This window comes from Spinacia oleracea, chromosome 2 (genome assembly GCF_020520425.1).
Source record: "Spinacia oleracea cultivar Varoflay chromosome 2, BTI_SOV_V1, whole genome shotgun sequence".
NCBI classification, from domain to species: Eukaryota; Viridiplantae; Streptophyta; class Magnoliopsida; order Caryophyllales; family Amaranthaceae; genus Spinacia; species Spinacia oleracea.
This window is the reverse complement of record NC_079488.1, coordinates 54,272,815-54,344,903: the sequence shown is the minus strand read 5'-3', so window position 1 is coordinate 54,344,903 and position 72,089 is coordinate 54,272,815. Positions and strand designations below refer to the sequence as shown.

At 38.1% G+C, this 72,089-nt stretch overlaps 1 protein-coding gene and 1 long non-coding RNA gene across 3 annotated transcripts in view; both read left to right on the top strand.

The window, feature by feature from the left end:
• The window catches only part of LOC110800735 (uncharacterized), a 3,760-nt gene extending 860 nt beyond the window's left edge, over window positions 1–2,900 (top strand). Inside the window, exons 2-3 of the long non-coding RNA XR_002536741.2 lie at window positions 50–151; window positions 2,531–2,900. This is a non-coding gene — a long non-coding RNA (uncharacterized lncRNA). The remainder of the gene's footprint in view (window positions 1–49; window positions 152–2,530) is intronic.
• Window positions 2,901–22,081: 19,181 nt separating this feature from the next.
• On the top strand, window positions 22,082–51,193 carry LOC110800734 (uncharacterized). Of its 2 annotated transcripts, XR_002536740.2 has the most exons (11): window positions 22,084–22,676; window positions 23,958–24,711; window positions 25,878–26,490; window positions 35,072–35,237; window positions 38,887–39,241; window positions 39,431–39,541; window positions 41,043–41,397; window positions 42,279–42,504; window positions 47,179–47,397; window positions 48,144–48,375; window positions 50,867–51,004. XR_002536740.2 is itself a non-coding variant. In XM_022006047.2 (10 exons), the coding sequence occupies exons 1-10, from the start codon at window positions 22,150–22,152 to the stop codon at window positions 51,021–51,023; spliced, it is 3,483 nt and encodes a 1,160-aa protein (XP_021861739.1). In that variant the 5' UTR covers window positions 22,082–22,149; the 3' UTR covers window positions 51,024–51,193. The 2 variants fall into 2 exon arrangements, 1 of the variants encoding a protein (XP_021861739.1); XM_022006047.2 differs by lacking the exon at window positions 48,144–48,375 and having other exon boundaries at window positions 22,082–22,676; window positions 50,867–51,193.
• The last annotated feature ends 20,896 nt before the right edge of the window (window positions 51,194–72,089 follow it).

Sequence of the window (72,089 nt, the reverse complement as noted above, 5' to 3'; positions counted from 1 at the left end):
TATTATGAGTCGTGAGTATTTAATGGTTCATTGTCCTTATCTGTTTGAGGTATTATGAAGTGGAGAATGAACAAGGAGAATCGTATCATGGAAGTTGAGTGGAGAATGGTGATCGATATATAGCCTTGAGAGTTATGAATGGATATTAAAGGTACACATCGTCCAACCAACTTCAATTTGAAATTATACTTTGTGTTTAAGTAATATGTATATATATATAAGTATGGTTCCGAATGATTCTTGTAAATTAAGTTGTTCTTTGCAAATTGATATGCGTTTTGCAAATTGAAATGCGTTTTGGCAAATTGAATTTCGTATTCCGTGTTGAATTATGCTTTGCAAATTGGATGGTAATATTTTAAGAATCTTTATACTTTTGAATGAATATTTGTGTTGCTCGGGAATTTGAGTGGGAAATGGTTTAAGTTGAAAGGTTGTGTGGCTAGATAGTTGAGTTGCTCGAGAGTTCTTGAGGTTGAGTTTGGGAATAAATTAGAATCAAGGTCAATTATGAGGTATGCAAATGAGTTAAAAGGTCTATAAAAGAGTCAAGAAAATAAGAAGATTATAAATAGAGATGTTGATGGTTAATTTAAGTGGAGGTTGAACTCAAGAGGTCGTGGGGTTGCATCGAGTCTTAATGTGGGCCGTTGTCTATAAACCACAAGTTAATAACGAAGATATTAAAATGTTGGATTTGGAAGGACAAATTATTTTAAGTACGAAACTATTTCTTTTTCTTTTTAGAAGGACAAACTTATTTCTTTAGGGAGATATTTCTTTAGAAGGAGTTTTACTATTTACTTTATAAAACCACATCTATTTTGAGTTTTCCAAAAGTCAAACGTATTCTGAAAATCGTGAACCGTAAGTTAAGAATAACTTTGAATGTCGATAAAGATCTTAAAGAGCACAGATATTTGAATAACGATAATTGAAATATTTTTAGCATACACATGCTTCCATAAGTGATAATGATTTTGATAAAGGAAAATAGTTCTTTCAATAAGATTCACAAAAATGATTTCGATTTAAGGATGGATGAAATGATTTCTAAGAACGTTAAATAATTTTAATTGCGACTAAATTAAGGTGTCTTGAAATTGGTAAATCTAAAAGAAATTAACATTTATTTCCTTATTCCATAAAGAGTGCTTTAAACGTTTTATAAAATACATTTCAGGCACATTAAGTTATAAAAGAATGAATTCGGATTTGAGGAGAGTGTAAGCCATTGATAACCTTGGGATCTTAAAAGAGTGTTACTCACTGGAAGTCGATTATTAATCAAAGGTCTAAGAATACAACCAAGGATAAGGAGTGATTCTAAGTTAAAAGGGTATAGTTGAGAAGAGTGTCCAAATTTTAATTAGATCATTACTTTTTGATCAAGTGTAAGAGAAAGTACCAGCAAGTCTTGAGATTGATATTTAATTGGGTTGAGCATTTATTCTGAGAAATAAAGTGAGTTGAGATATGATGAGAATGAAGCTAATACATAAGTAAGGGAAGCGAATGATGTTTTGAGAACGAAATTGCATAAATTGGTAATAAAATGCTTAAGTAGGGGAAAGTAGCCGAGTATGTGTGCCGTAGTGCTCACATACTTCGATGATGAAAAACATTTAAAGCGAGTGCTACAATAGTAGACCCGTAGTTTCGGCGGGATAGACCCGTTAAAGCGGCTTGGCCGTAAAGCGAGTGCTACAAAAGTAGACTCGTAGAGGCGGGGTAGACCCGTAATTAGGGACATGTCCTAGTTAAGTCTTGCAAGCGTATGCTTATCAGGAGGGTGACGCCCCCACCAAATAGAGACAGTCGGTTGAATAACCCCTCTCTATTCGTGTTCACTTTCCCCAACAGTAAGCTAATATGTTGAGATTATGTAAGCTATTATGCTGAGTTTGAGTCGTGTGTTTTCGCAACGAGTTATAAATTCCTTATGAATGTCTATTTCTGCATTTGAATTGTTATGAGAACTCTATGAATAGAATTATATGTTGTTGGAAATGTTGCACCAATGATTTTTCCCCATTCAGTCAGGAATATGCGTATATATTGAGTTCCACCTTGCGTTATAAATGATGGTTTGGGAAAAAATTTACTTCTGGAGAAGTACTTGAGCTATCTCTAGGATTAATTGTCAAATAAGCTATGGAATGTAAACGGTTAAGAGTATGGGAGTAATGATGAATCTTAGTTGTGAGCCTAATAATGCTGATATGAATGTGAATTTAGAAACTTTATGAGGTGATAATAAGGTATGAAGTGTTGCGAGCATTACTATTGTATCGCTTTCCAAATTTCTGTTGAATGATAAAGATTTCGTAAAATCGATTTCAATGAAGTTATAACGTTTTATTAAGTATACTTTCCAAATGGGTTTTATAGGCAAGTCGCTTTTCAAAGCAAAAATATAAAACTAAAACAAAAGTTATTTTAAGCCACCTATTAAATGCATTTCAGGTTGGATGTGTGTATTAAGATTTCCGCTGATTTTGTTCTTTGAACCTGTCTTGGTGGGGGGCAGAGTTAAAATGTTTTGCAGGTAGCAAGAGTTAGGTCTCAGTTCAGATTCAAGGTTCGTAGAGTTCTCAAATGGCCTTATGTGTCCAAGGTTGGATTGTGGATTCATCAAATGTAATTTAGTTCATAGAGTTTGTTAAAGGGCCGTATAATTTCTTCTTAAAGTTTTTTTTAGTTTATAATTTGTGGGTTATATATCTGTATTGGAGTCGTAGTTAAGTTAAGTTTCTTTGGTTTAAAGTTAAATGTGCTTAGAAGTAGCTCATTAAGTGTGGGCTGTTATAGTGACACCCTGGTGATGTTTTGGGATATGTTATATATTTGGAATCATGTCATTAAAGCAGGTGAAAGAGAATCTGACGTAATTTCCTAAATATTATTTAAGGTTGTCCATATTTAGGGGAAGTGCTGCCGAATTTTTAATAATTAATTAAGTTTATGAGTCTTGATTAGTGTCTTTGAGATAGGCTAAATCGTGATTAAATCTTTGAATTTGTTTGAAGAGTTAAAGTTTGTTTAGCAAGGTTTAAAGTTTTAATTACGTTGAGTTTGTTTAAATTAAGACTGAGTGTGTTTAGAAAGCAGCTCGTTAAGGGCGGGCTGTTACAGTGAAGACTTCTGGGTTGGACAACTCGGTCCATTGACTATTTCAACTAAAATAATGTTAATAATACAAAGGTCTAGTCTAGTCAAATGTGGGTTTCAAGTTAATATGTTAGGGTCGTCCTTACTTATGTTTTATTAGTATCATGTTAGGATTGTTCGTTTATCATGTTAGGATTATTATTAGTTTCGTATGTAGTACTCAGCTTTGTTGATTACGTGCTTTGTTTGTGTGTGTTGATCATGGCTATGCCTTATTGATCCTGTGATGACCCATTTTGGTGAGCACTAAGGATCAGATCAATAAGCATTGTCCATCTACAGGTTTGAAGATGATGCATCATTGGGATCGGGATTAGAGAGCTTGTATTTATTTTGTTTTTCTAAGTGACTTGGGTTTGTTAAATTGGACTTTAAACTTGTCGTACTATTTACATTCCCTTATTTCCATTGATTGGTTTTTGGGATTAATTCTGAAATTGATTATTTATAAACCTAAAGTTAGTTTTATGTTTTCCGCTGCAAAATTCTGAATAAGCCGTTACGTTTTCACACGGGCGATAATACTTGATAATTCTCTATAGTTATATTTATAAAAGGAAAATTTGGTAATATTAATCCAACCTTTGGCCGATTTTCTTTTATTAATCCCACCTACGACATATTTTTTAATAATCCCACCTTTACTACCCGACGACTTTTATTGGGCTTAAGTGGCCGGTAATCGGTGAAAAAGTCAACGAGATGGTGATGAATTGATGATGATGACTGAATATATCGAGAGAGAGTACTGCCATGTAGAGAAATAATGCCGCTTACAACAGTTTTATGACCTGTTGGGCCCAATAAAAGTTGTTGGGTAATAAAGGTGGGATTATTAAAAAATATGTCTTAGGTGGGCTTAATAAAAGAAAATCGGTCAAAGGTTGGATTAATATTACCAAATTTTCCTTTATAAAAAGGGTTATTTTAGAAAAAGGAGAATTGTCGGGGTGTTACAAAAGGTGTAAGACACACAAACCCTAGGTGTGGCTTGGAAAGTAGAGGCAACAAAATAAAGAGGGGTCCGAATAAACCACAAATGCTCAAATCAAACACCCGTGTGTAACAATCCTAGAACCAGCGCCTGTAGACACCTACTTTTGTCCCCATTCCCGCAAGGGAAAGGTTCGATGATGAAAGCATAAAAACTCCACTTGACAACGCATCTCCTATAAAATAAACGAATCTCGATTCCCCATTTCATTTCACCCGAAACCTGCTATTTATGGAAACCTGCCAAAAATAGTAATTGCCGTAAAAGGTAGCTTCTAAAAGTGGCAAAATCATAAAAGATAGAAACCTGTCAGAATTAGGTGTTGCATTCCAACATAAATCCTAAATGAGATAGAAAACCGCGAGAATCCTATTCCTAATAGGGTTCGGAAATAAGAGTTACGTATTAATTTAAATCCTAACGAGCCTAGAGTTCGTAACGGGCCCAGACGCATTACGTCACAAATTGATACGCGCTAAAAGACTCAAATTAATCTCAAACTCTACGGATTTTAGAATCCGAATCTGACTAAACAAAAAACTGCCCAGACCCTATTTTCAACGCCTGGCTCTGGGCGCCGAAATCTTCGGCGCCAAGGCCTGGGCGCTGAAAATACCTGGGTACGTTTCTTTTCCTAATTCTTTGCGGATTAGAACTCTGCAATTCTATCTTTCCACGAACTCTTCCCTATAAATAGGCCCCTAGTTTCGACGTGAAACAACACACAACAACACATAATATATTCTGAGTATTGACTCTAAACCCCTTAGCCTAAGCCTCTCGCTGCGAAACTGTTCACGCGTTCTGTCGCAATCGATCCATAAATCGAACAGAACGTATCCTGTCCCATAATCGAGATTCGTTAAATAAAAAGGAGAAATAGCAAAGTCAAAGTGGTTAGTTTTCTGAGAACCCTGACGCACCTCTCAAGGGTGCGTCGTAATGTGTCCCTTTTCGATGATTTAACCGCTTTCCTCGCCCTTTTTATGAACTGTTAAACTAACCTAATATGATTGTTCTATCACGCCTAACAAATATAATATTTTTTGGAAATCGGATTATCATGCTAGGTCCCTTAATGTTATTTAAATCAGATAATCACGATCGAATTAGTATTATATGTTGCATATTGCTAAAATCAATTCAGATTAGTTTAATAGTTAACGCATGTCCCTTCAATTATTTATGCTGAGCTAGTAAGGATATCCTGCCTCTGGAGTTATCGACGAGCGAATTACTCCTCTCGGTAGTTACAGTCCCCCGAACCCTCAATCTCTACCTTGCGTGTGTATATTGAGAGATCCCCACACCAGGGATCACAAGGGAACCTACGGCCGTCGTGGTCAAACATAATTGCACTCCCTTTATGTCACGATAACCGGGTTTTGTCAGTTTTTCTCATTGTCGTTAAAAACTGAATGTCGAATCCTATATTACTAGTCGATTGGGTGTATACTCACAGGAAATCCAATTACACTTGATTGAATAAAAAGAATCATCACACCCACGAGGGACAGGTCACGCATTAGCCTCGCGCTTTTTCGACCCCCTCACAGTGGCGACTCCACTGGGGATAGTGAAGGAAATACTCGTGCTTGTAGGTAATCAAAATAGCCGAAGGGTGAAACGATCCTACCCCGCGTTTATTTCCCCATCAAGTTGGGACGACCTGAAAATCAGCATATTAATGTGAACGGGCAGAACATCATAACGAATCTCGACTCCCTCAGGAGTTGGGACTAAGGATACCTTTTTCGCCAATAGGGGGGTGCATACGCCGCGCATGTTTCCCACTCGGTACTTGTGCAGGTAGTACACCTATCCCGAACTCAATCGCTCGCCCATTAGGTCCCTCTCGCCAGCATGCCCCCTTGGCTTGCACTTGCGGGTTGGCCTCTTGAGCGAAATTCGTCTGTTGAAGACACTACCTCGACCGGGGCATGTGTTGGATCTACGATAGAAGCGGTACCAAGCCAGGCGCAAATAAACTACCCATAGAAGCCTATCATAAACTACGTGGCATATTTAATTTTCAAATCCATGTTTGTAATGTAGTTATGTGTAGCGAAATATGTGATTGTGTGTGACAAACTATCCTAGAAAACCAATGACCTTAAAAATTGCCCAAACATTCATAGCCTAATTTGCCAAAGAGTTATACCGAAGCACGTGTTCCGCAAACCCGAATGATCGCCACAAAACAAGCGACGCTCGGGATGGCCTGTAACGAATCCCACAAACGCTGTCACGCGTAAAGGACGTTATTAGGCAAGCACGCAAAATTAAAGTCGCAAAAACAAAAGTATACGCAAACAGAAAACGAGAACCGGCCAGGGACGCATTTTCAACGCCCCTGGCTGGGCGCCAAAATTTCTCACGCCCACTGCTGGGCGCTGAAGTTGCTGCTTGACTTTCTGGTCAGGCGCAGCAGCCTCGGTGCCCAAGCAAAAAGAAAGTACGTAGCACAAAAAAATATTCATCAAAAGAATTGCTACGAGGGCGTAAGAAAAGCACTCGATTTCAAAAGGCGACTCGCGAAAAATTAATAACTCTTTGTGTCGTCGTTAGGCCTCCTACGACGGCAATGCTCGGCACCAAAACCGAACATGCTAACAACTATGAATGTCACACAGGCAAGTGTTTCGATAATCCAAAGAATGACCAAAATAAAAAAAAACCCCCAAAAAGTGTACCGACAGAAGAAAGAGCGAAAAAGTGAAAAACCAATTTAGAGAGTCGAAGTCTAGACTAAGTAATGCTTGAAACTTTGGGAACCTAAACTTTAGCTTATCTTATGCCTAGGACTGGTCCTGCCACTTGGTGCCGATCAGGGAATCAACGGCTAGTGCGTCTCGAAGATACATCACCAAGTCTAGCAACTCCAAGCTCCGTCCGTCGTCCCTCATTTCAAGGATCTCCGCTTCCCCAACCTCGATTCGCACCTCCAAACATGTCCATCGAAGATTTGCGAGACCAGATGGTCCAAATGACCCAACTCATGGGCCAACTGAAAATGGAAAATGAAGCCTTAGCGGCTGCACAAGCCAAAAATGACCTCGAAAACGAGAAGAGGATCGAAAAAATGGTCCTACAGCAAACCATGGGGAGCAAATACTTCTCCCTCGAGCCTGAACCTTTTTCTGGCAAATTACCAGAAAAGTTCAGTTCATGTGACTTACCAAAGTTCAAGGCCACGGATAACCCCCGTGATCATCTACTGAGCTTTGTGAACACCAACTTGAAAGGCGTGGACAAGTCCATGTACCTACCTGCCTTTCCTTTGTCCTTGGAACCTGTGCCGCTCAAATGGTACTATCACCAGGACCCTAAGCTCTTCCCCACTTGGGAAGACTTTGTCAATGTCTTCATCAAGCAATACTCGTCGAACATGGATTTCCAAGTCACCATGCGCGAGCTGGAAGTTCTCTTCCAAAAGAAAAATGAGGGTTTCACAACCTACTTTGCTAGATGGAGGGACCAGGCGGCCCAGCTAATCAATAGGCCTCCCGAAACAGAATTGGTCCAAAAATTCATTGACAACTTGGACCCGGCTTACAGACAACACCTTAGGTACCTGGGACTCGACACTTTCAAAAGGGTTTATGATGTGGGAATAAAAATCGAGGACGACCTCGCCAAAACCATACAGAGCAAACCTGCATATAAGACCAACACCTACAATCGGGGTAACACACCCCAAGCCCAAGAAGTCCATGCTGTAGAAGAGGCTCCCGCCCGAAGATACCCTGTAAGATGGGTCCGAGACCGAAAGTTTTCCCCACTCGGGTCAACTTTGGTACAAGCCTTTGAAAGACTAACCAATCAAGGAAAGTTGAGACCTATAGGCCCCACCCGCGACCCTCCTGTCAAAAACAAATATTGGGTCGAAGGTACTTACTGCAAATTCCATCAAGGAAATGGGCATGACACTGAAAACTGCTGGTATCTAAAACATACGATCCAGGACATGATAGAGGATGAAGTAATACCTCTCCCGAACGTTGGCAAGCCCAACAACAACAAGAGCCCACTCGGCTCTTGTCACATCTCTCTCGACCAACCAGAGAATTTCGACCCCACGGTGTATATTACACCTCAAGGTGCACCACTCGCTGTGGTACCTATGGATCGAATCGAGGGGGAAGTGTTCGGTGTGTGGAACGATGATGCTGAAGATATTTACCTATCTCAAGTCTCGGGCCAGGACCTCTTCACTGAAACTTGGCCCGGGTATGCTCTCATTGACACCACCCCTCAGGAGCCCGAGGTCGACAACCTCACCCGATCCGGAAGGATATACCAACCGGATATTCACCCACCTCCTATGGGCGACATCCCGGTTAGGTAAACTCCTGAGAACGGGCGGCACGCCACCGTCGCGGAAGTCATTGAAAATCCTCTCCTGAAACAACTGAAAAGAATCAAGGCTGAGATTACCATCTGGGATCTTATGTGTACTTCAAAGGAACATCGCGAAAAGCTTATTCGCTCACTTGACCTCATCTCAGTACCCACAGATATCACCCCTGACTCATTGGTTAGCCATGTCACGAGAGATGCTGGAGAAAAAGCCATAGTTTTCACTGATAAAGACTTACCCAAAGAGGGGGGTGCTCACAATAAAGCCCTTTACTTAGTAGTTGGATGCAAAGGACAAAACATCCCCCTAGCACTCGTAGATAATGGTTCGGCGGTTAATGTCTGCCCATTGCGAACCGCCCATTGCTTGGGGCTAGGAAGCAATGACTTCCAAACCTCCTCACAAGGGGTACGAGCTTATGATAACTCTCGAAGGCCTGTGTTGGGAAAAATCAACCTTACCATACAAACTGGGCCTGTGGCACGCACCACGGAGTTTCAAATAATTGACATCAAGCCCACTTTCAACCTCCTCTTGGGGCGACCTTGGCTCCATGACTTAGGAGGTGTGGCTTCTACCTTGCACCAAATGGTTAAACTTAACCATAACGGGGTAATACTAGAAATCCGCGCCCCTCCTCTCAACGTCGGTTGTACTATGGTTGGAACAGCCGAAACTGCAGATGACCTTTATGGGTTTCAAGTGAAAGAAGCAATCCAGTTCATCGAAGATTATGATCCAGCATTCCTAGACCCGCATGCATCCCGAGTCATCCCTAGAATGCTGTTGGCTCAAGGTTATTTCCCAGGAACCCCATTGGGCATAAGGAAGAAGGAATGCACATTCCATCCTTTTCCCGACAAATCTGCTCCCTTTGGCTTAGGCTATGAACCAACGGAGGAAGATATTGCTGACCGCCTATCTAGGCTACGCCTTAACAAAGCCAAACAAACCACCCTCCTTCCCCCATATCAAAGGACCCTTAACGGGATGTTTGTTCGGGAAGGAGAAGAACACCCATGCTGTGATTTCCCTGAACCCTTCGTTCAGGATGGCTTGCTGAAACCCGGATTTGAAATTTTCCATGACTGCCACACCTTGGATGAGGCACCCCACCCCACCAAGACTAAAACAGCTGAAATATTGGACAACCAGGCTCTATGGACATTGTTTAACGAATCGAGGCCTATGGAGAACGAGACTGTGATAACTACCCTAGCTTTACAAGATGAAGGTTTCGATCCAACCCGGTTAATCTCTCCTGCATCAACACTAGAAGAGGTCGGGAACGGATGGGTGAAGATATATCAGTGGGTCAACGCAAAAGGAATGGAATTCAAGATGAGTACCGGTGAAGGACCAAAGTTTTATGAGACTAAACCCCAGGCTTGAGCCACATAGGGCACCATTAGTAAAAAGCGCCTAGTAGTTCTTCAGATTGATGGAAAAAATAATAGAGACTTTAGATGGTCCTAAGGCCCTTTAGAATATGGGTCAGTTTTATTTCAGTGTGTTTTCCTTACTTTCCAAATCAATAAAGGTGTAATATTTCTCCTAAAAATTTTAATCTAACACTAAATAAACACCAAATGTACTTGCAAAATAAAAAAAGAAGCGGCCCACTATAGGCCCAACAAACAAAGCCCACTCGGTTTTGAAATAATGCCATGTGAACCAGTTCCCGAAACCCACAAAATAAACCACACTATCCCATCCTCAAAACCTAAAAAGCCAACCAATGTCATCATGTGAGCCAACCAATGCAACCCAAAATCAAAAAGAAATCAAAAATTTAAAACAAATGCAAATGTTACCAAAAAAATAAAATCATAAAACGTACAATCCACCAACAGCTTTCACATAAGATTCCATCATACCCTCCACAAAGATCTTCATAAGTTCCGCACCCTAACTCCATTTTCAAAACTGTTTTGAGTCACCAATAGAAAAAATTAATCTGGACAAAAATGCGTTTCACGCTAACAGTCAAAAGACCTCCAAAACAGCCTCAAAATTAACTTTAACTGTGAAGCAAAATATCAAGGTACAAAAAACGAAATAGAAATAAACGCAAGAACATGTGAAGCAAAACGTCAAAATTGACCGCCCAAGTTATTTTCAGCGCCCAGGGCTGGGCGCCGAAATTTCTGACGCCCCAGCCTGGGCGTTGAAACTCTCTGCCTGCCAAAGTTTTCCTTTTTTCGAAAAGTGCTCGTCATTTTATCCGCACACAACGGAAAAATAACGAACACTTGGGGGGTACAGTGCGTATCCAAATAGGTTTACCAACGAATTGGTCGAATTTTACACAACCTATGGAAAACGGCAGATGAAAATAATGGCAAATACTTCACTCATTTGACCGATTAAGTAATATGTTTCCACTTCAGGACATATCTACCGAGATCCGGCATACTAGAACTTATTCTAAAGCTAAGAACTACGCGCGACCTGATTCTGACAAGATACGTAGGCAATCCTTACCAAGGATTCGGTCCAATTAATAATAAAAAATTATATTCTTTGTGTAAAAAGTGTTAGACATATAAACAAAATTGAATGGGAACTAAAAATATGCCTTTATTAAAATATAATAAGAAGGAAAACAAAGTGCTAGGAACAAAAACAAACACAACTGAAATAAATAAAGGGCACCTACACCCTAGCAAGAACTACACTACTCTAGTTCTTCCGGATCATCAAATAAAGTCTTGTAGAGAGCAATGTTCGCAGGATACACCCCCACAGCCTTCTGCGCTGCCCCAATATCAATCTCCATAAGAACCGGCTCTTGGACACTAACTTCCAAAGATGTCAAAGCTTTAGAAACATTTTCAGTTATAGCCCGCTCAGCCTCAAGGGCACAAACAGTGGTGGGAGAAGGATTACTACCATCAATCGGACTAGCCATTGTTTCTACAGGCGGCTGAGCCTTCCTAACCCATACATTGTTCCGGCGACGATCTCTGCGAGAGCTTGCATTTCTTTTAACAATAGCAGGTCCCTTCATGTTAGGCACCTTTTTAGGCCTGACACTGGAACGGGGAAGAACTTCCTTTCGCTTTCGATCAGGACGAGCTTTCACAGTCTTAAAGCTATAGGTACGAGGTCTGGCAGAATCAGGACCCTCATACTTAACACGAATACGAGGTATCAAAAGCTCGGCCGGCTCCCCATTACGAGCCTCGGTCCTCATATCCTTGTCATCGGAACTCATCCACAACTTATAGTTTTCAGAAAGACCCACAAACCCATTTGTAGCTACAGCCCAACGCGGGAGACCATCATAATACCTAGCCCACGCTAAGACCCGTGTTTGAGCAAAGGTCGCTACCTTAGGTGGTACCGTATCAGAAAAGGGGATAGTCTGCCTTAAACCATATTGACGCATGACTCGGTAAGGGAAAATATAAATGGGACAAGATAGCCCCAACAAAGAAATATAAACTGATACATCAGACCCCCCTGTCATAGTAGTCAAACCCCACCATGGTACCACCCACTTAATAGAACAAATGCCATAAGTAAAAAAGGAGGTCCATTCGGCCTCGTCCTGGCCTTGGTGCAAGTATTTTCGGTTACCCAAATCTATAGGGCGATAATGTTTAGGATCGGCAGGAGCTTCCAAAAGTCTAAGCCGTTCCGCAAGCCAAATCTGCAAAAACAGGTACGATCGAATCAAAAGAATGAAAAGAGAAAAAAGGGGCTCCTGGGGCGCAGTTTCAACGCCCAGGACCAGGCGCCGAATATTCCAGCGCCCAGCCCTGGGCGCTGAAACTCAGCCCCAGGCAAAAGAAATATATAAAAATAGGCGTATGTGCGCGCAAAGAAAAAATAGATTACCTGCAGTAATAGGGGGCTTCCCTTAAAAATTTCGGATTTGGCATCCTTCTTCAGCTCATCCGCACTCAGCAAAGTCTCCGCAACAACTAACGGCATAATAGAATAGCAACTTCCCATCTGGCTAATCAAGGGGATCAACCTTATGTCACCGAACTCACCATTATTATTCGACAGCAAGTAATGGTTTAACAATCAAAATACAAGGGCTCGAATGTTCAATTTTTGTTCGGTCATATTTTTACTAGGCCTAAAGTGATGTTTTACAAGTTTTGGCAAATTAACCTTATCATCTACAACAATCTCAGCAAACATGTTATCATCTAGCCCTAGGAAAGCCCTTATGGTTGTTTTACCCTCTTCAATAGTGCCAGGGGTAACAGGAGTAGCATTAGTAGGATAACCAAGGATCCCAGCAAATTCATCAGGCAAAGGACATATTTCATTGCCCCGAAAGGAAAAAACATGATGATCGGAGTCCCAAAAGTTTAGGGCAGCATGCAGAAAACTATAATCAATATTAATTTGTTGTAAGCCTAAAAGTGCCTCTAAGTGGTATTCTTTTAACAAAGCTTTTTCTGTGGGAGTAAGGGCTCGTAGCCAACGCCTAACAGTCCGTTGGAGTGAGAAAGTAGGGGTCGACATGGCAAAAGCAGTAAATAAATTAGAGCACGGCAAAAAAGAGAGAAAGAATTTGAGAGTGATGGAAAATAAGGACGTACCTAGCCCCTATATATAGCTGAACGCACCCAATAAACATCCTGATCCCATTCGGAAACGTGTTTAGAAATCCGAAAATCAAATATTACCAGGAAAGAACTTTCAGCGCCCACCTCTAGGCGCCGAAATTTTTAGCGCCTGAGCTTGGGCGCTGAAAATGCAGCCTAAGGCCCAGATTTCACAAAAACACGGAACGGGAAAGGACTTAAGACCGTGTTGCTAAAACACGAGGCCTTATTGCAAGTAAGATCAAGTCCAAAGCACCTTTAGCTCCCAAATAAGCAAAAAAAATAATAACAGTGAAACTTGGTCGAAACTTAGACTCATCTCATAAAACGCTCATGTACACTTTTCAAAAAATAAAAAGCAAGTTAAATATCATGGTCATTCTTCGAAACACCAAAAATATGTGTCGTCAAGTCATTGGTTTTCCAAATAGAAAATGTCTGTCTGTCAAAGGGATAATCCGGGCCAAGCCAAAACCGGATGTCGCCTGAAAGCTAAAGTCGCACTCCACGGCTTCACTAAAATAGCACACTACTATAGGAGGTCGCTCGCACATACGAGCGTGACCCCAAACATGATTACAAGACGCGAAAAACGACCACCGAGCCCCAACACTTGGGGGCTCACGAAAAGTGGACTCCAACAAAAAGCGTGCAATCAAAATCACATTCCCAGACTGCGGCACGCACCATAACGTGTTTGGATATCTCAAAAAATATTGTTAAACAAAAATATACACAATGTGGACCCACTTATAGGACACATCTAATCAGGAAATATTACGACCCACCAACAGGTCGTAATCACAAAAGCCCTTCTCCATAGGCAAAATAAGAAATTCAAAATGGGCTCGCCCACCCTCAGCGGGCGGGGTCTGCGCCACTAGCCGCGCAGGTCCTCAGTTTTCAAAAAAGTCTTCAAATTTAAAATAGGCTCGCCATCTTCAGCCGGCGGGGTCTACGGCGCAAACCACGTAGGTCCTTATTTTCAAAAAAATAAAACAAAATAAAATTTCAAAACAGATTCGTCCACTTCAGCGGACGGGGTGTCCACCCTCAGCGGACAAGGTTCGCCACCTTCAGCGGGCGGGGTCTACGTCACAAACCGCGTAGGTCCTTATTTTCAAAAAATTTCAAACAGATTCGTCCACTTCAGCGGACGGGGTGTCCACCCTCAGCGGACAAGGTTCGCCACCTTCAGCGGGCGGGGTCTACGTCACAATCCGCGTAGATCCTTATTTTCAAAAACATCAAACAGATTCGTCCACTTCTATCGGACGGGGGGGTCCCCCTCAGAGGACAGGCTCGCTCACCTTCAGCGGGCGGGGTCTGCGTCACTAACAGCGCAGGTCCTTAGTCGCTGCAGCGATAACTTTTACTGGATTTTCCTTCGTTTTACTTCCTATAAAAACAAGGGGGTTTTCTCGTTTAGCTAACCTTGAAAATGAGAATCTTTAAAAACGTTTTACCTCGTGATTGGGCTTGGCCAGGCCCAATTACACTTTACAGCTTTAATTTCGAAAACATCTGTAGTTACTCCCAATGACAAAGTGAGGGAGTTTCTACGCATCTTTAGATCCTTCCAATGACAAAGTGAGGAAGTTTCTATACTATCAGTTGACAAATCCCAATGACACGTGAGGAATATGTCGACACTTCAAGTGATGACCCTTAAGTCAAATGTTATCACTCGGGGGCTCGTGAGACCCTCGCAAAACAGGTCAGATACATCATGGCTTGTGTGACGCACTCCGTCTAATACTTTGACCATCGTCTTACTCCAAGACTCAGTCAAAGTGGGGGCTAACTGTCGACACCTACTTTTGTCCCCATTCCCGCAAGGGAAAGGTTCGATGATGAAAGCATAAAAACTCCACTTGACAACGCATCTCCTATAAAATAAACGAATCTCGATTCCCCAGTTCATTTCACCCGAAACCTGCTATTTATGGAAACCTGCTAAAAATAGTAATTGCCGTAAAAGGTAGCTTCTAAAAGTGGCAAAATCATAAAAGATAGAAACCTGTCAGAATTAGGTGTTGCATTCCAACATAAATCCTAAATGAGATAGAAAACCGCGAGAATCCTATTCCTAATAGGGTTCGGAAATAAGAGTTACGTATTAATTTAAATCCTAACGAGCCTAGAGTTCGTAACGGGCCCAGACGCATTCCGTCACAAATTGATACGCGCTAAAAGACTCAAATTAATCTCAAACTCTACGGATTTTAGAATCCGAATTTGACTAAACAAAAAACTGCCCAGACCCTATTTTCAACGCCTGGCTCTGGGCGCCGAAATCTTCGGCGCCCAGGCCTGGGCGCTGAAAATACCTGGGTACGTTTCTTTTCCTAATTCTTTGCGGATTAGAACTCTGCAATTCTATCTTTCCACGAACTCTTCCCTATAAATAGGCCCCTAGTTTCGACGTGAAACAACACACAACAACACATAATATATTCTGAGTATTGACTCTAAACCCCTTAGCCTAAGCCTCTCGCTGCGAAACTGTTCACGCGTTCTGTCGCAATCGATCCATAAATCGAACATAACGTATCCTGTCCCATAATCGAGATTCGTTAAATAAAAAGGAGAAATAGCAAAGTCAAAGTGGTTAGTTTTCTGAGAACCCTGACGCACCTCTCAAGGGTGCGTCGTAATGTGTCCCTTTTCGATGATTTAACCGTTTTCCTCGCCCTTTTTATGAACTGTTAAACTAACCTAATATGATTGTTCTGTCACGCCTAACAAATATAATATTTTTGGGAAATCGGATTATCTTGCTAGGTCCCTTAATGTTATTTAAATCAGATAATCACGATCGAATTAGTATTATATGTTGCATATTGCTAAAATCAATTCAGATTAGTTTAATATTAACGCATGTCCCTTCAATTATTTATGCTGAGCTAGTAAGGATATCCTGCCTCTGGAGTTATCGACGAGCGAATTACTCCTCTCGGTAGTTACAGTCCCCCGAACCCTCAATCTCTACCTTGCGGGTGTATATTGAGAGATCCCCACACCAGGGATCACAACGGAACCTACGGCCGTCGTGGTCAAACATAATTGCACTCCCTTTATGTCACGATAACCGGGTTTTGTCAGTTTTTCTCATTGTCGTTAAAAACTGAATGGCGACTCCTATATTACTAGTCGATTGGGTGTATACTCACAGGAAATCCAATTACACTTGATTGAATAAAAAGAATCGTCACACCCACGAGGGACAGGTCACGCATTAGCCTCGCGCTTTTTCGACCCCCTCACAGCGCCACTTACACGGTAGTTACAACAAGCCTAAATGACAACTTTGCACTAAGAAGTAAAAGCAGACCCACATCCATAAACAACACACGGAATAAAACAACCAGAACACTAAATGAAAACAAGATACTGAAACTGAAGCAACAAAATGATGCAGGGCAAGACACAATTCAATTAAGGCAGGAGATCAAAGCGGTACCTTGTGACAGTTGGTAGCAGATGGAACAGAACAACCTTCGTAGCCACAAACAACACACTCTGAAAGGGGAAGCAAACACAATCAAGTAGGGCATCGAAGACTTGGGTGTGCCATATATTTCAACAGAGAACATAAATTTCTTGTAGTATGCCTCCGAAATTACTTGGGCGTGCCATATATTTCAACAGATATAAAAAATCAACAACAATCACTTCTCCAGATTTAAGGTCTGCAACTTTTCTCTAACAAAAGAATAGTCGGCTCCTAAGAACAAGTTCTCAATCCAAATTCTTAAGCCACAAACGAGAACTTAACTTATTAAAAGCCTTAATTATTAATAACACCAGCAGAAATTTGAGACAACTTGTGAATTAAAACACAGATGGCCATTACTCATTAAACCACCTTAAATGAATTTCATCCAAATAATAGAAAAGTTCTTAGTAAACAAAGCTTGCACTCCAGAATATTCTCAAAATCCAAAAAACAACATCTCTTAATTAACTGATTCTAGCCAACAAAAAAGAGAATAAAATTATAAATGTAAATATAACACACGTAACACAAAACATACAAATAGAAGACACGATTCCTTGCATATAGTCCAGACCCTAGGCCGAAAATCTGGAAACATTTATATATGTGTGAGTTATAATCCCTACCACAGCAACATACAACACCCCAATGATCTAACCGTTTGAATCAGTATTGCTAGCACTCAAAGACACAACATTAATGTTTAGCTCATAACAGACCACAGATATGGCTCCAAACGTACACCAAATAGCAAATCCAATAGTTAAAATTTAACACGACCAGCAAACAAACAACAGAACCATGGGCTTCATAAACAACATACTCATCTTATGCTTTCGAGAACATGTACACAAGAATACGGCAAATCACATCCAACCAATAAGTCTTAACGGGATGCCAACATTAATTATATGATTATATGCAATGGGTGAAACAATGTCCATAGGAAACATATCATTAGGTATCATATCATTATATGTAGAGAATTTGAGTTCACAAACACCCAACTAAAGTGGGTAAGCTAAAAAACAAGAGGAGAGAATACCTTTCTGGTGTGAGCTAAAAAGCAGAAGAGGGAAAATACCTAATGAACCAAGAGCAAAAGAACCCATATATATATAAAAATCCAAAACTAAAATATAAAAATTAAGAGAGGGAGGTGTAAAAAAGTACAAAATGTAACACCCCCGATATACTAACTAGAAATAAATAAGAAATAGATAGACTTTATAAAAATATGCGGAAGGTTACACCTAAATCGGAGGTATCACCGCCACACCTGACTACATTTTCAAGTGTTAAGGTTCACAAAACTCAAACTATTAAAACTCGAGTACTAGGTGATCTATTTACAACTGTACAACTGAAAAATATTAAACTATCATAAAAAACTAAACGATAATACTTGAGCTCCTTCAACTTGCAACTTATCCTTCACGATCAATGCTCCAGTCAATCTTGACTACTCACCATAGAGGACATATTCCAAAAGGATCGTCGCAGGGCCACCATAAGAAAAAGACATGGCAGCAAACACACATAACAAATAAACACACAAGTCAGCAAAAAGCTGAGTAATCACCTGTTACAAACAAAAACATACTAGTATAGAATAATAAAGTCTCATGTAAATAATGTAGTATGAAACTACATTTCAAGTATGACCCTAAAGATAAAACGTACTAACTCTATACTCTATGGAAACTATAAATCTTCTCTTCATCTGAACCTCAAATATATTGATATGATCCTTCCTCTAGTAAACTTACTTAAACCGATAGGTGCCATAATTGCTCTTTGTTTTATACCTAGCCTTGGACATGGGTAATTTGAATAAATAAGCCAACAAGTATAAAAACTTGAAACTCTCAATAGCTACTAGAAAGACTCTCTGAGTCAAGGCCACTTTTGGACCAAATCCCACTTTTGGAGATATTAAGAAAAATAAAGATTGTATCTTGCTCCTCTACTAATGGTTATCATCTCCTTACCAACATGCCAAGGACTAAGATCTATAACATTGAGCCTTAGACCAAAAATATAATAATTTATCAATCTTCTCTTAATCTGCTCAATATACCCACAATGGGTTTCAAAATAAACTTATCAATAATGGCACAAAATCCCAAAATTATATACGGAGTAACTCATTCTATAATAATCTCACACCTCTACTGCAATATATGAAACTAGTACCCAATATATTTATCGATCACTCCCATAATATGATACGATCAACCTCGATATTAATACCAGTATTGTATTATCTAATATAGACACCAAAATCTTACTAATAAATCAATTGTATAACCATATGCCAATTTAATCTACGAGAATAACATAAATTTGTTACTACTATTAACTAATTAATATACAATCTTGCAATACGATTAACAATAAATAGAGCAAAAGGAAAGCCACACAAATCAATTACACGCCAGTATCATAACTATGAATATAAATGACATGAACAAATATAAACACACATTAGCAACAAGTACTTTATATGTTGATACATCAACGCTTAATTACAAATAGCTAATACTACCTATAAACTAGCATTTGAAAGGGAAAGACGTGATTACCTTACGGGAAAAATACCCTGATACGAATACGGAGTTATAAAATTCCTTCTTAGATCATGATGCGGTGCAACAAAAATAATAATGAAGAAGATATATGATGATTGGGATAAAGAAATAGAATTAAGGTTGATTTGGTGAATAAGAATGAATTTGATGTTGATGGTTCATCTCACGCACAACTGCACAAGGGAAGGGAACTATGAAAACGGCAAAACACAAAAATAAAAACTAAAGACTGCATAATAGATTTTCTAGAAAATAATATTAGGGTTAACGGAATATATATAATGCTTTATTATAAGAGTCCTATTAAATTTAAAATAGCGTTTTTAAACTTTCCAAAAATATTAAAAGAGACTAAGTAAAAACGGATATAATTATATTTTTACTACAAAATATATTTTACAAAATTATAAAATATTGGGTATTACACAAAAACTAAAGGGCTTAAGCACATTGCGACTGAGCATATACAACTACAGACAAAAAAAAGGCCAAAAAGAATAAAGAAGTATATTTGTTTTAATTTAAAACTAATAACCATCAAGAAGAGGGCCAAGAATAGTACCTGTCCAGCAAACACTGTTACAAACAGTATACTTGCTCATCAATTGAGGCCTACAACATAGCCCTCATACCGCCTCCAACATAGCCCTCATACCGCCTCCAATTTCCTCCAATGTGCACCAATTCCCTCCAATGTACACCACGTATTCATATCCTCAAAACACAACAAAATAAGGTGTAAAAGCTTAGAAAAAAGCGTACTTTCATAACAACAATACAAAAACAAACACGAGCATTAATAGTTTGACGTTTATTTATTTAAAATTGAAACCGAGCATTTAAATGACCATTCACCTCAAATTGAAACTGAGCATCTACAATTGAAAACGAGCATTTAAATGACCATTCGCCTCGAATTGAAACCGAGCATTTAAAATTGAAAACGAGCATTTAAATGACCATTCACCTCAAATTGAAACCGAACATTAACCCAAGCAGAATTAACTCGGGATTGAAACCGAACATTGCCTCAAGTTATATTATATTTTATACTATCAAAACAGTGACTATGAGATTTTTTTATTCATAGAATGCCACTGGATTTATTAATTTATTTAGGGAAATAATATGGCCCATAATTATCTACAACTAACAAAGTAAATTGTTTCCCCCTTTTCTAAATGGCAATAAATTTATTCATTTATTTAGGGAAATAATATGCCCCATAATTATCTACAACTAACAAAGTAAATTGTTTCCCCCTTTTCTAATGAATGGGTTTGCTAAGAACACACAAAAAAAACAACAATGACAATTACAAAAAAACCATAACTGAATCAAGCACTTGACTACAACTTGGTGTTGCTAAAGGAAACAGATCTGGAAAACACAAAAAATGTAATAATATCAGTAACTAAAGCAAACAAATCTGGAAAAGACTAATGAACTCAGGTAATTGTAAAATTCAAATATGCCAACCCATAATCCAGATCTGGAACAATTTGGGGAGATCTTAGGACAGAAAAAACAAGGACACATGTTCAATCAATAAAGGAACTCAGGGGAAACTACCATGTCAGATCATACATAGTGAAACACCAGAAAGAACGGAAGAGCAACGCACCAAGATCCAGAGATCATAGCGATGTTGGAAACGAACACGCCAAAACCCGGGGAAAAATCTCCCAGAAATGTGGAATGAAATGAACTGGAACCTTTTGCATGATGTTGTACGCTTTGTGGCTCAATTCATCCCTTCCACATCTCCGATAGATTTTTTCCGGTAAAAACAGCGGGGACGCAACGACGCCATGGGAGATGGCAACGAATCCTGAGAGAGAAAAGGATGAAGGGGGAGGAGAGGCAAGGGAGAGAGATCCGATAGATTTTTACCGGTGAAAAACGGCGGGGACGCGCCGACGCCATGCGAAATGGCAACAAATCTTGAGAGAGAAAAGGAAGAAGAGGAAGGAGAGGCAAGGGAGAGAGAAAAGAATTAAAAAAAGACAGAGGGGGTTAAGGCAGCCCAACAAGCGACGTGGCAACAGATGAGCAAGATGGCACAAATGCTAAACATAGTTTCTAAATGCAGAAAATATTTTCTTTATGCAAAACTTGAAAAGTCGATTATACCCCTGATTTTTATATTTAAAAAACAAGAAAAGGAAAACCTTTTTCGTTTACCAGGCTTACCCGCTCCTTCCTCATCTCCCAAAATATACGGTTCACCTTCCATTTTTACAAAATTCAATTATCTCTAATATTTTAATAAGATAATTGGTTAAACCTCGTTATGGAGGAAGAAACCAAATTCTTAAAATAAAGCTCTAATTAATGTATCGAAGATTAAGATGGTTGGTCAAATTGCACTCCGTAATTTTTTCCAATTTACAAACAACCAAGCTGGCTATATATCAAACGCAACAAGAATGAGGTACGAAGAGGCTATTGGAGTTTTCCAAGGACTGTTTTTTCACTCTTCCGCGATGAACACCTTAGCCAGTGGCCCGTATGTAGCTTGATTTCTTCGACCGCTATGAATACGACATCCGATAAATTGTAGAGCTTAGTTTCACAATTTGGGTCTCTTTCTCCCCAACTTTTTTTCTTTTCTTTTTGTCCTCTTCTTTCAATTCGTGCAGCTCTAAATCTCCGATCTTACGAGTTTGCATTTTTACCTCACCAAACAATGGTGGATTGACTTATTATAATAGCAAAGCGTTGAGATGAAAACTGTGAGTTTCTTTTCCTTTTGGGTAATTGTGTCATTTTACATTTTACACAAAGATATTATTTTCTGCATTTAGTAACACCCATGCTAAATGGGATAAACATAAAGGTATTTTAGTAAACATAAAGGTATTTTAGTAAACATAAGGTATTTTAGTCACTGCACTATTGGATGAGTATTGTACTCTTTTATTTTTACCAAAAAAAACTTAGTCGAGCTTCGGGCTTTTGCAGAAATGGAGGACGAATCATCTATGTCACCAAATAATCCATTTGCTCTCCAAGCCGACCCAACCGTCGCTGGATGCTCTCTCTTCCCCATAACTTCGGGCACCACCACCGTCGCCGCCGCCACAACTCCTCAATGGCTAAGCAGTTCCAGCTTCACCGCCGACCTCTCCGTCATCAACGACACCGTCGTCTCGCTTCAATCTCGCATCATCAAAGACGACGACGATGACGAAGAAATGAGAGAATCAGCACCCCCAGAAGCTTCTAAGCTGTCTTCCACCTCGTACCAGATTCTGGAATCTTCGGAATCCGACAAGGGGGAGAGAGGTTACTCAGGGAAGAAGAGGAAGAAGTCGAAAAAGAAGCGGAGGAGCGAGAATGAAGGAGGAGCTGGTGAGTTCGAGCCGTTTGCATATGGTGGTAGAAAGTCTGGTGTTCGTGCTTGGGCTAATTCCGATTCCAAACCCTCTAAGGATTATTACTCAGATTCTCGGGGTGACCGCGATAACCTGGCCTTTGGGTGCTTGTATAGGTACTTCTTTATCTGTACATTGTGAATTCTAGGTTTATTTGATGATTGAAATTGGAATTCTGTTGAAAATTGGGTTATAGAAACCTCAAATTCTTTGAATTTTGCATACTTCACTTGTTTGGTGGTATATATTGTTGGAGCGGAATTGAAGGGAAAGTTTGGGAAAGAAGGGAAGCTAGGGAATGAAAGGAAAGGTTGTGACAAAATGTTTTTGAATTTTTGAAAACCATGCATGAAATGCCCTAAACAAAGCATAGTTGGACGACAAAAGAGTGAAGTAGATAAGTTACTAGAGAACTCTATTAACTAAAGTATTCACAGTTTCGCCTGGACATCAAACTGAATTTCACTGCAGCTTGTAATTGCCAAATTTCTGCAGGTTCTGTTCCAACCTCACTTTAAGGGGTTGTTGTCCTTATTGGGCCAACACTTGATTTACGCCTGCCGTTTGAAAAACTTGGTCATTCGCTATCATAATGCAAGATGACTAAAGCCCAAATGCATATGTGGCTGGTGCTGGTTTAAGTAATAGATCCTGTTAAATCCATTGCCTTACCTCACCCTTTATTGCTTATATATCATTTTTAATTTTTGATCGGAACCGTTCAGCCTCTTTGTTGAAATATGTGATTTTAAAGTTATACCTAATATTTAGCTGTATAAACTCCACCACTAACTAATATCCAATGCTGAAAGGTACTTAAAATGATGTTCATGGCAAACAAATCGTTTTCAGGTGGTTTGGGCAAGTTTGGTTCTTGTGATCTTAGTTTTTTTATTTTTTTTTATTTTTATATAGAGCTTTTGGGAACCAAAATATTCCAAGATTTCTGAAGTATTGAGCAGAGTTTCTAGGTTTTGGTCTGCAGTTTTGCTTAACAACTTACAACCCAGAGTTTGAGAAAGCTAGAAAAGGAGGGCCTTTGGGTTGGTGGGGTGGGGTGAGAGAGAGAGAACCTTAGATAGGTTGAAAGTTTTTAAGTTTCTAACAACTGAGGCATTATTATGATAATCGATTTCGTCCATTCAGAAATAATAGGCACATATATTTATTATAATTGGATTGCTTAATGTACGAGAGAGACTGAGAAGGATGTAACTTTACAAAGGGTCATTTTTGTGAAATCATGCTAAATTCCTTAATTATGGGTTGAAAGTTTGGAGCCATGTGACAACTCCTGAAAACTATTTCCGGATAGAGGAAATATATTAGCAAAAGTACCACAAGTCTGCTTGTTTCATCTAGTTGCCAACTGACATGCGTGTATCATTTTCTTACAGGATGGATATCGGGCGATATAAGCTTCATGATGTTGCAAAAAGTTCAGGGATTGATTTTAAGCAGCATCCTCGACTGAGTAATTGGGGGTTCCTTACAAAAGGAGAGCTTGATGCGGATGGATTAGATACTAAACTAAAAACTAGTGGACGCTATTGGTCAGCTAAGCATTCAGTCTTTGAACAACATAGGAATTATAAGCGCATTCGCATCGTTGCTTCAGAGAAGCATGTACATTTGACGTATGATGATTTCATTCCGTTTCTGGATGAAGATGATGATAGTAGCTTAGTTTCTAGAGCTTCTGTGATTGTGGAGTCATGGGAAGATGAGGTGCTGCGGAAAACAAGAGAATTCAATAAAATGACTAGGGAGCACCCCCATAATGTTACAGTATGGATGGATTTCGCTGAGTTTCAAGACAATATAGCAAGTAAGCAACCACAAAAAGGTGCACGCTTGCAGACATTTGAGAAGAAAATTAGTATATTAGAAAAGGCGGCTGAGCTGAACCCAGAAGATGAAGATTTATTGCTTTGCCTTCTAAAAGCTTATCAGAAAAGGGATAGTGCAGATGTTTTTATTGGTAGGTGGAAGAAGGTTTTGATGAAACATTCAGGAAGTTGCAAGTTGTGGAGAGAGTTTTTACGGGTTGTTGAGGGAGACTTCTCCACTTTTAAAGTTTCTGAGGTTCGGAAGATGTATGCTCATGCAATCCAAGCTCTCTATGCTGCATCTAGCAAGAGGCATAGGCAGGTTCTTACATCCACTTTGTGCTTGTATTTTCCATGTGCATGTTTGCATCTGTGGTGTAGCCTTTACTGCAATTCCTTGTCTCTTTACATATATTATTTGCATATGTCGTACTCTCTTCGTGCTATCTGCTATGTGATGTTTTTCTTTGGTTTGCCTTTGTTTGAAATTATGCTCCTCTAATTGATGGTTTTCTCAAATTTCAAAAAAGTAATAATAAAAAGCAGCAGGAATTACAATAGTGGATCTCTCCTAGGTTGTGCTTTTGTTCTTGTCATTTCCTTAATCATACACCTTTTGCAGAAAAGTGAGGTCCCCATTTTCTTTGCACTATTCTATTAGTCTTTCAAGCTTCGTGTGTCCTTTAATATATTGTACATGTAGACTGTAGAGGTTTATTTTTAATGTTTATCTGATACTCGCTCTGTTCTTAAATAGTTGCAACAATTTGACAGGCACACTTGCCAATGCATAAGTTTGACCATTAGTATCTGTTACTCCCTCCGTCCCTTAATACTCTCCCCGCTTTCCTTATAAAGCCGTCCTTTAATACTCGCCACGTTTCTATAAATAGCATACTTTTACTAGTATTATATCATTTTTCTCACTTACACAAGGACCCACAAATATTCATACTTCCTAAGAAAAGTTAAAAAAATTCAACCCCACCCATACCCCACCCCTTTATTTGTCACATTTCCCACTAACTATATTAAAAAAATGCTCCACTATCAACTACGACCTAATAAGTTAATAAGTCAATTAAATTGCCTAAAACTTTGTGCCGGTCAAACCGGAGCGAGTATTAAGGGACGGAGGGAATATTATGTATCAGTAAAAAATTGTAAATATCCGGTTTTTAAAAATTATGCGTTGGAACTAATACAACAAGATAATACACATATCTGATTTTCATAAATTGGTAAGAAAATGTGGCTGAAGTTAATATATAAATAGTGAAACAGTTAAAAAGTTGCGATTATTTAGGGAAGGAGGGAGTATTATCATTTTATTTCCCGGGTTGAAGGCTGTGATTTGTTGTTGCTGTTGTCGTCATAAGTGCATTCGTATGTAATTTCTGTTTCTCATTGATGTATGCGTGTAATTTCAAGGACATTAGACCATGGGTTGTCTTTCTCAAATGCTTGATTTGCATTTGTTAACTGCAGGTTTGTCCAACTTTGGAACTGCCTTCTCCGGAGAATGTGGATACTGACCTTGAAATGGGCATTGTTGATATACTTCTCAATCTGTGCCGGTTTGAGTGGCAGGCAGGTTATCATGAGTTAGCCACCGCATTATTGCAGGCTGAAATAGAATATAGTTTGTTCTCTCCACCTTTACAGCTCACAGAGCAGAGCAAAAAACGGTTGTTTGAGCACTTCTGGACTGGCAATGGTGCAAGAGTTGGAGAAGATGGTGCCCTTGGTTGGTGCACCTGGCTGGAGAAAGAAGAGGAAAACCGACAGAAGCTCATGCGAGATATATCTGTTAAGGAAGACGAGCAAGGTGGTTGGAGTGGATGGTTTGTCCCACCATCCATAGCCAAGGAGAATTCACCTAACTTAGAGGATGATGGCGTTACTGATATGGCTGCGGCGGATACGGAAGAACCAAAAGACGACATGGATGCAAAGCAAGAAGAGGATGACACTGCTCTGCTGAGAATATTAGGAATTGATGTCGATGCTGAAGCTAACAGGGAGGTTCATGACACAAATACGTGGGTCAGGTGGTCAGAAGAGGAGTCATCGAGAGACCATGATCAGTGGATGCCTGTTCGTATGTGTTTCCCTTTTTATAAGCTACATGCCTATATTTTCTGTTTTTGTTTTCTACTTGTGCATGTTTTCTCGGTTGCTTTTCTTTTCTCTTGTCCTAGTAAGAAAAAGGCTGCCATTTATTACTGGTTTTAATTTGTTTGGTATATCCGTGTATGGATGTTCCTAGAACTTGTGTGCAGCAGAATTCTTCCTTGTCATTGCTGCTTCCTGCTTCCATGGAATCTTACTTGTGGTGATGCATTTGTAATAGGGGCTGGTATTCATGTTTTCTGTCAGGTCCAAAAGAGTGAAAGAGGATATTTATTGATTCCCCTTGACCTATTTTTATTTTGTGAAATGGTTGAGAGATTATAAAGAAATAACTGTAAAGAGTGGTTGTCAACATTTTAGAGATTATGAAGAAACCTCCGTTAATGCTGTAGGAGAATCCTAGGAAGCTGTAACTAGTTGACTTTGGGTAAAAAGACATGGTTAATCCTTCTGACTCAATTGCTTAATTAGCTCTTGAATTTATGGATCAGTTGGACTCAATAATATAAGCTTGACTAAATTTGTACTCCACTGGTTCTACTCGAGCTATCTTGCCCAGATTAGAAATGAAAGGAGAAGATTGATGCTTCTTAGAATATGCATGCCTCAGTAAGGGGATCTTTTGGTAAGGCAGCCTGCTCTCTCTGCTTTTTTTTTTTTTTGGGCAAGCAAGTTAAGATGTTATTAATCACCAAAACCAAGTCACACCAAGCAAAGGGGAGGGAAAGAGCCTGCTAGGCAGGACCCCTCAAACTCACCCAAAGCAAAAACAAAAGGCTAAGAACATTTAGCCAAATACAACCAGCAACTCCCTAAGGGATTACAACTTATGGAACCAATCTCTATCTCTACAGTTCATTTTCTTGCCCATTATATTATGAATTCTACACTTAACATCTGCCTGGACTCCCTTGATTACTTTCTGAGTTGTGGGAACTTGTAGTTGCCAAACTACAGAGTTCTTAGCTTTCCATATATTATACACTAAAGCTGCTACGGAGGTGTAGGCAACCTTCCTTCTGAAATCACTTGTTGAAGCTCTTTGAAGCCACTTGAGGAGAGAACTGATGCTAGATTTGCAATGAGTGAAACCTAGGCATTTCATTAGCTCTGTACCACACATTCAGTAGTGTGGTAGTACACCCACAAAAAACAGGTGATTAACAGTTTCAGGAGTTAAACCACAGAATGGGCAAAGACAGTCAGTAGCAAAAATCCCCATTCTGTCCAGCCTTGTTTCGGTTTTCAACTTGTCTATTGCTGCTAACCACAGGATGAATCTGTGTTTAGGAATAGTGAGCGTGTTCCACACATAACTGTGCCACTGCACTCTCTCCCCTTTCTCAATATTTTTGAGATACATATTTTTGATGGAATATCTAGCATGAACAAGCTAAATTTCTCATTGTACTGGTTCTAACTTGACACATATACTTCACAACCCAACTAGCAGTAGAGGTGATGGTGAACTGGACCCAACACTTGTCTTTAACATACAAAGTGTGCACCCATCTCACCTACACGTTGTCTTGTTTCTGGGCCAATCAGGCTAATTTGTCAAGCCCGGTTCCCAAGCCTGAGATTCCTAAACCCCAACCCAACTTGTTTCTTAGGCCAACAAAGCTTATCCCATGCCACCACTGCTCCATGCCTACTAAGATCATAAGAACCATGCCACAGGAAAGCTCTGCAAATGGCATTGATTTTTCGTAACACAACTTTTGGGAAAATGAAAATCTGTGCCCAATAATAAACACAGATGCTCATCAAGAATTAATCAGTTGCATTCTAGCATTCTACCAGCACCGGAGATGTTTCTAGAGCTCCACACCTGATTCTGAGAACCATCTTCTGCACAACAGCATCACACTCACTTGTGTTGAGTTTACGAGCACTGATTGGAACACCTTAGGTACTTGAAGGGGAGAGAGCCAAACTGGAAACCAGTCTTGTTGTTAATGCCACAACAATAAATGGAGGACTTGGCTAGTGTCAAAGAAAATAGAAAAGCCACCTAGCATCATCTGAATGACGTTAGAATCTTCTTTTCAAAACATGGAATGGAACTTGAAGTAAGGGTGATCACTAACCATGTTCATTACTCTAGAGAAATACTCCATGCACAGAATAAACGGAACAAGAGAGAGTGGAAACACCATTGTTCAAGATAGGTCATGACCAGTTTATGAAATGGGTGGGGAAACCCAAATCCATCATAACTTCCTCAATAAACCCCACTCAACTGTATCATAAGCTTCCTTAAATCTAGCTTGAGAAGTTGTGAGGTAGGTTATGACCAGTTTTATGAAATGGCTGGAGAAACCAAAATCCATCATAACTTCCTCAATAAACCCCCACTCAATTGTATCATAAGCTTTCCTTAAATCTAGCTTCATAAAGCAATAAGGCGCATGCTGGCTTTTCCTGTACATCTTACCTGACAAACAAGCACATTATTGGGTATGGATCTTCCAGAAACAAAAGCTCCGTAGATAATGTTGGAGATACACTTGTAAATCACACAACAACAAGCAATGGGTGTGAAGTCACCCACATTAGAAGGAACATTGACCTTAGGTACCATAGTGATGGAAGTGACATTTACCTCCTTCAGAATTTTCCCATATTGGAAAAAGTCAGTAACAACATCATGTATGTCACTTTTGATTGTATCCCAAGAGTGTTTGAAGAAATGGCTGCTAAATCCATTCATACCATGAGCTTTATACTTGGGATATCATCAAGAACTCTCTTGATATCCTTTACTATGAACACACAATTGAGCTTCTCTCTGTGATCATCAGTTAACCTTGCCCCTCTATCCATAATCACAATTTTTGTGGGAGATATGTTCTCCATTTTGGAACAGAAAAGAGTTTTATAGAACTTTATAGAATTGGACAAAAGCTGCACACCAACTTCTGTTCTGATCCATTCCCCATTCTCATCATGAATAGAGTGAATTCTATTCTTCTGCCTTCTTTGTTTAATGCTTTGATGGAAAGCTTTAGAGTTCTTATCGCAACCAATAAACTTTTGCAGTGTGTTACAGAAAAGAGATATATCTCTCATGTAGGGATGTCAACGAGCCGAGCCGAGTATTTGGCTATTCGAGCTAGGCTTGATAAGAAATTTCCGAGCTCGAGCTCGAGCCGAGCTTAACCGAACTTTCATTTTCCTTGTTCGAGCTTGGCTCATTTAAATTTTTCGTTGTTCGAGCTTAGCTCATGAGTAGCTTGTTTAAGTTCAAGCTTGAGCCAAACCGAGCTTTTAACAAACGAGCCTTAATATTATGGAATATTATTTTAAAAAATTATAAAACATAAAAACATAACCAACCCCCAATAAAAAGTTAGCATAGTATACTTGCTAGTATTATTTAACTATTTTATAAATGATAATTTCCTAAAATAAAAATACTCAAAAAATCAAAATCTAACAAAATAATTGCAACTTAGTTCTAATCTTTTCACATCAACATTCACGTCTTCAATTCATCTCTTCTATCAACTCCATCAGACTCGGGTAAACATATAAGAATTTTAATATACCATATCCTTGATTGAAGAATAAGAATAGTAAACATATATGACTTTTTGTAGTTTCGGTAGTATATATATTATTACTCCCTTCGGCCACATTACTTGTTACACTTTCCTTTTCCGTCCGTCCCAGATTACTTGTTACATTTCTAAATTTGGAATGACCCCACAATTATTATATTGTCTCTCTTCCCACTAAAAAAAGTTTGGTCCCCACACTCTCTCATTCAATTAAAAAAATACCCCATTAACTCTTATCACATCTACTTTTCCAATGAAATAACAATTGATAACCAAACAACCACTTATCACCTAAAACTTTGTGCAAAACCAAGTGTAATGAGTAATGTGGGACGGAGGGAGTATATAATTGATTTTCTACCCTTAATTTTAGCACAATGATATGAATAATATCTTTAATATATTGTTTGCTAAAATTTTATTATAATTACTATAAATATATTTTTTTAGAAATTTAATATAAGCGAGGTTGAACGAGATTTTAAACGAGCTTATAAACGAACACGAACAAGCTTGAAAACGAACATGAACGAGTTGTTCGTGAGCCTAAACGAGCCGAACACTAGGTTGTTCGAGCTAGTATCATTTATTAAACAATCTTAATTTTTTTGTTCAAGCTCGTTTATTTATTAAATGAACGAGCTTTGACCGAGCTTGTTAACGAGCTGTTCACGAGCGTATCGGCTCATTGACATCCTTACTCTCATGAGCTTCTCTGTAGGTGGCTTGAGCAGTTGTTTTCTTTGCTGTGGCCAGTGTAGCATTACTAGGGTCAGCATGCATTTTTTCATTGAGAGGTGTGCAGCAGTTTGTGGCATTTATGCTTATCAACTTCAACATTGCTGACAGCTTCATTGAGTGATTTTAGGTCTGCTTTAATCCACTTCAGTTTCTGCATCACTCTTAGATTGGGTAGCCATAGACTGGGTACTCCAGTTAGCCTCTATCAGCTAGTGTACCTGGGAGTGGTATTCCACATACCAAAGAATCTGAAAGGCTTCCTCTTGTGGTCTTGATGTGTAACAAGACAACACCATGGGATAGTGATCAAATCCCCCTTTAGGGAGGAAGGCAGCTTCAATAGTGTCCTTCATATCTTCCCATTCAGCATTGGCTAGGACCCTATCAATCCTAGAAAACACCCTATCTTCACCATCTTGTTTATTATTCCAAGTAGAATGTCTCCCAATTGTCTTGATTTCAGTTAGTTTGCACAAATTCATGCAATTCTGTCATCAAGGTCTATGAGAGAGTTGAAATCCCCCATTATTATCCAGGCTCCATTACATAAACCAGCTAGAGTTTGTAATTGATCCCATAAAGGTTCTTTCCCCTTTTTATCGTTCATTCCATAAATGAATGAGCAGAAAAACCCCTGCCAGTATCTAGGAGTAACAAAGCAATGTTTCATTTATGGATTCATATGGATAGTGTCCACCAGGAATGAGTCTGAATTCCCAAGCAACCACAATTCTGCCATTTTTAGGTTAGAAGTGAAGCACCAGGATGGACAAATATTCAAGTATAATCACCCATTCTGTTAGCTTTCACTCTGGTTTCCAGAACAACTTGATCTGGTGAGTAACAGTCATGCCTCTCACCTCCTTTTGCTTCTCTTTCATGTTCAACCCCTGTCCTGATGCCCCATCTATGTCCACCACAGTGTGAGTGTGGTCAGTGACTTCATCTGATAAAAGAAACTGGAACTTGCTGGCTTCATTTGACTGCATTTCTGCTTACTGAAACCAGTTGCTAACACAAAACCATCATTCACTTGGTATAGAGTATGAATAACTGCATCTCCTTGTGAGACTTGTTTAGGAGAGGCCACAATAACCTGTGGTTGCACTGCTTTAGGCTTCCACACCTTTCTACCATTGTTCCTAACTCTGGAATAGTTATCCTGATTGTGAACAATGCCTTTGCACAAGCGGCAGGTGATAGGGATCCAATCATATTCCACCATCTGATCAATGATAGACCCTTTCTCATCTAGGAATTGAATCTTATCAGGGAACACTTGGTCAATACTGACTTCAACAAGGACTTTAGCAAACATAATCTTATCTCTGTGTAGAGTAGCTTGGTCCACCTTGATCACTCAACCTATGAGGCCAACAATCTTGTTTAAACTCTTCTCTCCCAGAATTTGACATCTAAAACCAGTGAGCTTGATCCAAATAAGGAGCACCTTGATAGGATCCTTGGGAAAATTCAAAATCAGCAGTCAATGGCTTCACCATAACTGGTTTTGAGTCAAATAATTTGTGAGCTACCTTGTAGTACTTTCTGGCTATTCTCCATTGTTCTGAATGGTACGAGGAACACCCCCCTTCCAACCAAAGATACTTTGTCCACCCCAAACTTTTCCCAGATTATGTGAACAAAACCAGACATGACATTTTGGGGTGGGTTGGCTCCCAAAATATAAAAAACAATAAATGACTGCCAATATGCAATCTCATCTTCCACGTCTTCCAATTCAATTTGAACTGAGTTGGGGGTCTGAACTGTGTTGATTCCATTGCTATTATCAACGTTATCATCATTAATCTGTTGGGGGTTCGGAATCAATCTATTACTCATTTGTTCAAATTGTGCCCCATTCCCGCCAGTTTTGGGATTGGATTAAAAATGGGGACAAATGTTCTTCCCAGTACTTGGTCCATTTATCTAGGCATTGAAATCAGATCCCACCTGCCATTGTTGCTGTAAATCACGAAGTGAAGTGCCCGGAGAAAGAAATTGTTCGTCGATCATTTGTTCGAGGTCTGGTTGTGAAACAGAGGTCTCAGAAATGTCATCCACTACCACCATTGATTAATAGCTTGCTCAGGAGTAACAGGACGAGCCATGGTAGCAGCATCCTTGGATTTTTTCCCATTTTTTGGGCTGGTTTGCTTGCCTGCGAGGTCTTCCCATGAGGGTCAAGAGAGTCACCTATTTGAATCCTCTCAAGAGCTTTTCCTATATTTCTATATCATCTTCCCCTCTCTTCTTTGCATCTCTTTGATGGGTAAATTCCTATTGAAAAACATTTGGAAAAATGAGAAACTGCATTTCTTTTTCGATGTATCCATAGGCCTAAAGGTTAGGAAGGAGTTCTATGTTAGGGACATGTTATAGTCAGAGCATAGAATACAGTGGCATCAATGTAAACAGGAACTGGTCAAGTTTCTGCCCTCTATTCACCTCAAAAACTTCTGATTTGCTGCATTACTTTGCCATCAAGTTCTGTCATTCTTATGTCTTCCAGTCTCATGGGTCTAATAAGTGGGTCAGCATGCATAGCAAAAGTGTTCGTGTCCTTGTCCTTTTTCCATTCCACCGTTTTTTTTGTTCCTTCATCTCTGAGAAGCAGCAAAGACGAGGATAGGGCTTTTCGTTGGATCTTCTTTGGCATGTTTGTTTGGGTGTTCCCCTAACTATAGAAGATAACAAGTTTCCAGCTGGAGAAGAAACAGGAAATCCAATATTATTCCAATCCGTTTATTGGCTTATGGAGACTATACTACATTTGTCTCATTTGAAACAGACCCCAACCTTCTCTTTTAGTTTGAACCTTTTCCTAACCGGGTTTAGAAGATTTTGGTAATTACGAGTGAGTTAATTTCTTTTTGTTTTTGCGATTGACAATTTTCAATGTTATTTTTTTATTTTTTTTTCTTGAGAAACATTAAAGAGAGAAATTGAGGCATTGTCCAACTACAGATTACCAGGAATCCATAGGAGAGGAAGAACTTATAAGAAGAGTAGGCCAGTGAGTTGCAAGTTTTCATTTATAAGCATCAGTTGCATAGTCAGTACAAATAATTATAGAAGTAGGATATCCTTTTTTTAACAACAATTTATAGGTCTCATCTACTGCCTGTTGGCTATGCTAATATTTCTTGCCGTCCATGGTCCTCCATATGCAGCTATCCCTTTGCGGCTGCTTTAGAGAAATTAGTTTTTCATTTGGTGGCTTTTGGATTGTATTAAAGGTAATAAAAATTTTACAGCTAAATTTACTAGTAATAAACTCTATCCTATCTCTCTCCCCTCTTGTCCTTCTCCCTAAAGATGCAACATAATCTATTTTGAGTGAACAAGGAAGTACGCTCAAATAATTGAGCACCAACCCACCTTACAAAAGAAAGTAATAAATACGATAAAACAGTATCTGAAGGCAGGGGTTACATCGGTTTGAAATTAACGCCATAAGAAATGGGCATATTTCTCTTACTTTTTAATTGTGTTTTAGCATTATGTCCTAACCGAAAAAAATAAAAAAGGCTGCCATGTACTCTCCTTGTCCTAATTGTTTGCTCCATTTTCTTTTTGGGAGTCAACCTTCATCAATTATGACGATTGATTCCTATAAATATATAAGAAAAACATTATCATGCGGATCTTGTTAGATTCATCGTATTGTGTGGTTTCTAAACATCTACTTTTGTAACTTTAACTAATGCGTAATTAGATATATCAATGGTCAAACATGTTCTTTGAACACCCCGAAGAAGTAAATTGACCAAACAATTAGGTATGGAGGGAGTTAAAGTTTAGAGTGGAATCTATACTTATGGAGGCAGGGAGTAAAGGTTTAGAGTGGAAACTACAGTTACGGAGGGAGGGAGTAATGGTTTAGAGTGGAAACTATAGTTATGGAGGCAGGGAGTAAAGGTTTAGAGTCGAAACTGTAATTAGGGAGACAAGGACTAAAGGTTTAGAGTGGAAACTATATTAAGGACGGAGGGAATAAAGGTTTAGAGTGAACTATTTAGATTGAAATTGCCAGTCTCAAACGTTATTCCATCAACTGCATTAAAGTGCCTCAGCTTAATGTTTGCTTGTTTTGTACGAAAAGTTCTGATTCTTAAATATGGAACTTTATTTTAAAAAACAACGTACCATGATAGTTTTCTGTGCTGTCCTCCAAGAAACAAGCACACTTTTGCTGCAGCATGCGAGTGATTTCTAAAGTGATTTCTACCAACAATGCAGGGGATTCTCAGTACAAGGAGGTGATCGAAGAAGAACAGGAACAACTTTCTAGAGTCATCTTGTTCGAGGATGTTAGCGATTATCTTTTCTCGTTAAGCTCTGCCGATGCTCGCTTGTCTCTTGTTTTGCAGTTCATCAATTTCTTTGGTGGGGAGATATCTCATTGGTTAGTATTGGTGGGCAGCTCATTTTCATATAATCAATTATGCTCCTTATCTGGATTTAGCTTCATTTAAATGTTCTCCCTTGTCTGAAATTGGGTTTCCTTTTGAATCTCTTTTACGCTTTTTTTGTTGTCTTTCTGAGACTGCCTTCTTTCTCTCTTTTGTTCTTTTTGTTTATTTATTTACTTTTTAATAGATTAAGCATTTAAGTTTTTTAGATTCTAAGTAAGATGGATACAATTTAAGCAAATCATTTTAAGACAAGTAAGTTGGAGATGTAACCGAGTATAATACTCACGGAAACTTACAGGGCCTAGTGTTTTGGTGTCTTTGAAATGTTTTAAAAAGTTCAAAAGTGTTCCGTAAACAGCACGCCTGCATGTGAAAAATTTCGTGTCATCTTGAAATGTAAGTGAGTTCCATACACATGATTCCTTACTCAGAATTGTTGAAGGAAACTAAAGGAGTCTACAATTTGGACCACCCCTTGAAGCATTCACTCTATTTCCTTTCACTCTATTTCACTGTTATCTCTCTGTGGCAGCTCAGCTCTCTCTCTCTCTCTCTCTTGGCCAAAACAACCTCTATTTTTTTCCATGTATCAATTGACCTTTTGGTGGGGAGCCTTGTGACTTACTATCTTCCAGAAAATTGACTAGTCGATGACAGCTGCTTCCCTCCTTGTCAAGTCGTTTGACAGGGACATTTGTACTGGGAGTACTCTACAAAACAACTAACGATGCCCATACACATGTGTGGCTGTCTGCCCCTTTGCGCTTTATTCTTTATTAAAACTTTGAATTTGAAAACTTATACTCCACACATTTTACTATGAAAATTTTGATGTTTTTCCTAACATTGTTCTTCATTACTTCCTCCATTTTTAAAGAGGCTTGGGTTTGTCCGTCGAATACCCAAGAGTGGTTACACATTCGCTTGGAGTTTGGTAAGGGAAAACAGTAAACGATGCTTTGGTGAAATGCTATGATGGCAATTATATGGAATGTATGGCCCGAACAGAATGCCCGATTTTTCTGGAGTGGCTGTCCAATTTGAATTATTGTGGGACACACTAGCACTGTTAGCTTCTTCATGGGCTAAGGTGACTGGGGCTTTCAATGATTAGCCAATTGGGGAGATATAGAGGATTTGAGCGAAATGTAAATCCATTTATGTTTACCCTGTGAGGGCGCCTTGTCCTCATCCTGTATTCTTTGTATTCTTTCTACCGTTTGAGGATAATATTCTTTCTTATAGAAGTATAAAACTTATTCTCAGAGTACAACAAGGCATTCCTTTAGTTTGGTGAAACCAGGACAGCTAGTTTTTCACAGTTTAGCACATGGGTAAGAATTTTAAACTTATGTTGATATAATAACTTGAGGGACTTCACCTTGTTATTACTAGCAGCTAGCTTGAATGGTTTAGCTTAAGCTTTATGTCAGTGTACATTTGAAGCTCCTTTCAAAGCTATGACTCTCTGATTTCTTATGGGACTTGGGACTTGGTAATAGGAAGATTAATGCTTACTTGTAGGAACACTTTTCTGCTGGTTAAATTAATTAGTTGCTAATTTACATCAGAGATCTTAAGCGTATGATAACATTTGAGGTTTGATTTGCTTAGTTTAATTCTGCAAGAAACATAGATGAGAATTTATTTCCAATGAACTTTGTAATGCGACAAATATGTATTTGTGTAAATTGTTTGGATGATAAAATTGAACACAAATATGGGATTTGTGAACTCAAAAATCATTCTCGAGAAGGAAGACGTTGTTGAAAGGCTCATTTTGTTACTGCTTTTTGGCCGTCGGTAATCTGAATTGTCATTAGCTATGTTACTCCGACACTCAGGTGGAAGGTGGGTGAGGTGGGTGTCGACACGACCCGACCCGCCCGGCACGACACTTGACACGTGTCCGGGGAGGTGTCGACAGTTCGACACCGATGTCGGAAAGGGTCCGAATTGCAGTGTTGAAATCGGAAGGAGAAAAGAAAAAGAGTTAAAAAAAATCAAAATTTTCCATTCAAGATGAAAATATGTGATAAAATAAGCCTTATCCGAAACCAAAAGAAATGGATGTTGAAGAATTCGAAACCCTAGATGTAACGATTGATGTTCGGGAAGGCGAGAGAAGAAAAAATATGTTGGGGCTTTTGTTGAGGAAGGAAAAACGAGATGGGTGCACTATTCAATTCTTGTTTTCATTGATAATGGTCTTCTTGAGAAAATCAACCATGGCTATGGCTGAAGGAGAAGCTTCTCGTCCTTTGTTTTGGGTTCTTGGTGGAGAGTTGAGAGTCGTGACACTGGACGGGGACGTGGGAGACTTTTTCTTCTTCTAAATTTTAACTTTTTTTTTAAAGAAACAGTGGAAGCGTGGGAGGTGGGTGGGAACAAACCCACATGATTATGTTTTAAAAAGATTACTATTACTTCTATTTTTTAATTTTTTTAGGGAATCTTTTCCATTCCTTTAAGCTAGACACTCATTATAAATTTTTATTTAATATCTATTTTTAAAATCTTAATTAATTCGTTCTTTAATTAATTCTTAGTACTTTGAAACCTTTTTAAAGAAATATTCATTGTATTTAATGATGTTCATATTTTTTTTAATTTAACAACTATTTTTTTTATTTTTATAAAAGTGTCGCTTTTTTTATCCGACACTTAGTATGGTAGACGTGTCTAAAAAACACTCCTTGACCGTGTCGGAGTGTCTGCAAATATTTAAACAGAGTGTTCGACACCTTGTCAGACACGACACCGACACCCGTGTCTTAGTAACATAGATCATTAGCTCTGGGAGAAAAGGATTCAATGAAGTGGTCTTTCTCTCTCTCTAGCCATATGCATGGATGATATTGGAGAATGAGGTCCTTTTGTTATTGTGCCTGCTCTCTTGTTCAATTGTATTTTATGTCTTTTGAATTTTTTTCACACTTGGGGATTGGGAGTTGGGAAAAATATTGAGGATAGTTGTTAAATGTGAACAACCATTTGGTAGTAGATGGAGAGTGAAATAAGTAAGAGAAAGTATTTATGTGATGGAGAGAGAAGAAAAGTTAACTTGGCATAGGGACCGAATGAATAATTCATTAAAAAGCTTGAGCATGAACATGGAAGAAGGATTAGATCTCATTTTTCATATTCCTGGATATGGTTTTCAATTTTTTCCCGGATCTATGCTTTAATTGTTTTCTTGAGCAGGTTTTAAAAATTTATTTACGTGTTAATATGTTATCTGTCCTCGTGAGTGGCATCTGTAATACTAAAGGGGAAGTCACTCTAACAGGATTTCCCTCTTAAGATTCCCTCCTTAACACGTCAAAACTTAATGAACGATATACATTGAGATGTGAACATGAGTCTTATTGAGCATCAATCGTTTATAAATGCTTGCACTGAAAAACATATTTTAGTTACTTAGGCCCAATTTTCAAATAATTGATTTATAGTAGAAGTTTAATGTAAAGACACCTAATTTAATTCTTCATGTGTTACTAATAAAAAATGAGTTTGTATCGAGTATTACCTACTTCCTAGTTTATTACTTTACATGGATTTTTATCTGTTATTTATGAAATGTTTGTGCAATATGGTCTTCCTATACCTTGCTGCTTACTTTCTACCTGTTACTTGCAGGTTTTGTACAAATTCTTCATGTTGGAATGAGAACATACGGAGTCTAGAAACACTGCCAAACTCTATCCTGCAATATCTGGGAAGGGTAAATGGTTCTAGAATATTTGAAAGTGGTTCAAGCACTCTCTGTATGGAGTCTCTGTTGCATCATTCAGAGACTGTTGCGAGCACAAATATCATGAAGTTTCTGCGCAATGCTGCTCTCTTATGTCTAAAAGTTTTCCCTCGAAATTACAAGATAGAAGAGGCTATTCTTATTGCTGAAGAGAAAACTGTTGTAGGGATCAATTCCTCGCAGTGCGCAACTATGCCTTCTCGGGCTTTGGCAAAGCACCTCTTAAAAAGTGATCGACAGGTACTTCTGATATTCAATAACTTCACGTAGTTTTAACATGCCCAATTTTCCAAACATTGTGGAGAATATTACACGTTAAGAACCATTTTTAGAAATATTTTATTTTGGGAACTAAAACTACTTTATGAAAAATGAAGGATCATTTATGTTTAGCCACAAACATTAATTGTGTAGGTATATTTTGGTTAGGATGTATTATTATGTGGAGTATATGCTCGAAGGGAGGCTGCTTACGGAAATATTGATCATGCAAGGAAGGTATTTGACATGGCATTATCATCTATCAGTGGGCTTCCTTTGGTAAGCTGCTGCTGCCACTGCTTTTACTTTTTCTTGTGTTTGTTCTTTGTTTTGGCAAAGAATTATGCGTATGTCTTTTATTGCTTGTGATAGACTATTGCCCTAAAGAAAAGATCACTGCTATAACCTGAGGAAGTCCCCTGTGAAGAGAAAGAGTGAAAAGAAGGGAAGGGGGAGGGGTTGAAGAGATCCAAAGTCCCCCTCGGTGATCACCGTGTAGTAACTAGAAAAGATGCTAGCTTTTTATGGAATTTTACTACCTCCGTTTCACAATACTTGCATCATTTCTTTTTTCTTTTTTTATGGAATTTTACTACCTCCGTTTCACTATACTTGCATCATTTCTTTTTTCTCGTGTTCCAACACGCTTCTTTGGGCATTGATATCTCTGATTGCGTATAAGTGAAAATTATGAAACGTTGATATTTGGAATCCTCGCTAAACAAGATCTCACTTGACAATGTTATTTTCTTACATAATGGTAAAAGAAAGATTTTCAAAATTGGTTGATAAATAGTGCCCGATGAGAAACGATGCTGGTATTGCGAAACGAAGGTAGTAAATAAACAATACACTATCATCTGTTAGAGGGAGGGTATGGAGAGAGACACAGAGAGAGAGCTCTAGAGGAACTCCAAGGGATGAAAGTTTGAGGGAGAAGGGTAAAGAATTAAAAATATAGTCTCTGTTCAATGAACTTCAACTTTGTCCTTTACTATATGGTTTCCTTATATGCAAATGAGTGCTTCTTCTTCCTTGCCAATTGCCATCAGTAGAAGAGAGGTGCATAACAGCAAGCACCATTATCATGCACTTAAAATGAAGCTACTCGCACCACAAACAATATTTTCCCTTTGGTCGGATTTTAACTTGTATGGTCCAGTGAGCATGCTTTGGGCGCCATTTGTTTGGTCATAGACCTTCTGTTAGTTTTCCATCTCCATCAACTATTATTGGTCAAAATTTTCATTTGTGGATGTACCAAAATGTTTCTGAAATATTTATATATTCATGTAAAATTTCTTTTAGAAAGGCACAATTCTAAACAGTGATTGATTGAGACTAAAAGAAAATGCTAAGAACATCGTATTTCTTTACGCTGAATGTTGTTATTTCCTCGATACAAATAGTAGTGGACGGAGGGAATGCTATGCTATATTTTTGTTCGTACTATTCATTTTTTTGTGAGAAAATTTATTTTATTGTTTGATATTTTCCTCTGTTTCATAGTTTTGGTGAATTGCTGTATCCGAATCTTTGTGTATTCACTTCAGTACCCCCAATCATTTTACGCTTGTGTCAGGAATACAGCTGCTCACAACTCTTCTTCTTCTTGGAACTTAGGATCATGTCTTTTAGTATCCTGAAATTTATGAAAATGATATTAGTCTTGCCTAATGGGTTGTGCTGGCATTAAACTTGCTGATCATCTTTATGATTAAGTGCTACTGAACTTAAGCAGCAGCACAGATTCACAGTACCTTCAATTTTGTTGGAGCAGGAAACTCAGTCGATTGCTGCTCCGTTGCTTTACCTATGGTACTCAGATATGGAACTTGCTGATGGTTTATGCGGTGAATCAGAGTCTACACAACGTGCTTTGCACATATTATCATGCTTAGGAAGTGGGATGGTTTATACTCCATATAGAAGTCGACCGTCAAGCACACAATTGCTGAGGGCACACCAGGGTTTCAAAGAACGCATAAGTACTATAAGATCATCTTGGACATCTCATAATATAGATGAGAGTTCCGTCAGTCTCATTTGTTCAGCTGCATTATTTGAAGAGTTGACTGCTGGTTGGGTTGTAGGGGTTGCAGTTATCTCCGATGCTCTTTCAATGGTGCTTCCTGGTACATATTCTGTATTTTATGATTGTATTCATCCTGGGCACCTCTCACTTACTCTGTTGCTCTTAGGTTATAGATAATTTCTTTGATTACATCTAGACGCTTTTACATAATTCTTTTGTTTGGGCTTATCCATAGTAAACAATTTTAGGTTAGGAGCATATTCTGGATTCTTCTCTTGAAGTGTGATTGACTATGAATAACAAAGTTCCATTAATTCTAGTTATCCTGGTTCGATAGTGCCGGTCAATTTCTAAGCGTTACGTGGAGGGGAAGTGTAGTTAGAAGAAAATTTTAGTAAATTTTTTGAGACATCACCTTTTAAAAGTCGGACTTTGTGAGTAACCACCTTGTATAATTATTTTTCGATGGAGCCAAAGATTCATTTGTTCTTTTGGCTGTGGAATGTAATGGACTAAATCAAAATGGCTCTTAAAACCTCTTCGCTTCCTTTCCATGAAGTAGAAGATGGTCATCCCGTTATCGCTTTTGGGTCAATTGGAAACAACCTCTCTGCAATTGCAGGGGTGAGGTTGCGTGGTTTGAAGAAAAACAAACACGAATCAAATCCATGTGGGAGCCTCTTTGAGGCAATGGGGTAATGATAAGAAAAGAGCCTTTAGTTTAATGGCATCTTGGACACTTTCTATCCTTGAGGTCAGGAGGTCATTCTTTGACTTGAGCGTGCTTGTTGACGAGAGAAGTGTTGGTATTTATGGTTGATGCATGTGCAATTTTGACGTGTGATTATTTTTTCGATAAAATGATTGAGTTCTTCCCTTGCAGAACTTGCCTTTTATGAGTTCACCTGTCATCAATCAGTGGGTATGTTTGTTTTCTATATATGAATGTTTTCCTTAATTGTCTCCATAATTTTGCTGCAGAAAGAAAGAGCCGAAGCAATCAACTTGAATTTTTGCTCAACCGTCAAATGAGGATGCTTCAAAAACATCATCAACAAGCAACTTCGTCAAAAATATTGCAGTCTGTGTCAGTAGGATTGCAAATCTATCCCTTTAACCCAGAACTTTTTTGTTGCCTGATGCATCTTGGTCATCTGTACACCACACCCAATAAGCTCCGACGGATCTTTGACGACCTCTTTCAAAAGTAAGATATTTATTAGCGAGAGTTTAATTTTTGTTGTGAACAATGCATATGTAGCTGACCAACTGATCTTCTAAGAATCAAGCTAATCCTCTTTATTATTGTCTCCACGTCTCAGTTTTTTTCATACATGGGTTTTGAGAATGCAGGAGACTAATAAAAGTTAAAACATACAAGTGGGTAGGAGATAAAAATGTATGACAGAGGGAAGGGATAGAGAGGGCGAAACGATTGATGCGACGAAGAAAGAAGTACATTTATATTTTATCTGAAGTGTTTCGTTTAACTCAAAATTGAAAAAAAAAAACATTTGGGATACCCGAAAAGGAAAGTGTGAAGCAAATGAAGAGGCAGAGTACTTGTTTATGTAAATTTAACAGAAAGAAGTTAATTTTGTTTTACTAAAATGAGAATTTTTTTTTGGTATACGAAATATATATTGTAGTCTTGATTAGGTTAGTAAACCTTAAATCACTAGTTAATTAAGATTAGGGAGCTAGTATGAAAGGTTTATTAAATATTTGACTTTTTTTCTTCACCAATATAGGCTATGAATACTCCCATTGTGCTTTCCCAGTTTTTGAGTATCTTGAATGAAATGAATTTATGATTAAAATTTTTTAACTGAGATGTTTTCCATCAGCTTTGTCAAATGGTGGGGTCAATACCCGCTAATGTATTTTGTAGGATTGATTGCGATCTAATCACCTTTATCTATTTAGAAAGGCAATCCTTACTTTCTCCCAAATGTGTCATCCTTTACTTCTTGCTAATTGGCTTACAAAATTTCATCAAGTTCAACCTTGGGCAGTAGTCTTGGACAAAGTTGAGACAATAGCGCTCAAGAAATTGGAGAAAATCAGGTTAATTCAAACCCCAGCTCTAAGTTAGAATGTTCTAATGAGAGCTGACATATTTTGTTGTCTCCACCATTATAAGGGAGATTGTCAGATTTCACATATCTGTTGTAATTGAAATCTTGAATGGGCAGGCGTATTCTGGAGTTTCTTCGAAGTTATAACTTGTTTCACGATGTGAATAGAAGAATGAAAGTTGTGAGCAAGTAGTGGAAGCATTCCACGATCCAAACATTGGCAATATTCATATAAAACTTAAAGATATAATTGTTAAGTGCAAGCATGAATGTAGGTTATAAGCAGTGTAGGATGATAAACCGAGGCCAATATAAGGCTAAATGCACTACAGCAGAGGTATTTAAGCATAATTTGAAATGGGATAAGAAAAAGAAACAACACAGGTCAATACCCGGCTACTGCTGTCATTGTCCTTGCTGTTACTATAGGCTAATTCAAGATGTTGCATTTGAATAATAAGAGTAGACACAGAAAGCAATTTATGACGAAGAGTAGTGAAGATATGATGGAGTTAGATGATGAAGCTTTTCTGGAGACACTTGTGAGTGTTGTGACCGGTGTAAAGCATTCCGGACTTGATAATGTCATCAACCTCGTGTGCGCAAGACTTTCTCTTTCCACCTAGTTTGTTTGAACCATCTCATTCAGAGGCAGCGATTGTATTATTTTATCAATTACTTTGAGTCCCTTGTAGTTGTAAACATAAAAATTTAAACCTGCAAAATAAATTTATAGATGCAAGAAAATGTGGAATACATAATTATAGATATTTTTGGGACTATAGTTCTCGTTACTCTCTTGATTCCACTCTTCTAGGTTTAAGGTTTGATATGTATTTGTAGTACCACATCTGATCGACTTATTCTAGGACTATCTACCTACAATTTGGTAGTAGGAGACTGAGAGGTGATAGGGTCTTTGTGACTTATTCCATCTGCGCCGTTGAAACCCTAGGGTTAGAACTATAATGAAGAGTCATAGCTTGGAGAGCAAGGTAATTTAGATTCCCAAAATCTTTGGAATATTTTCACCTTCATTCGTGTTATTATCTCCTTATTAAGATAAAATTGACACCACTAGTTTACAAAATTTCGGTGTTATACATATGCCCCTCAAGACTTGTTGTAGAGACTTGATGTCTGATGCAACTTTGTCTCAAAACGTTAGATGTAGAATTCAAAAGAGTATTTCACATGCCTCGGTCATATCTACTTATTCTAGTACTACCTACCTAGTACCTACAATTTGGTAAGGGATGCGATGGGGTCTTTGTGATTTATTTCATTCGAGCATGTTGAAATCCTAGGATTGGATCTCCATTATAGGAGAGTTATATTTGGAGAACAAGGTAATTTAGATTCCCCAAAATCTTTGAAATCTTATTACTTGTATTTGGTTATTATTTCTTTATTAAGATATAATTGACAACACTAATTAAAAATGTCGGTTTCTACAATAGTCATTTGACCATTTCTGCAATCATTATTCTTTTGGTTAAGAGCTTGTGGAGTTTATTTTGCATGAGGGTCTCAATATCGAATGCAAAAAGATGCAATAGTTTAATATACTATATTAGGGAATAGCGTTTTGTTTGTGTTATTATTTTTATTTATATAGAGTATTTCCCCTGTTTCTGTTTACTTGCAACACTTTGCTTTTGCATTATTCACATACTCTACTTTGATTATCTTTGATGATTTATACTTAAGGAATACCATAGTCATGTGGGATCTTGTTAGATTTGTCTTATGTATATTTTCCGAATATTAACTTTTTATAATTTTTACTTAATGAAAATTAAAGATATTATTTGGCAAGCTTGAAAGTCAAAGTGTTGCAAATAAAAAGTAACAGAGGAAATATATTTAAGGGATTTTATTATGTTAGCCATTCTTAACTAGTTTCCTTATCGAAACTAGGAAAACTGTATAGGTTATAGAACACTAGATTTGTTTCGTTTTGTTTCCAAGTAAGGTTTTAGGCTATAATACTCCCATTAGGCTTTGGTCAACTTTCAGAAATCTGGATGAATTCAAATCTATGTTCCTCACTCTTATTTGGGTGTCGTGTCCGACAAGGTCGAAGGATCCGACACTCCTCTGACACTCTAGATGTAATAAATTTCTTACAAGGCCAACTATATATTTGGGTGTCATGTCGTGTCGAAGTGTCTGAGGATCCGACACCCATGTCAACCAAATTGTCGAAGTAACATAGATTCAAATTAAAATGTCGAATTTTTCTGTTCCATGTTTTCGTATGAGAACTTTTAAATCTGAAACTCTGACGAGCTCTTGGAATAAGGTTAGAAAGTGTTAAAATGCATGCATCCAAGAATCCATTATCAGTTGGGTTAGATCTGACAGTTTGGCATGGTCAAAACATTGAAGTCAAGCGTAGAAGGCCCATAACCCAGGTGTAGAAGGAAGCTCTCCGAGCAGCAAGTAGCTTTTATGGTGTGTATGGATAACAACATAAAAAGAAAAGGAAGGGGAGGGAAAGAGGTGGAAGGGGAGAAGAAAGAAAGGGAGGGGGAAGGTTAGCTTCATTTTCCCTCCAAATCGCTCCGATTTTGAAGGGGATGGTGTTTATTGACTAAGGAGGAAAAATGGATCCCTCCCTCTCTCTCCCCTTCCTTCCTCAACCTTTTATCCAAACAAGGGACCTTGTTACCCTCCTCCCTTTCTCTCCATTCGTGTTATACATGTTAAAGTATGAAACTGTACAGGTATGTGGGTATGGAATCTGTGTCTGATACTTCAACCTGCACGAACTTGGCTACCCATATGAGAAAAGCTGGCTTCCTTGAAGAAATGATGGACAGAGGAAATATAGTTTGATTCCCAAATCGGCTTCTGCCCTAGTCACACCCATGTCTATATGACCCAAGCTGGGTGCAGACTCTGAATACGGGTGGAATTGCCTTTGGCATGGATGAACTAAGCATTTTGTGCTAAATTCTGTCATTAAATTTTCTAAAATTGAGGCATCAAATTAAGAGAAATGATAATGCAAGCTCGGAAATGAGAGGCGACTCTAGCTATGGTATCATGAAAAGTAACAGATGTATACAATGAGAGACTCGGGGTTATCTTGTGTAGAGAGATAGATCGATTAGAAGGGATTCTATTTATGGTGTTGTGGCAAGTGACCAATGGAAGCCTGGCTAGCCCACCATGCACAGAGAGAGAAAGAGAGAGCTAGGAAAGCCAGTAAACCAGAGCATTGGATGCATTCTAGCTGTTTGCAAGAGAGAAGAGGAGGGTTTTACTTGCTAACAGGGAGGTACTGAGTCTGTTGACCGGTCAAAGGCCAAAGTAACTTGTACTTACAGTTTTTGCTCCTTCCCTTTTTTTTGACCATCTTTTTTTATTCCTTTGCTTTCTTCTATAATCAAGGAACAGGTTTTCATTCCTTTAAAAGACAATTGATACTAAGCGGTCCCTTTGTAATAGATTATCTGAATAAAAAATATATTTATATCCCTCGTCAATATGCAAAATTTGTACTCTTATAAATTTGTCTCCCAGCCTTTGAGTTTCGACCCATTTTTGAGATTCTGATCCATATCCGCTTCCAACACTCGTATCCGATTGTGTACAACATAGCTATTTGATGCACCAAAATTAAATTGTGTGCAGCATTGGTTATATTTTTCCCTTTATTTGTAGTTTGATCTTGTGCTTCAAGAATTTTTTTTCTGTCATTGCCTGCTGATGTTGCATGCTTGCAAGCAGCTCATTTATTGATTTCCCCCCTTAGTGTCTGCGCTGATATACGTTCTTTTTTTGGATGCTAACAGAAAACCATCAGTTATCCTTTGGCTGTTTTCTCTGTCATATGAACTGAGTAGAGGGGCTTCTCAGCACAGGATCCATGGATTATTTGAGAGGGCGGTGGCAAATGATAGACTACGCACATCTGTGTTGCTGTGGCGCTGTTACATCTCATATGAGATTTGTATAAGTAACTTTCCTGCTGCAAGAAGAGTCTTTTTCCGAGCTATCCATGCATGTCCATGGTAAGTATATTTTCCAAGATGATGTGCAGTTATTCGTACTTAACCACCTTTTAAAAAAAATGGTTTTTCTCTCACTAAAAGTAAACGTTCAAGCTGCTGGATTGTTGCCTCTTCACAACATTGTATAAGCCGCTTATTGATCCTTGGTCCTTACCTTTGGATTTTTTATTATGCATTATGCATGTGGTGCATATGTTGTGTAAAAGATATAAAAGAAGCAAGCAATCCAGGGAACTCTTTTGTATTCCCCAACGTGCTTTGGTTTTCTATCCTGAAAGAATATCTGGATTACTTAAACTACGTAAATTTTAGTGTATGTTGTTACCTGTGTGGTTAAGCTAGCCTGAAGCATGTTGGGTAAGACAAAGAGTTCAAGAGTTTATAATTTGATCCTTGGACCTTAGAGTCAACCACAATAAAGCTAATATTTTTGTTTTCATATTAAACAAATTCTTTGCAACTCTTAATACTCCTGCGTCCTCTGAAGACAAGAGACATATTACTTCTGCATATCCACAGCTCTTTGTGTGTTGGGGAAAATAACTAAATTAGGTTATTTAGTGATGTAAAGAGGGATGTGAAAAATCTAGCATCCCTTTATTTAATTGTGTTGCCTTACTTGCATCATCATCAAAATTAACTTGATTCTTTTAAAAGGAGCTCTCACTCAATATTAGGTAGGGGTGAGGAGGATTGGATTTTCAGAATTTCAACTTATCTAATAATTGTCTATGCACAATATACAGGCAGTGCACTTTGCTGAAGTAACCCATTTCAATACAATCTGTTTTTATTCAAGCCACAATAAAGTATTGATGGTAAAAGATCGGAGTTCAAGTGCCTAGCAGTGAAACGTAATTGCTCAATAGTGACATGTTTGAAACCCACCTGGGATAATAGAATCAGAGTACAGAGTTTTCCTTGCTGTTAGGAAGGATTGCAATGACTTTGTATGTCACATGCTTGATTCAAGCTTAGGTGAGTGGGATTCTCCAGGTTTTAAGGCCTCTGGCAAATGCTTTTTTGTGAATTGGCAAGATGCGTTTGAACTTGGAAATGCAAGGATGTCAGCAGCTTATACCTATGAAAATTGATTAGTTGCTGGCTTGCTGCTATGTTGCAGGAAAAGAACTTTTTCTCATCTGGGATTTATCAGTTTACACCTCTGTGAATTGACTAGCGGTAGCGCTATAGTAAAAGTTGGGTTTTTTTCCCCATCTCTATGGAGGAACATGGCGTATGTCTGTGACCTTCATAGTCGCACTTAAGGATATCACACCCAATGGTTTTTCCCAGGGTTACCTGATTCGTGGTTCGCTTTGGTCCTGGGTACGGGTTTGGGTTTGCGATTCGCGGGTGGGCTGATTTTAGGTTCCTTAGAGGGTTTCAAACTCTAAATTCCCAAGTTTTTTTTTAATAAAATTGTTCGAAAGTCAGATATTGCCGGAGGTGATCATGTGCATAATCTTCACACCAAGACATGTGACACATTCAAGGATATTATCTCACTGAACTTCCACTCCGATGATGCTCCTAGGGGTAATAAGACTATGACAATAGAAATCCACAACAAACAAAAGAACTTCAAAATTTTATTTGTCCAAATCTTAGTTTGAGCGAGCTGAAATATTGACTACTATTGGCTACTTGCTTGTTGACTTAGAAGCAAGAGGAAAGAAGTTCTTTACATTCTTGTTCTTCAGGTACAAAGCTGGGATAAGTGTGCAATATCAGGTTTTGGAAAGCATTCTGGGTATTGGAGGGAGCAGCTTTTCTCTTTTTCTGTCCTTCTACTTCACCATCTGCCTAAAATGCATTTCCCTTCTTTATCAGTGTTTTTTCGTCATGTCTTTTAATTTCCATTTTAAGAAAAATTCCCTAGAGTGACAGTTGAAAATTTGGCGATGCTACGAGTTTGTGGGTTGTGCTAGGGTATTGTTTGTTTTCCGACATCCTGGACTGAAATTGAGTTAAAGGTTTAACCTGGACTTTTCTTCTGGCCCTTTTCATAACTTTTATCATGATATGATAACTTGATAAAAATAAGAAAATATGTATCCACAAAGTTTACCAAGTAAGAGGACATGTTATGTCTACTCCCTCTGTTTCTTTTGTTCTCTTTCCATTTGGAATCGGGAGGGAATTAAGAAAAATAGAATCTTGGTATGATTGGGTGTAAGAGTAATGATTAAGTAAGAAAATTTTACTTGAATAAAGGAAAGAGATAGAAATGAATAAAGAAAGAAAATAAGTGGGAATAATGAATTAAAAAAGGTGGGTGAGGAAATCAATGGGAATAAGTGGGTAGATGAATGAAATAAAGGTATGATACGGTAGGAAATTAAATTGGAGAATTTTGGGGAAAAAAGTTTGCCAAAAAAAGAAAATATTCACAATGGGAAGAACAAAAAGGAAAGCCAGTTCGGAAAACGGGAAGAATTTTCAGGAATGGAGGGAGTAATCAATATCTTACAGCAACTACTAGAAGTTTGCTCTACTGCTTGAGCTTGAATCTACTACGGATTAAGTAGAGTGAGGGTCCCTGATAAATGGCTCATGAAATAGGTAACTGATAAACTCTATCACGTAACATCACATCATTAGATGGCTCTTGAAAAGATATGCCAATATTGATAGACATAGATGACGAAAACTATCATACTCTTCCCGTTGGTTCTGCCTGAGACAAAATGACAAAATATTCTACAGACTCTTCTGGTAGCTCAAAAAGTCTCTCTCAATATACAGTCAGAGTCTTGGCGAGCATGATTGCTTGTTAATAATTTCGTTTTTAGTCCTGAGTTATGTGAAACATCATGCTCTAATCTTCTATTGCTCAAAATACGTGGTGCTCAACCAAGCTAGGAGAAGCAGTTTTCTGGGCCGAATTAAACCTTGCAGCTTCCATATGGTGCTTGAGTGAATCGTCGTGAGCTTCGCTAGTTATTAGGATAGCATGAGATACCTAGTTATGTTATGAACTTATGATGCCTTAGGTGTCATAATGAACCCCCAGGTGGTTGCTGGAAGACACTGGCTCTGGAAGTATATCATGTCATCACTTAGCTGTTAATTTTATTTTGTGATTTATGTTTATGGGGTTATAGTATTTACTATTTAGGTTTGCTGATGCTTTACAGATCTCAAAGACTGAGAGGTTTTGGTTAGGATAAAGCGAAGTTTTCAATCTTAGATTTAGAAACACCCTTTTGTAGCTTTTTCTTTTCATATTAAAGTACTTTTTTGTTGGATCATTACTATGAGCAGCTCAACTAGCCCCTTCAGCAATGTATCGGTTTTACTGCTTCGTAATGATCAGCAAAATTGTGCTTGTATGTGCCGTTTGTTTACACCTCCCTACTTGTCTGAAGAATTTCTTGTGCTCGCCCTGATGCTTTAGATCAGGCGTTTCATGTAGCAGCTTTGCTTTTCTCTTGGTCTTTAATCCTCTCCCTTGTGCTGTTTTCAGGTCAAAGATGCTGTGGCTTGATGGCTTCCATAAACTGCATAACATTGTTCCCGCGAAAGAGCTGTTGGATCTCCATGAGGTGATGCGGGATAAGGAGCTCAATATAAGAACGGACATTTATGAGATTCTTCTACAAGATGAATTTAATCACAGTTAGTAATGAACTAACTAGTAATTTTCATCAACCTTTTTAGAATTGTACAGGGTGTATGAAATGTTAATAGATGAAATATTCCCCGACTCAATCTTTTATATTTTTTTGTTTGAAAAGGGGATGAGTATCAGTATTGACAGTCTTTTATATACTCAATCTTTTTTTTTTGGTAAGACGGTTATAGAAAAATTCGACAATCACTTGCTTCTAGACCTGTCAAACGGGTCGGTCGGGTCGGGTTGTAAAAATTTACTTTTGGGTTCGGGTTGAATCGGGTCGGTCACTTTCGGGTTCGGGTTTACAAATGCTTGTTCAAGACCCAGAACTTTCGGGTTCGGGTCGACCCAACGGGTTGAGAGATTTTAAAACGCGCATTATATTTTCATTAATTTAGGTGAAAAATATACAAAATATTGGCACAAGTTAACAAATTTTCCTACGAAAGTTTATATTTTGTCAAATTCAATCATAAAATGGCGTATAATTCAAATTAAAATCATATTACACAGAACAATAGTAAAAACAACGTGTCTTTTATGCTTAAATTTTCTCATAATCTCATTTATTACTATAAATACAATGATTTTCAATCGGTCGGGTCTAAAACGGGTTCGGTCGGGTTTTGACCCATTCCTTTTCGGGTTGTTCGGATTCGGATAAAATCGGGTTACGGGTCACAAAATCTTGTTCAGGACCCAGTATTTTCGGGTCGGGTTCGGGTCGGTTTTCGGGTCGGGTCGATTTTTGACAGCTCTACTTGCTTCTATTGCTGGCTAGCCTACCGCGGAGCTTGCTTGTGAGGGCTCTACCCAGCTTGCTGCTGCGTGTGACTTCGGCCATGGGCCAGCAAGCACTGGGCGGGCCGGGCTTGCTGCTGCGTGTGGCGTCGGCCATGGGCCAGCAAGCACTGGTCTTCGACCAATGGCCCGTGCTAGCTGTTTGCGGCTCTGGGTGTTGCTCGCTTCCATTTGACACGCTTAGTGTCGTGCGACTATACAACCTATGTAACGCCCCGACCTCTAATTCAATTATTAAATCATAATTAGCAGCGGAATTAACCTAATTGGTCGGGACATTACCTGCCGTAACTTCCTTTTTGGAAATTACAAGGCAACCATCAATCATATGCTATTAAATACTCCAAAATATATATATAATCCTTATAATACCAAAATAAAAGTACATAACTTATTAAAAGTCTTTATTTAAAACTATTAAAACTTTAAGCATAAACTAGGTGAAGATTATTAAAGTGAAATTCCTCGCCACTACTCGTGTCCATCGTCCCCATCAGTACCTAAAACAGAAAACAAAACGGTGAGCCGAAGACTCAGTAACGAACTATTCTAGCAGCGTAAATTCATTTCAATTCATTTTATTTAATAACACAGGGGGAATAGAATAGATAAAACATTTAATAAAACATCGTATTTAATTCATTCATAAACTTTGCAATTTAACATGCTAGTTGTCGGCAAGTACGAACCGTGAAGGAATTCTCCACTGGGCCTGGGCCCATAAGAACCTGGGCTCATCATCGTAACATGGGCCTGGGCCTTGAGCCTGGGCTCATAAACCATGGGAGCCTGGGCTCGTAATCCATGGGTGGACATGTGTCCGTGGTGCATGCATGATCGGTAGATAGGAAGATGGTAGTTTATATACCGCCAGACAAACTATGTATTTCACTTTCATTTATCATGTTTTATGTATTTTTACTAAGCCTTGGCTTGTATTTCAGTTGAAATAACATAACTCATTGAACTCATAAAATATCATTTTGATCCTGGGATCAATAAAATATCAATTCTTTCATAGCATTGCATAAACATCATTTTATGAGAAACTCAATCAAATCATATTATAGGAAACAATTCAATCAAATCATATTTCATCCCACAATCCATAAAACACATCAAAACATTTAATTCATAAATTCAATCATAACGTCATAATTTCATAATACATTTATAAGGGGATTGCGGGTACTAGCAATAGCCGTTACCTCACTTCCATGACTTTGCCAAGGATTTTCGTTGGTTCGTTCGTCCTGAGCTCCGAGTCCAATTTCTTTAAAAAAGATATTAAATAATCGAATTAGTACTAGATCGATAAATAATTTAAAATCAATATTTTATAAATCATAAATTTTATAAGTAATAAATTTATAAATAAAGAATTTTAATAAAATTATAATTTCGAAATTTAACGAAAATGTTATTATTAATCGAATTTTCAATCGAAATACATATATATTTTATTAATCGATTTTCATGTAAATAATATTAAAAATTCCTTTTTGTGCTAATTCGGGCTAGTAATTTCTTTTAGTAAAAACGATAATTAAACCTGAAAATAATAAACAATTCATTAGTAAATAATTATATGATAAAACTTTGTTGAAACATGAAAATTAGTAATTAGGAAATCTGAAAGTAACAATTCAGTTTTCAACTTACCAAGACCCAATTGAAATGGCCCAAATCCTTAAATTGGGTTTTAAAGAAAATAAAAACCCAAAGTTTACAATCTGATTTTTTTTGGCTTTTGGTTTTTTTCTGGGAAGGGCACGAGCAAAAACAGAGGAGAAAGGGAGGAGAGGAGGAGGGAGGAAGAGAGCGTGGAGGCTGGGCTGGGCTGGGATTCGTCGGGGGTTTCGATGGCGATGGTGAGATGGTTGAACGGCGGTGGAGCAGCTAAGGGGAGATGGTGAGTGGCGCGAAGAAGGGAAAGAAACAGGGGAGATTGGTGGGTTTGGGCGGTTCTGGGAGGAGCAGGGGGGTGGCTCACTGGTGAAGTTGGGCGGCGGAGGTTGGTGATGGTGGCTGGAGGTGGTGTGTGGCGTGGGTGGTGTAGCGTGGCAGAGAAGGGGAGGGAGATAGGGGATTGGGGCAGGGGACGCGAAAGGAGGAGAGAGCAGGGGAGGGAGTTGCGGTGGGGTGGTGGTGTTCGGTGGTTCTGGGTGGCCGGGAGATGCGGGGTGGTGGAGTGGTGGTGAGAATGGTGGTGCACGGTGGTTGAGGTGGTTGTTGTTGGTGGTTGGTTGGATTGAATCACAGAAAAACAAGGATTGAGATTGAGATTGAAATTGTTTTTGGTTTGTTGTTGAAATTCCATCTTAATTTCTGAATTTGTATATGAGAAGTGTGATGAACAAGGAAATGTGCTTGGGGTCCAAGTATATGCATTTGGACTGAATTATGGGAAGGAAGGAAGTTTTTGACTTCCTGGTTTGTGCGTGGGGAGCAAGGAAATAAAGCAGAAATTTTCTCTTTTTTTTTTTTTTTTTAATAATTTCAAAATTCAGAAATTGTAATTAATTGCTAAAAATAAAAATGTTTAATTAAAATAATTCCTTAAAAATAAATAAATTATCGTTAACGAAAAATAAATAATTTCAGTTTATAAATTCGTCGTTTAAAATAAATCGTAAAAACGATTAAAATAACGAAATTCGATTATTCGTAATTTATTTAAAACGAAATCAAGTTAATAAATATTTTTAATTTTAATAAATCGAGTTTAAAATTTCAGGGTATTACAACCTATGACTTTTTTAGTGCTTTTGACGATTGCTCGTTCCCACTGAGTCTAATAAATGTTGTTAGGGAACTTTGGTGTTCCTTGTAATATTTATCAAACATTTAGCACGACTAAACATTTAAACTATTAACATATAATTTGTGTAAAAATGCAATTTCCAAATTCAAGTTCAAATCCCAGCAGTAAGTCAAATTTAAATTCAAACTACGAATCATCTCCATTTCGAATATCATATGTCAAACATTTGCAATCTCTCAAATTCGCATTCCTAACAACTACGAATTTCAAAATTTCAACCGTTTTCATCTCTTCAAAATCTAAATCTTCCAAATTCAAATGCCGCATTTCAAAACAAAATATCCAAATTCATAAAGCTATACCAAATTTAAATCTTCAAAATCCAAAATTCTGTATCCCATGTCCAAATGCAAAATTCTATATCCCATATCCATATTCAAATTTCTGTCTCATATCCAAATTCAAAATTTGAATGTTAACACCATCGTTGAAAACTAGACGTCCAAATTTCGAAATGCCAAATTTTCACACTACATCCAAATTCAAAATGCCATATTTTTATGTCAATTCCTATAACAATGCTATGAGTCAAATTCTACACCAACCTTTGTCGAGTCAAAACCCGCAAAATCATCTGCAAAATATTTCCAAGTGGATTTAAAGCCCCCTGAAAAATCCGAGTTCAACATAATTTTCTAAGGGTTGGAAATCATCAGAAATAGTCCTATTCCCAAAATATTTTCTAAGGGTTGGAAATCCCCATAAATATACTAAATTCTATTTTCAAAAATATCTTCCAAGGGTTGAAAATCTCTAGAAATATCCCTAGTTCAATTTCTAAAAGGTGGATAAAAAAAAAAAATCATATCTCAAAAAGTACAGTTTTAAAAAATAAATCAAATCGGTTGAAAATCCCCATAAAGATCTATTTCCAATGGTTTGAAATTTCTCGTGTACGAGCCAAAAAAATCCAAAGTTCTAGCTATATTCCAAAAATATTTACTTGGTTTGAAAATCTCCAGAAGTATTTTTCAAATTCCAAAAAAATTCCGCGGATTCAAATCTCCAAAAAACACTTCCATTGGGTTGAAAATCCCTAGAAAAAGTTATAGTCCGAAAACCCCTACGCTAAAACCATGGGTGGAAAGTCCCAAATAAAGAAATTCCACAAAAAAAAATCTAAAGATTCAAATTTCAAAATATACATTTCAAAAATATTTCCTATGGTTTGACAATCTTTAGAAATATTCCTATTCCAAATTCTAGCCAAAGTCATATCTTTCAAAACATTTTCAACAGGTTGCAATTCCCCTGAAATATTTTTAAACTTAGATATGAATGCGACATGGACAAATAGCACGTTGTCACACTAACATGGATATGAATGCGACATGCAAAGTTATCAACCTAAGGTCGGTCTAAGTTTTGTATGATGCAAGTGGTCGGATTAGGTGTCAAAAGGGTACTTGACTAAGAGGCGGATTCGACAACACTATGCAGCTCCTCAAAGTGGAGGTGTTGGTTGGCAGATGACCTCCTACACTTGACATCGGGAATGTCAAGAAAATGTCAAGTTTCGGTAGGCGCGGAAATGGTCACACACTTTGGTCGGGAATCGTATGGAGAGTCAGCATTTCGTTGCCCCCGGGGTTAACCCGAATGTAGGACACATTCATGTTACGCAAGGTATAAATTCGTTTTGCACAAATATGGTTTTCGAAATATGCATGACATGCCTAAAAATTGAAAATTGAAAATCGCACTCGAATATTGTATTTGAAAGGCTCGTTTTTCAACATTCGTTCTCAAGGTTATGGAGTGTCCTTCGAAATTCAAAAACAGAACTGACTCCCACTCGAAAACTTGGGCAGCATAGGCAACCAACCACTGGAAGCCACTGTGCTGGATGTAGGCAGCGGCGTCAGGCGCAGGGGCCTGCGCCTGGCGCCGGAGCTGGCATCCAGAACTTGAGCATGGCAGTGGCTTGTTGCTCAAAGCATGCTCGTATTATCGAAATTAAAATCAGAACTCCCTAGTGGAGTCGCCAGAATTGTAGGGGGTTTTTTCGTACTCATCTTTTTGTTGTATTTTCCCCTACGGAAAGGCTTTGTATGTTTTTGGATTTCGAAGGAGCCGCCACCAAACAATTTTAAGGGTCCCGTTTGGAAAGACCAAAGTTGACTCTTTAGTGGATAAGGCATTGAATCTTAGAAACGGATGGGTGAGATCCGGGCAAGGGAACGAAATGCTTATTCTGCGAGCTTTAAAAATTGTATTCGAGTGCATGGCAAAGAGCATTTTCGAATAACCCTAGTCATGACACTATGTGGGTTTGAACTTTGGATTTATCACATAGAATTTCTACTTGTATTGTGACCACTTCGCTTTAAAGTTAATTTGAGGGAACCTAAGCCCGGTTTGTTAAAGAAATTATCTTTGTTAAGCGTGATGTAACTTTGCATTTTGTTGTATTTAGCATATGAGGTGATGAAAGAAATAAACAAGTAGAGCAACATCACAATGAATAAAGGAATTATTGAAAGTGCGTACAAAACCACATCATCTCAAAGTGAGACGAGTAAAGAATGCGGAATTGAAATAGCAAATAATAAAGGTGCGAAAATTGAAGTGCAATATTGAAAGGCATTATTGAAATTGCGGTATTGAAGTGCATAATTGAAAAGATGCGATATTGAAATTGAACTATTGTATTTGAGATCCGAACGCCAAAAAACTACTTAATAATAAGTGTGTCCGACACGGATTCAAGTCTAAAAATCTCAACTTTAGGACAAGTTGCTCATCCAAAGTGTCTTAGATTTTGGGCATAGAAATTGAACTTGAAATATTGAATCTTGAATATTGAACTTGGATATTGAACTTAGGAGTCTTGAATCTCAAAGATTAGACCTTTTAATGTTAAAATGGTTTCACCTTTGATATGCTCCATAACTAAAAAATGATGATTCTGGTTTAAGGAAGTGATTACAAACAACCTTAAACATCATAGAATCTTGAAAATGAAACTTGTACTTGAACATTGAAATGAGGAGTCTTGAATCTCAAAGATTAGACCTTTAAATGTTGAAAAGGCCTCACCTTTGATTTTCTCCTTAACTTGGAAATGATTCTAGTTTAAGGAAGTGGTTACAAACAACCTTAAACATCATGGAATCCATAACTTTGTACTTGAATCATAGAAAGTGTTGATTTTGTAAAAATATGTGATTGTTGTAAGTGACACTTTTGAGAGCAAAAGTGTCAACTTTAGTAATCATTTTGGAAGAATTTTTTTAGAACACATAGTAGATTAGGGTTCGGATTCAGAATTACCTAGTTAGGGTTAGGTTGGAATTCCTTTTGGAGCTCCCAGTTGCTTGAACACTTGAGATTGTATAGGAATTTGAAGATTGAAATTTGATTTTGGGTTTTGATTTTTGAGATTGAATTTCAGAATTACGACGTTCTGATTATAATTTGGTGCCCTAAAATGCATGGAAATCAGGGTTTAAATAGAAAATTGGATGGCTAAACGCCAAGTGCCAGCTGCGCCCAGCGCGGGGTCTGGCGTCTGGCGCCGCTGACGTGGCACAGGAAACGCCAAAGCAAGGACGATGACACCGTCCTTGCATTTGGCTTTTGTTAAGGTACCTTTGTACGAAATGTACGAACTTTGGCACATAGCATTTGCTTAATGATTAAGGATTTGATTTTACGACTATAAACTAGCCGTTTTCGGGTTTTTGAATTCGGGTTTACGGGACGAGGCCCGGCTTGCTCGGTTTTGTGGGTCGGCGCCTAAATTTGGATTTCTTAGTGTCATTTTGACTGGAAAAGGTCTTGTAAAACCAATGGAGAGGTTCATTGGGTGGGATTGTGTTTGTATTTTGAAATTGATTTTTGGAAATTGAATTTTGTACCGAGTTCTGTAATGGGAACGGTCTCGGGAATTGGACTTTAGATCTTGGATTTTGGAACATGTTTTTAGCAATTGGGACTTCCGCACGGAGTTGTACCAAACACCTAGCAAGGATAATAGTATCGTCATCATCTCATAGGGGAGACACGATTTAGGTGTCTACAGTTTTACATTGTAATCTTGCTCATTATACTTCTTGGGTAGTAGATACTGGTTGTGGTTCACACTTATGTTCCAATTCACAAGGACTAAGGAGAAGTAGAAAGTTTGATAAAGGCGAGATGAATCTACGCGTGGGAAATGGGGCACGGATTGCTACATTAGCCGTAGGGTCTTATTTTATATCTTTGCCTAGTGGTTTTGTTTTGAACTAGAAAACTGTTACTATGTTCCTAGTATCACCAGAAAATTCATTTTCGTTTCAAGTTTGGATTCTAAAGGTTTTAGTTTTCAATTTAAAGACAATAGTTGTTCTTTTTCTTGGAATGAAATATTTTATGGTTGAGCACACCAAGAAAATGGTCTATATGTGCTAGATATAAGCAAACAAATCTACAACATTAATACCAAAAGGCTAAAACTAGTGATTCAAATCTTATATATCTGTGGCATTGTCGATTAGGCCATATAAACATGTAGCGCATGGAAAGACTTAAAAATAAGGGCATTCTTGAATCATTCGACTTAAAGAAGATTGATCAATGCGAATCATGTTTACTTAGCAAAATGACAAAGCGACCTTTCTTAAAATTGGGAGAAAGATCAAGTGAACTACTAGGTCTAATACATACGGACGTATGTGGGCCTATGAGTACGAAAGCTAGAGGTGATTTTAACTATTTCATAATGTTTGCGGACAATTTCAGTAGATATGGCTATTTTACTTAATTAAACACGAGTCTGGATCGTTTGAGAAATTCCGAGAATTTCAAAATGAAGTAGAGAATCAACATGGAAAGAAAATCAAAGCTCTAAGATCAGATTGAGGAGGTGAATATCATAGCCACGAGTTTGATGACCATCTCAAAGAATGCGGTATTCTTTCTGAATCGACTACTCCGGGGACACCTCATTGGAATGGAGTGTCAGACCGGAGAAATAAGATCTTACTAGATATGGTCAGGTCAATGATGGGTCAAGCTGAACTTCCTTTACAATTTTGGAGATATGCATTGCAAACTGCAGTACTCACACTGAACGTGCTCCGATAAAAGACGTTGAAAAGACTACATATGAATTATGGACTGAGAAACTTCCAAAGTTGTCTTTTCTAAATATTTGAGGTTGCGAAGCATATGTCAAGCGATTAATTTCGGACAAGATTGCACCAAAATCTGACAAATGTTTCTTTATTGGGTATCCAAAAGAAACTAATGGGTATTACTTCTACAACAAGTTAGAGAACAAAGTATTCGTTGCTCGTAACGGTGTCTTTTTGGAAAGAAATCACATTTTCAAATTGACAAGTGGGAGAATAATAGACCTCGAAGAGATTCGAGACGAAAAACGAATCAAGAACTCTTTAGAAGCAGTTTAAGACGAAGAACCTCCAAGGCCTTTGGAAGAGCCAGTGGGAGTAGTTCCTCAAGACGTTGTTGCCCCTTGTAGATCACATAGATCTAAGGTTCAAATAGATGGACAATAGTCCTCTTGACTGAAAACTTAAAAGTTCTCATATTAGATATTGATGAACATATGTCCTACAAGGAAGCTATGACGAGTCCAAACTCCACAAAATGGTTAGAGTATAAGAAATATGAATCCATGTCTGCAAATCAAGTCTGGGATCTTGATGATTTTCCGGATAGGTTTACACCTATAGGAAGAAAATGGGTCTTCAAACTGAAGAAAGACAAAGATGGAATTGTATAAATATAGAGCTAGATTGGTAGCAAAAGGTTACAGACAAGTTCACGGCGTTGCCTATGATGAAACCTTTTCTCCAATTGCAATGCTTAACTTTATTAGGATAATCATTGCGGTTGCCTCATTTCATGGTTATGATGTAATCCCCCGTAAATTTATAAATTTTATTAATATATTTTAATGTATAGTTATTTATATTTTAATAGAATTTACGAATTTTAGAAATAAATATGTAATTAACGAATATTTATTTTAGTTAACTACATTTTAAATATTTTAACGATTTATGAAATTAAAAATAATTTTAGAATTTTATGTTGAAAAGAATTTGAATTACGAAAACACATTTGAATTTGGAAAATAATCCTAATCGGTTTTGGATTCAAATGTAAAAGCTCAATTCTAATACTAGCCCAATTTGATAAAGCCCAAAACAAATAGCCCCCATCCTAGTTTCAATATTGTAAAACAACCCTCCTCTCCTCTCATTCAACTTCACATGAAAAACAAATTCGCAAAACCCTCCTTCTTGCTCCTTCACGCAATCTTGCAGAATTGCTTCACCCTTGCCGCCGCCGGTCAACCAACCACATTGGACCATCGTCGTCACTCCGCCGTCCGGTAACTCTCTCCCCCTCCTCCTATTCTTTCGTTTTGTCATCTATTATTAAGAGTCTGAAGTTAGTAGATTTTGAATGATTGATTTACCTGTTATTATGCCTACTGGTGTAACCATAAAGTGTACCGAATTATTTAAGAACTTGCCTTTGAAGATAAAATATTGCGTTTTCTTTCTAATTTGATAGAGTTTAATCTGGGAAACCTAAATGTAATTCTGGAATGGATTGGCTAACCTTGTACAAGGCTAAGATAGACTGTGAAATTCAGAAAGTAAGTTTAAGGAATCATATTGGAAGGTTGACCTCATATAGACGTTTTGAAAAGTCCAAGAACCTTGGGGTTATTTCTGCAATGCAAGTGAGGAAATTGATAGGAAGTGTGAACTATTTTCTGTAGTGTGTTAGATGTGAGAAAAGAGTTGGAACGATCGAGGATGTTCCCATTGTGAACGAATTCATTGATGTGTTTCCGGGTGAAATTGCGAGTATGTAGCCTGCTAGAGCCTTTGAGTTCACTATAGAGTTAAATCCTGAAACGACACTTATATCTAAAGCACCTTATAGCATGGCACCTCCCGAAATGAGCGAATTAAGACACAGTTGCAAGAGTTGTTTTGTTAAGGGGTATATTAGGCCTAATGCATCACCGTGGGGAGCTGCTGTGTTGCCTGTTAAGGAGAAAAATAAGATTATGGAATTGTGCATCGATTTTAGGGAGCTAAACTATGTCACCATTAAGAACAAGTATCCTTTACCTAGGATAGATGACCGATTTGACCAATTGAATGGCGAGAGTGTGTTCTTGGAGATCGATTTGCGTTCGTAGTATCACCAATTGAGGATAGCTGATAAGGATATACCTAATACCTCATTAGGACTCATTATTTTCATGATGGGTTTACAGTAATGCCTTTTGAGTTAACCGTTGCACCTGTCATAGTATGGATTTGAGGATTAGGATTTTCTACGAATTCTTAAATAAGTTTGTTGTTGTTATTGATGATATCCCGATTTATTCAAATAATGAAAAGAGCATTGAAAACTTAAGGATTTTATTGGAGACGCTTATAAAGAATCAATCGTATGCCAAGTTCTCTAAGAGTGAGTTTAGTTTGAAGAAAATAGCAATTTGGGGTCAATACGTGAGATCCAAGCCGTGAGTGAGTGACCTATTCCAAGAATGTGTTTGATATCTGAAGTTTTCTAGGCCTAGATGACCATTATAGGAGGTTGTGAAAGACTTTTAGAAGAAAGAAAAACCAATGACCAACTTGTAGAAAAAGGAATCGAAATTCAAGTAGAGTGAGAATTGGTAGGAACCTTTCCAGATTTTAAAAGAGCGTTTTACCTCCGCACTTGTTGCCGCGTCAATTGAAACCTTATGAGGCTACTTACCCTACCCACGACCTAGAGCTAACTGTTATTGTGTTTGCTTTAAAGATTTGGAGACATTACCTTTATGGGGCAACAAGTAAGATCCTTACCGACCATAAAAGTCTGAAATTTTGGCAAAAAGGTCCAGTGAATCTTGGGGACGACATTGAAAATGAGTATTGCTTTCCACCCTGCAATCGATAGACAGACTGAGAGTACTAACGGAATATATGTTGAGAGCCTGTGTTATTGACTTTAAGGGTAATTGGGAAGACCACCTAGATTCGATTGAATTTCTTGCAACAATAGTTACTATGCGAGCTTTAAGATGGCACCTGTTGAGGCATTGTGTGGAAAGAAGTGCAGAAATCCCACTTACTACGATTTTAGTGGAAATATATCAATTAGGAAATGATTCATTGAAGTAGAAATATCCAAAGTCATTCCCTGAGATGAGTTACGAGGGCGTAACTCGTTTTCTTTAAGGGGGTAGAATACGATAGAAATTCGCGCTTTTTACCTATTTTTATAGTAATTTTATACATTTTATGCTTTTTTTAGCAACTCATACATGTTGGTGCAATGTAAATAGATTCTCCGCACAAGAAAAATGTGTTCATGAGTAACACAAGCAACTGTAAGTTGGCAAAAGGGTGCACATGAGTGGCACAAGTACTTCTTTAGTAAGAATAAGTTGAAAACTTTTGAGAAATGGGTGAATGTTCGTGTCAAGTTGCGGGAAGAAACTTCCTTTAAGAGGGGTAGATTGTAATCCCCCGTAAATTTTTAAATTTTATTAATATATTTTAACGTATAGTTATTAATATTTTAATACAATTTACGAATTTCAATAATAAATATATAATTAACGTATATTTATTTTAGTTAATTACATTTTAAATATTTTTACGATTTACGAAATTAAAAATAATTTTAGAATTTTATGTTGAAAAGAATTTGAATTACGAAAAGACATTTGAATTTGGAAAATAATCCTAATCGGTTTTGGATTCAAATGTAAAAGCTCAATTCTAATACTACCCCAATTTGATAAAGCCCAAAACAAATACCCCCCATCCTAGTTTCAATATTCACGTGAAACAACCCTCCTCTCCTCTCATTCTACTTCACGTGAAAAACAAATTCGCAAAACCCTGCTTCTTGCTCCTTCACGTAATCTTGCGGAATTGCTTCACCCTTGCCACCGTCGGTCAACCAACCACACCGGACCACTGTCGTCCCTCCGCCGTCCCTCCGCCGTCCGGTAACTCTCTCCCCCTCCTCTTGTCTTTCATTTTCTTTACGTCGTTTCCCTCCTCCTTATTTCTTGGTTTTCCTACTTTGTGTGCGACAGCCACCAGTCGCCGTACCACCTCAGCGTCGCTGCTTGATTCCCCTTGCTGCGCCGCCGCGTCCTCCACCACACCAGCAACTTCTACCTCCCTCTTCCACGTGCAGCAGCGCTGCTATTCTCTTCCTTGCTCCACTCACGGTGCCCAACCTCCGCGAGTTTCCTCGCCACCTGCACAACACCACCTTCGTCAGCCCAACCGTCCGTCGCTGCCGCGCCGCCTGTGCTCCGCCGGCCAGCCACTCTCTTCTTGTTTTTGGTTAATTCTCAACCCTAAACTAAATTATGTTTTAGTTATGATTTATTAAATATGTTTTATTAATATAATTCATGTTTCTTGAATTAAATTATAGTTTTATTATTAAGTTAGGAATTTCAGATTATATACTTTGCATAATTAATAATTTAATTTTCAGATTTATATAATTGAAATAAAATAAGGATTTTAATTATTAAAACATGAATTTTTAAGGTTTTATTAGTTTTGAAATCATGGTAGGATGATTATAAATTATTAAAGTTATTGTTTTTATGATTTGAAACATGTTAATTATGTTTTGGGAGTAGTTTGAAATTAGTTTATGTTGCTGGAAATTGCAAAGGGCGTGTGATGTTGGAGTTTATGATAAATTGTGATTATTAGTGAAGAAATCACTATGCTAGGAGGTTAGTAGTTGAGTTTTGATGTTGGGAAATGTTCTAAATATGTTTAGGATGTATTTAGAATGCTTCATTATGGTTGTGAATTATTAGAAGTTGATTGGGAATCTTTATTGGTTGTTTTAGGCGGAGAATTCTCTTTAGATGACTTTTGAAAGTGTTAAAGTGGCCTATCAGTTTGTTTACACGAGGTACGTACATACCTGTGTGCTTGGGGATGTGTGCTTATGTTGAAACCATGTTGGTATGTCTTTGAACATGGTTATGTTGAAATTTACATGTTTAATGCTGTTGGATGAACGTGTTGAACATGGATTTTATTATGAGAATTATAACATGTTAGCGTGGATGATTGATGCAAGCATGTTGGTTGGGAACATTATATTGTTTCATATATATTGGTTTAGATCGATTAATCGTCGTTCCCTTTTAGCTTTTCACTAATTCATGAGGGCCGAAGACCTTGTTTAGTAAGTTGAAACTTTATACCCATATCAAGGGGTTAACCATTGTTAAAGGAAATATTGAAATAATTGAAATGGGTTCTTGATTGTTAATTTTGTGATCGCTTACTTAATTCTAAGATAAAAAAAATTGTGAACACTTGTTGATTACGTGATTTATGTGACTTTTGAGTCATAACAGAGTATTAATTTGTAAATCATGTAAAGTGAAACTGAGTAGCAATAGCTTTAGACTGTGCACGTCTGAAGTGACAGACAAACATGAGTTGGGGTTCATGGTGGTAGCCCATGGCCTTTTCTGGGACCGGATTGATCACCGTGTTCTATTTTATTCAAAAATTCCTCGATATCGCAGGTCACTGGGGTTACGGAGTCGCGCCCGTACCTCGTCTTCCTTAGTGAAGCTTCTAGTTAGACAACTCGGTCCATTGACTATTTCAACGAAAATAATATTATTGTTATAAAAGTATAGTCCAGTCTAGCCTAGTCTAGTCAAGTGTGGTCTTCAAATTAATATGTTTTGTTTGCCCTTACTTATGTTTTATTAGTATCATGTTAGGATTGTTCGCTTAATAGAATCATGTTAGGATTATTATTGATTTAGTATGTAGTATTCAGCTTTGCTGATTACGTGCTTTGTTTATGTGTGTTGATCATGGCTATGCCTTGTTGATCCTGTGATGACCCATTTTGGTGAGTAGTCTCTAAGGATCAATAAGCGTTGCCCACCTACAGGTTTGAAGATGATGCGTCATTGGGATCGGGATTAGAGACCTTGTATTTATTTTGTTTTGCTAAGTGACTTGGGTTTGTTAAATTGGACTTTAAACTTGTCGTACTATTTACATTTCCTTATATTCGTTGATTGGTTTTTGGGATTAATTCTGTAATTGATTATTTATAAACCTAAAGTTAGTTTTATGTTTTCCGCTGCAAAATTCTGAATAAGCCGTTACGTTTTCACACGGGCGATAATTCCTTGATGATTCTCTACGTTTTATATTAAAATATTATTTTAGAAAAGAGAGAATTGTCGGGTGTTACATATGAAATATGGAAAATGGATGTCAAAAATGCCTTCTTGAATGGTGTTCTTGAAGAGAATGTCTTTATGACGCAGCTATAGGGTTTTGTTGATCCAAAGAATCAAGGAAAGGAGTGCAAGCTTAAGAAATCCATTTATGGATTGAAACAAGCATCAAGGAGTTGGAATATATGATTTAATGAAGCGGTCAATGAATATGGCTTCATCAAGAATCGGGACAATCTTGTGTATACAAGAAAGTCAGTGGGAGTAAAATTGCATTCATAGTCTTGTGTGTTGTCAGTACTACTTATTGGAAACGACATTCCTTTGTTGGAGTCTGTAAAGACTTGGCTTGGAAAGTGTTTCTCAATGAAAGACTTAGGAGAGGCACAATACATATTAGGCATCAAGATCTGTAGGGATATATCTAATAGTATGATTGGACTAAGCCAAAGCACTTACACACTACTACAAAACAACATGTTTGTAGACGCCATGGCTTCGACATTGAGAGGGTTGCGTTGGGCCGGGAAATATTTTTCGTGTTTTGGCGACACCAAAACGCGTCTAAGAACGTGACGACAGCATTTTGTCGACGCCTAAACGCGTCGAGAAACTTAACGACAGCGTTTTGTGGACGCCTTATGTTGTCAAAGATTCTGAAGACATCGTTTGGCGTCGCCAATACACGTGCCTTGCACATGTTACCTTTATGCGGATTTACAGATTTGCGCACTTTATATTTGGTGAAAATTAAAATTGAGCGCTTCCCATTAATTAAAAAAAAAGAGTTCTAAAATCTAAAACCACGTACACTAAGGCCGTTCCATTATCGCCGAAACCCTAATTAAAACTCCCAAAACAACTTCGTCCGAATCTCTCGTTCTATGTTCGCCATTGATATTCGATCAAGTTTGTGTACGTTTTTCTATTTATCTGCAAATTATTTTCTTCTTGTTCTTTTTCTTATTGGTCTGAATTTCGTTTCATCTCCTTCCTTTCTGAAATTTCGAGTCAGTGGGAAAAAACCGACTCAATTTTGCTTCTTGTGCTGAAATTTCGAAGCGTATACGGCTCAATTTGGTGCTGAATTTTCCGAGGTATTCATTGCACATCAAATCCTTGCAATTTTCATTGATATTTTCAGTTTGATGTTATATATGTGAAGATGTAGAATCCTGTAAATGATGTAAATCGTGAGAATTATATTGGAAATATTAATAATTTTTGGCAATTTGGGTTTTCATTCTGAATTGCAAACATTATATTTAGTTATATATGTAAGTTGTAATGTGATGGAAAGAGGTGGATGAACAGGGGCGGTACTATGAGACTGCAAACCACGTTATATACTATTAACCGCAATAATGTAATATAAATAAATCAAGTACTTCAGTGGTTTTGAGATGTGAATCCTACAACAAAGATCAGGGGTTCGACTCCCTGCACATTGAGTATTTTTTGTTTATTTATTTTTCCTTTCCTCTTATTTTTTGTTTTTCTTTTACACTTCAAAAAAAAAATCTGTCCACTAAATATAGATTTTTAGTTTTTTCCCTTATTGAAAATAAATTCCGTACATGTTATTTTTATAAATTTGACTAAGTGATCGAGTCTTATGGTTATCGATCAAACCCAAAGTTCAAAAATCTTCCCCTGGTTTATTTTGTCGTTTCAAAAATAAAAAACTTGTGAATTTTTCCTTTTATTGCGAGCTTACTAACTTCCAACAATATAATCCAGTTGAAAGGTTATTTGTTATCGATAAGGGTCATTTTTGTTTAGTTTTGTAGACATGGATACTAGTTGGATTGACTTACGAAAAGGGGATACCAGTTATTATAATGGTTGCATGAAGTTTTTAGAGCTTGCTAGTGAGACTCTTGTAGAGGGAGAAACTCGATGCCCATGTAATAAATGCAAGTTAAATAAATGGCATCCCTTAGAAGAGGTAGGAGGGAACATTTTATTTTACGGTTTTTATAAGAACTATAGACAATGGATTTTCCATCGTAGAGGTGAAGAGAGTAATACCTTAGAGATCCCTAATGATCAAGCAAAGATAGTAGCGTAGGGGGTTTTTTTTCGTATGCTTTTTTCCCTTCCTACGGGGGCGGTTTTAGAACCTTTGTATCTTTGTATTTTGAAGGAGTCGCCACCAAACATTATTTAGGGTCTCGTTTGGAAATACCAAAAAGTGACTCTATTAGGATAAGGCATTGAATCTTAGAAACGGATGGGTGAGATCCGGGCAAGGGAACGAGATGCTTATTCCGCGAGCTTTAAAAATGATTCAAATCCGTGGCACAACATTTTCGAAAATACCCTAGTTTAGACTATGTGGGTTTGAATTTAGGACAAATAGAATTTCTACTTTGTATTGTGACCACTTTTCTTTAAAGTTAATTTAAGGGAACCTAAGACCGGTTTGTCCAAGAAATTATCTTTGTTAACTGTGGTGTAACCTTGTATTTTGTTGTATTTAGCATGTGAGGTGATGAAAGCAATGAACAAATAAAGCAACATCACAATGAAAAATAGGTGCAAAATTAGTAAAGTACAAGACCACCTAGAAATGGACTAGGAGGTGAAACAACATTGCCTAGAAGGACTAGGCAAGTAAAGTTGCGGAATTGAAATTGCATAATTGAAAGTGCGGAATTGAAATTGCATAATTGAAAGTGCGGAATTGAAATTGCATGATTGAAAGTGCGGAATTGAAATTGCATAATTGAAAGTGCGGTATTGAACTTGCATAATTGAAAGTGCGGTATTGAACTTGAATTTTAGCACATGAGATCCGAACGCCAAGCGACTCCTTAAGAATAAGTGCGCCCGACACGGATTCAAAGCAAAAATCTCTACTTTAGGTCAAGTTGCTCGACCTAAAGTGTCTTGGATTTTGAACATAGAACTTGAACTTGAAAAGTTTGAATCTTGAAATTTGGGACTTGAAATATTGAACTTGAAATGTTGAACTTTGAAATATTGAACTTGAACTTGAAATATTGAACTTGAACTTGAAATATTGAACTTGAACTTGAAATATTGAACTTAAGAGTCTTGAATCTCAAAGATTGGACCTTTTAATGTTGAAAAGGTTTTATCTTTGATATGCTCTTATTTTGAAATGATCCTATTTTAGGGAAGTGATTACAAACAACCCTAAACATTATTGGACCTTGAAACTTGAACTTGAAATTTGAAAGGTGGAGTCTTGAATCTCAAAGATTAAACCTTTAAACATTAGAAATGTATCATCTTTGATTACTCCATGTTTTGAAGATGATTCTAGTTCAAGGAAGTGATTACAAACAACCTTGACTCATTGAATCTTGAAAGTTTGCATTTTTGTATCACATAAAGTTTGGATTTTGTAAGAAATGTATGATTGTTGTAAGTGACACTTTTAAGATTAAAAGTGCCAACTTACTAATCATTTTTGAAAGAGAAAATCATGGAAACATGATAGATTAGGGTTGGGATTCGGAATTACCTAGTTAGGTTTAGGCAAGAATTCCTTTTAGAGCTCCCAATTGCTTAGAACTTGGAAATTTTATGAGATTTTGGAGGATTTTTATATTTTGATTTGAGTGGCAACTTTTGTATTATGACGTTGTGTTTCAATTTTTGCCTCCCTATAATGCTTAGAATTAGGGGTTTAAATAGGAAAATTTGCTGCTAAATGCCAGCTCACGCCAGCGTCCAGCGCAACTGCCAGCGCCAGGCGCTGCTGACGTGGCGCAGAAGCTGCCAAACAAGGACGAAAGATGCCGTCCTTGCTTTGGCTGGTAATGGTGTACCTTCGTACGAATTGTACGAAGTTCGCACGTAGTGTTTGCTTGATGATTAAGGCTTGGTTTGCGTCTAAGAACAAGCCGTTTCAGGTTTTTGAATTCGGTTTTACGGGACGAGGCCTGGCTTTCTCGGTTTTGTGGGTCGGCGCCCGAATTTGGATTGCTTAGTGTCATTTTGACTAGAAAAGGCCTTGTAAAACCAATGGGATATTCCATTGGGTGAGATTGTACTTGGATCTTGAAATTGATTTTTGGAAATTGTGTTTTGTACCGAGTTCCGGAATGGGAACGATCTCGGGGATTGGATTTTGGCTCTTGGATTTTGGAAATGTTCTTAGCAATTGGGATTTCCCCACGGAGTTGCTCCAACCGCCTAATAAGGATAATGGTATCGTCATCATCCCAATGGGGAGACACGATTTAGGTGTCTACAGAAGCCCCCACTTTGACTGAGCGTCCGGTTAGCAAAGCGCAAGTCAAAGTTTTCGACTCGGGACAGAGAACGGTCAAGATGTTATGCAATCAAGACCATTCTTTGTACGCCGGTACCTGCACAAAACATGTGTTAGAAAAAAGGATAGAGTCTACCTCCATGTGGTGGCGATGACTCCGATTTGTACTTGTACTGTTCTTCCGCCTTTGGTTTAGGACGGAGCTTGGCATCGAAAATTTTGAATTTCGAACGCTTGAATCTTGAATTTTGAATTTTGAATTTTGAATACCCGGAATTGATCCGATGGGGATGGGCTTCACTGGGGATAAGAGCTTTTTATTGGCTCTTAAGATTTTGAAATTTCGGCTGACTTTCCTAGAGCTTGGGTCCGTTGGGAGTCGAACGCCTCAATTGTTGTATTTTTCGGACTTTGTATTCTTGAAATGCTCATCTGTTTGTGTTTGGAGATACAGGTATATACCCATATTTTTGGAGGATAGCATGATTTGATGTTTGATGCATGGTGTAGAAAATTGTAGCAGCAAAGGGCGTGCAATCAGCACGGAGGACCGTGCGCTGAAGATTCCTGCGCATGCAGCAGGTCAGCGCCCAACGCTGAGCTCGGCGGTTGGCGCGAGGTTGTGCTATAAAAGCTCCCCTTGCCGTGCCATTTGAAGAGCTCAAGCTTTCATTCTCTTGCTTTTCTCTCTCAAAGGTCGAATACTCTCCCCTTGATCTTGTTCTTGCCTTGTCCATGTAAGTATTTCATATTTTTCTTATGAAATAATCTCTAGGATTGCATGTAGCTTTGATTTTTTTTGTACTTTGAAATGATGATTGCATTATATTAGGCTTCTTGAATCTTGTAGAAAATTGTTTGATAGCCACTTGAACTTGAACTGTTGGAACCCATAGATTTGAATTTTTGAATTTTGAAAATTTTCATGAACTTTGTACCTGGCATTCGTAGATAGTGGTCTCACCGGCGACCTTGTCGGGTCTCGGGAGAGAATAGGCTAGGATACCTAGATGTTGCTTGTAAAACTTTGAATATTGGCTTCGGCATGGATAGCCTAGGCGTTGGTGTGCTCGTATACCTGCTTTGGCATGGATAGCCTAGGCGCTGGTGTAGAACTTGTATTCCTGCTTCGGCATGGATAGCCTAGGCGTTGGTGTAGAGGTCCCTGGCTGAGTCTGTACTTCCACTAGGGATTTTTTGAATCTTGACTCTTGTATGGGCTAGTAAAGGATAGCCCCCAGTTTAGAATCTTGATATTTCGTACTTTGCATGATTTAGTATGCCTCGTCACACTCGGAGAAAGCTTGCCGCACGTTCGGTGGTTCGAGCTGCTATAGAGGATGCTTCGGATGATGAAGCTGCTGCAATAAACGTGCAGGAGGAGGGCATGGTTCCCCGGAGAGTACCCGCCTTCGTTGGCACTGGCTGGAGTCCCTCCGATCTAGTGTTCCGACCGAAGTTTCATTTGTCTCAGCGGCCTCGAGCTGGTTTGGTGAGTCTTGTACTGTGCTTTGTCTTTCTTTGAACTTGTATAGGTTTTGAACTGATCGGCTCATCCATAGGCTGATGGAGATCCTTTGCGCACTTTTTGGTCCTTGGCGGACCTTCACAAAGTTTTTCCGGTCGTCCGTGCTGACGCGGAGGCTATGGAGATCTGGTTGCAGACGGGCCTGGTCGATTAATGGCGTACCATGGGAGATACTCCGAGGAGAACGAGCATCAAACCCCGGCTACAGGCCTTGCTAGAGCGGTGGTGGGATACCACCAACACCTTTCATATTGCATGGGGGGAGATCATTATCACCCCTTTTGAGTTTGCTATGATCACGGGTCTTCCCTTCTCAGAGAGGAACGTGATTTTTTATTCTGAGCTGACGTGGCACTCGAGTGGTGTCAGGGGCTTGCTTGTCTCTGTTGTCGACTTGGCGGATGATGACACCCACGCTTCTGTGACGGTGATCATGGTTACGATCCGCAG

Coding starts and splice junctions, on each gene's coding strand:
- LOC110800734 (XM_022006047.2), top strand. CDS start 22,150: ATGGAGGACGAATCATCTATGTCACCAAATAATCCATTTGCTCTCCAA. Junction 24,712..25,877: donor CTAGCAAGAGGCATAGGCAG/GTTCTTACATCC, acceptor TGTTAACTGCAG/GTTTGTCCAACTTTGGAACT. Junction 41,398..42,278: donor TCTTTCAATGGTGCTTCCTG/GTACATATTCTG, acceptor ATTTTGCTGCAG/AAAGAAAGAGCCGAAGCAAT.